The sequence below is a fragment of the Leptodactylus fuscus genome, chromosome 8 (assembly GCF_031893055.1).
Source record: "Leptodactylus fuscus isolate aLepFus1 chromosome 8, aLepFus1.hap2, whole genome shotgun sequence".
Taxonomy (NCBI): domain Eukaryota; kingdom Metazoa; phylum Chordata; class Amphibia; order Anura; family Leptodactylidae; genus Leptodactylus; species Leptodactylus fuscus.
This window is the reverse complement of record NC_134272.1, coordinates 3,142,303-3,214,189: the sequence shown is the minus strand read 5'-3', so window position 1 is coordinate 3,214,189 and position 71,887 is coordinate 3,142,303. Positions and strand designations below refer to the sequence as shown.

The window sequence follows — 71,887 nt, the reverse complement described above, 5'->3', positions numbered from 1 at the left end:
CAAGTGATCTCCATTTACAACAGACATTCACTTTCCTCTTTTGGGACCGTTTACCGTTCGTAGCCATGGAAATCCGTGCAAAATACTGAAAGGGGACCCCGCTCACTTTCCACTTGTGACACCTCTGCCCTAGTATAGAGCTGGTGCAATGTGGGCGAAGGACGAAACATGTGCTGAGAGGAGCGTTCTGGTGTGAAATATCTGCAAGAGTTTGTGAAGAGTTTGGTGACATGCGAGCGAAGAGTATAAATAATAGTGCAATGCCATGGGGCAGGAAAAACAAGGGGTCATCGCTTGTATCCATCTCTTCAGTATATATTGCTAACTAGTAACATATTGGATTGGTTCCAGTAGCCGTAACGCACAGGGTCTGACTATAATGGGGTCACAGACAGGTGTGATTGTAGCCTGAGAATACTCCAGTGAGGACCGAGTAGATCCCAGGGATCCCTGCACCCGTGTGGCTTCCTACTTACATGGAGCAGGTGAATGTCGCGGCTCCCGGTCACCATTTGTGTCCTCCAGTGATAATAAGGTCTCATAGATGGAAGGCAAAGTCCTCCAACATCTGCATAGGTGTCCAATGTTTATCAATCTTTGTTGCTTCATTTTATTGTATTAATGTTTTTTATACAATGTTTCTCTTTCCTTTGAATACAACATTGAATAGACAATTAAAAATGGGTAAAACCCCCTAAACCCCCCCAAAAAAACAGAATAAAAGGTCCCATTGGGGACCTAACCTGAGTATAATGCGGGTGTGTGATCCATGGCACCCATCTGGGATAGTTTAATCTCCTCGGGATCTTCTTACACCTTTAAGGAGGACCTGTCAGCAGTCAATGACATCCATCATGTGACCGGCGCTGTCACCCGGAGATATAAGCCTTGTTAGTGTTGATGCAAATTGGGGTCTACTAGCCAAGTGGGCGGTAACGGCGGGGTCTCTGTGTGCTGTAGGTTGTAGTGTCACCGCCCACTTGGCTAGTAGACTCTAATCTCCAGCAGCACTAATAGGGCTTATAGCTTTGGAATGGCTCAATGGATTTCAATAAGCAAAATACCAAAATGTTCAGGGCGACGGCGCCGATCAGATGATGGATGTCATTGGACTGTTCACACCCGGTGACAGTGCCGATCAGATGATGGATGACTTTGGGCTCGTCTCTAGTTGACAGTTGTCACATCTCAGAAAACAAGGTGCGAGATGAATCGTTTTCTCTGACACTTTCGTTGCCAGTAAATTGTTCGCTCGCTTCTTGGCTACTTTTAGAATAAAGTCATTGCCGGCCGCACATGTAGAGTCGACGGATGGGAAACCTTTCTTGGAGGTCGCTATTGGTGGGGAAAATGTTGGCTTTTCCAATACTTGGCTAGAATACTCGGCCCAAACATATTTGGGGTACAAGTATCACAGGTTAGGCAATTGCAGCTCAGTGCACCTCGATGTCACCTGTAGACAGGTGTTGGGACACTGGTTTGGGGATGACGGCAGCCATGCTGCTCCTTTATAAGTCCCGGGACCTTAGACTATAATACTAGGACTTGTTCTATTAGCAATGCTATGGTCTTACAGCTTCATTTCTATCACTACTTCGCTCCCTTGGGCTTTCTGAGTCCCCTTAAAGAAGATATAACAAAAACTGATTCCAAAAGATGACTTTATTGATAGCATTGTGTTCACATTGTTCTTGTCACTTTAGCACATGAACATTTGGTACCATCAGAGAGTGGATTTACAAAAGGTGTAACAGTAGAAAGAGTCGGCAATGCAATATCAATATAAAAAATATATAAATAAATAGGCGGAGGCGATATCGTGTCTCTGGGTTAAACTGCTGGCTGTGGACGCTCAGGAACCCGATGTTACAGGATGAAGAGGAGACTGTAGACAGCCCAGATCCAGGAGGTGACACCAAAGCCTGAATCCTGCCCCTTCAGTGGGGAAAACTTGGATTTGGAGACCCGGCGACCAGCAACACTTCAGTTTAACAAGATAAAGTCGGGTGGGTTATATTTCTATGATCATCCTTTAAGAGTTGGGTTTAAGCCTTGACCAAAGCCTGGAACTCTGCAAAAAACCAAAAGGACAAACTATGAATAAAATGCAAAGCTCAGTATTATCAGATGACTGGAGGCGACTTGTCATCATCATCCTGCAGGCCCAGGACAATAATGGGGATGAGACGAGTGTGGGGTTAATATTGAAATCTTTATAAATTATGGATATTCCAGAAATGTCAAACCCCTTTAAGTGTAGGTTGAAGTCCTGCTGTCGGCTGTTCAATTGCAGCATGTCTAGATACGTGCAGGGCTGAGCTGAGCGTGCAGATATATGGGCTAGTCAGAAGGGATCAGATAAAGTGTATGGCCGGCTATAGAATAATCCTACAGCTCAGGAATAATAATACAGAAGCAGCTCAGCATTTCTGACTCCTTATTGCATAGACATTTCCGCTACAAACTATACAATGCTCAGGTATTGAAGACCCCCTTACAATTCTGAGTAATTCATATTTTCCCCACATTTCCCATATAAAAGAAACTTTGCCATTCTTACCTTCAACTCCAATCTTGCCATCACCATCTGAGTCTCCAGCTGACAGAAAGATCTTGGTTTCGGAGTCGGTCAGCTCCCGGGCACTATCACTGAAGTTCTTCAGGAACAATCTAGATATGAGAAGGGAACAGTCACAATGTAGCAGAGAAACTCCGCACACCCCTATGTCTTACTATATAGACCCCTGCTAAGGGGAAACCTGGAGAGACTCAAAGCCTTAAGATTCTGCATTTATATCTACCCCAGGTCAATAATTGTGCCTTTGTACCCTCTTATTAACCCTTTACTCACTTCAGTTCATCTTCCTCAATAAAGCCACTCTTGTCCTGGTCCAGGATCTCAAAGACTTTCTTGACTTCATCCTGAGACTTGCTGCTCAGTCCAGACTTGGCAAAGAAGGTTTTGAAGTTGAAGGAGTCCTTGGCTAAAAGGAGGTAATAAGGTAAGGTACATGTCAGATAGATAGATAGATAGATAGATAGATAGATAGATAGATAGATAGATAGATAGGAGATAGATAGATAGGAGATAGATAGATAGATAGATAGATAGGAGATAGATAGATAGATAGATAGATAGATAGATAGATAGATAGGAGATAGATAGATAGATAGATAGATAGATAGATAGATAGGAGATAGATAGATAGGAGATAGATAGATAGGAGATAGATAGATAGATAGATAGATAGATAGATAGGAGATAGATAGATAGATAGATAGATAGATAGATAGGAGATAGATAGATAGATAGATAGATAGATAGATAGGAGATAGATAGATAGGAGATAGATAGATAGATAGATAGATAGATAGATAGATAGATAGATAGATAGGAGATAGATTCTAGATATTCCATGTGACTTGCAGAAGGCTGTGTATTAACCGATATTCTGCCCTGTTAATATATGAATATTTCAGCTTATTAGCTTTTACTAACTCTATATCTGGTGCAATCTTTGCTCTTTAGCACATGTGACATTTACTATGGATGTGTCGCCTAAATACAGCCCTAACCTGCTCTAAAGCCACCCTGATATCTCCTTGTAATATCTAATAGCAGTTATCTATTCCTCCAGCAGGAGGCGCTATAACCTGTAACTTCTAACCTGACCCAATGTCCTAGTTATATTAGCCTGGGAGATGAGAGTGATGATAGCAGAGTGCTGATAACAGATAGCACAGTACCTTCAGTGGACTTGAGGGCAGCCTTGATGTCAGCCTCACTGAGGATACCAGCAAAAGCCATCTTCTTATCTGCCAAGAGATAAACGATGAATGAGATATGTAAAGTTGCATCATTTACAATGGACTGGAATGAGATCATTTATCACAATGCACAGATATTGGTCATGTATAGTCTGTGAGATTTCTGCAGCAGTAGTGACAATGGCGCAAGGTGCCGCAGCAGTCTGTGTTACAGTAAGACAAGGTGCTGAAGCAGTCAGTGATACAGTAAGACAAGGTGCTGAAGCAGTCAATGTTACAGTAAGACAAGGTGCTGCAGCAGTCAGTGTTACAGTAAGACAAGGTGCTGCAGCAGTCAGTGTTACAGTAAGACAAGGTGCTGCAGCAGTCAGTGTTACAGTAAGACAAGGTGCTGCAGCAGTCAGTGTTACAGTAAGACAAGGTGCTGCAGCAGTCAGTGTTACAGTAAGACAAGGTGCTGCAGCAGTCAGTGATACAGTAAGACAAGGTGTCGCAGCAGTCAGTGTTACAGTAAGACAAGGTGCTGCAGCAGTCAGTGTTACAGTAAGACAAGGTGCTGCAGCAGTCAGTTTTACAGTAAGACAAGGTGCCGCAGCAGTCAGTGTTACAGTAAGACAAGGTGCTGCAGCATACACGGCGTTACAATAAGACAGTATTTCAGTTACATAAACCACATGTCACATATAGAAACTAACAAAAATATGGAAAACCCCCTAAACAACAAAGGCTTAGAACAGCTAAGCGATGTCAATGAGGAAACAATCCAGGTGCAAGGTGCTGGCCATGAAGTTGAGTATATGGCGAATAACCAGATTGCCGCCGACCCATGAAAAGTTATTCCAACTGCAAAAACTGTAGTCCAAAAATCACAAAGATTTCTTTCCAGTCTGATGCTTTTCCTTGCGTTTCAATAGAGCAGATAGTCTTAGTCCTATCAGGTCTTCTAGTCTTCAGTGCTGGACCAAGATAGAATCCCAGAGATTGAGCGGTCGGAGAGCAGGCACTCACCTTAGCTAAGTTTCCGGTGGAGGAAATCTGTGACTTGTACTCAGCCCTGGTGGGACTCGTCTTATATACCCTCCAGACACCACCCTCACACCATATACAGTAGCATAGAAGACCCTGTCACCGAGCAATTCTTCCTAAGCTGGGCTGTAAAACTTGCTGGCTAATGAGAGGGTTATTTATATTCCACTTGGGTGATGGTTTGGTCGACAATCTTATATCAGAATCTCAAGGGCTGGATCTCACTCCTTTCATGGTCTGCACCTTGCACAATATGTAAGTGCATATAGTGATGAAACCTGCAAGTCAGTGAGAAGCCGAGGCAGCGCCGTCCAGACCAGCTGTCACTTCACATGTCTCACCAGGGCTCTCAGAAGAACATACATATGTGTAGATAGAAGGATCCGTCTATTGCAGGGCCCCTAAGAACCCAACGCTTCTTCTTATATACATCTTATTATTCTTTTATACATCTTACATTAACTCCTCAATCATCAGGCCTATAAGACCTGAAGGAAAAGCATTTTTTTTGCATTTTTTGCTTTCTGATTTTTATTCCGTCGCTGTCGTGGCCACATCAGGACTTGATTTTGCAAATTGATTTGTATTTTTCAATGGTAACAATTTCAGGGTGCATAGAATGTATGGATTGACTTGTATTAGAAGTCTGCTGCCTCTCGCCAGGTGCTGGAGGGGATGTCTTAGGTTTATTTGGAGGGTCAGTACAAGTAAGAAGATTCCTGCGAGGTCTCAGAGATTTTGGATCTTTAACTATTTCTGCATTAAAAAAAATAAAAGAGTTAAAAAACCATCTGAGTGATAATCTTATGTGTCAGCAGACTCTTAGAGCCGGACGTTTTCTATCAGTATCAGGGGCGCTGTAGGAAGACTCGGGATCTGTAGGGCAGGTTGGATTTAGCGTTGGTACCATTCAGATTTTTTTTTTTTTATTTTCTATGACAAGTGTCACACTAATATAACCGAGTCATTTTTTAGGTTATTATTAATGTGATTTTACCTTTAATGTGTCTTGTTTTTTACAAAAATTTCAATATTTTTAAATGGGTAAAAGGAGATTTTATTTGTGGATTTTTTAATATTTGTTAGCATTTTATGACGATGTTTTTTGTCTGACTCGGGGACGTCAGGCCCTCTTGTGTAATACACCTCATGACTTCTGTATTGCAGCCTGTTACACTCAGATCGGGGCCTGGCGAATCTCTCAAGACTGAAATAACAGAAAGAGGGACAAAAATCAGTAAATTTACTTAGTCACGCCTCAAACCCCTCCCAATCCTGCCCAGTCTATTTGTGTCCTAACACTGTATAATAACCCCATAGGGTGTAATGCCCTCTAGTGGGGGATATTATGTCTGCTCAGTGACTGTCATACATGTCGCTAGTGGATATTACACATTATAATTACCCTCTGTAATATATATATATATATATATATATATATATAATGCCTATACAATATAATGTCCTCCCACACACAGTGTAATGACAGTCTTGTGACCCTGCACAGTATAATGCCCCCTATTGGCCCCCACACAGTATAATGGTCCCCTAGTGGCCCCCACATAGTATAATGCCCCCTATTGGCCCCCACACAGTATAATGGTCCCCTAGTGGCCCCCACATAGTATAATGTCTCCTATTGGCCCCCACAATATAATGTCCCCTATTGGCCCCCACACAGTATAATGTCCCCTATTGGCCCCTACACAGTATAATGGTCCAATAGTGGCCCCCACATAGTATAATGTCCCCTATTGGCCCCCACAATATAATGTCCCCTATTGGCCCCCACACAGTATAATGTCCCCTATTGGCCCCCACACAGTATAATGTCCCCTATTGGCCCTCACACAGTATATTGTCCCCTATTGGCCCCCACACAGTATAATGTCCCCTATTGGCCCTCACACAGTATATTGTCCCCTATTGGCCCCCACACAGTATAATGTCCCCAATGGCAACCATGGAGGCCATTGATAGGTTTTTAGCTGCTGTATAAAGCCCTGGATTGGTTGGGGGGGGGGGGGAGGGTCAAGAGAACGACGGAGGGAACCCCGAATACTTGTCTAACTGTTTAGATGCCACAGTCACAATTAGCACCAGCACCTGAGAGGTTACAATGCCCAGGTCAGAGTTATCACAGACGTAACTGCATCTTGTGCATGAAATCTGAACATGGATGAACATGGAGATCCCGTGGGGTGGGGTATGGGGGTATGGGGGGGGGGTCACAGCAGGGCACTTTATTGTCAACCATTTTAACAAGTAACCATTTTTGGCAGCAGGGTGCCCCTTTAAGGTTTGTCTGAACCTGACATATTTGAGGTTTGCAACCCACAAATTTCTATTATACTGTGGGGTCTCTTCAGACCCCAAAACATAAACCCTAATACTCCCCTCATGTGTCCTGGGCTCCCTTGTGCTGTACAGCGCCCCATTGCTGTCCCCTTTGATGGTCTTCTGGCCTACAGACCTCAGCAGTCACCTGGGGCGTGACAACTTCTTGATGCCTTGACACAAGTGCCATGACATTGGTGCACCCGGTGTGACCACTGAGGCCCAGTCACAGACCCCCATTGTCCAACAGGGCCTATGATGTTACCCAGGAAGCCAAATGAGGACTGTGATGGAGGGCTGGAGACTACAAGGGAGACCAGGAGAGGGGTGGGAAAGTGAATATTGTTTATCATGTACCTGGACCTCCAATTATTCTACTCTGGTCTTAAGAGAGTCCTCTGTATAGTAAAAACACTAAAAGGATTAAAAGAGACTTCCAGGTGGCGGAGACCTCTAAGTAGTGGAGACCTCTAAGTAGTGGAGACCTCTAAGTAGTGGAGACCTCCAGGTGGCAGAGACCTCTAAGTAGTGGAGACCTCCAGGTGGCAGAGACCTCTAAGTAGTGGTGACCTCCAGGTGGCAGAGACCTCTAAGTAGTGGTGACCTCTAAGTAGTGGAGACCTCTAGGTGGCAGAGACCTCTAAGTAGTGGAGACCTCCAGGTGGCAGAGACCTCTAAGTAGTGGTGACCTCCAGGTGGCGGAGACCTCTAAGTAGTGGAGACCTCTAAGTAGTGGAGACCTCCAGGTGGCAGAGACCTCTAAGTAGTGGAGACCTCTAAGTAGTGGAGACCTCCAGGTGGCAGAGACCTCTAAGTAGTGGTGACCTCCAGGTGGTGGAGACCTCTAAGTAGTGGTGACCTCCAGGTGGCGGAGACCTCTAAGTAGTGGAGACCTCTAAGTAGTGGAGACCTCCAGGTGGCAGAGACCTCTAAGTAGTGGTGACCTCCAGGTGGTGGAGACCTCTAAGTAGTGGAGACCTCCAGGTGGCAGAGACCTCTAAGTAGTGGTGACCTCCAGGTGGTGGAGACCTCTAAGTAGTGGAGACCTCCAGGTGGCGGAGACCTCTTAGTAGTGAAGACCTTCAGGTGGCGGAGACCTCTAAGTAGTGGAGACCTCTAAGTAGTGGAGACCTCCAGCTTTCGGAGACCTCTAAGTAGTGGAGACCTCCAGGTGGCGGAGAATCTGAGCCTAACGTGTGTTCTGAGCCCCTCTGAGGACACGCGCGGACCCCGTATACTGCGCTACTGACTATATTGGTGTGTCTAATACCTGATGTGTGTTCTGCATTTATGTGACATGTGTCTGACATGAATGACAGCTGTGTCCAGTGTATATATGTGTGTGCTTGGCAGACGTATATGTAATGTGTGTCTTAGGCGTGTGCGGTGCTGGACAGCCGGTGTAACGTTGTAACTATTTGTGGACTGAATTTGTCAGTTGTTACAGAATTACTTAGAAAGAAATCTGTGCACCAAGAGAAGGAAACAAGAAATTACATTGTATGTCCAGTGCGTGTCCAGCACTTGTCTGATGTGTGTGTGTGACGTGTCATATGTGTCTGTATGTCCGGTGTGTGCAGCACTTGTCTGATGTGTGTGACATGTCATGTGTTATATATGTCTGTATGTCCAGTGCGTGTCTGGAACTTGTCATGTGTGTCATATATATCTGTATGTCCAGTGCATGTGCGGCACTTGTCTGATGTGTGTGACGTGAGTCATATATGTCTATGTGTCTTATGCGTGTGCTGCACTTGTCTTGTGTGACATGTGTCCGTGTCTCTGAGATCCTCCTATGTCAGTGGTTCTTATCCGGGGTTTGATCGCACCCTAGGCCCTGTGCACGGATCATTTTGTGTAGCAGTAATAACATATACCTAGGTCTTGAATTTGTAAAAAAATCCTATTTGATTTCTGACTACAGAAGGGTTCGGTGACTGTGCAGATGAGACTGGCGGGGTCGCTACCTCAAACAAGGTTCAGATCCAGTGTCCTATGTACTTCTGATATGTGTATAACGCACATGTTTGGGGCTCATACACAATTCGGCACATTAGCCCTCTGCTCGCTTTGCTCTTGTGTTGGTATAAGTTTAGGATTTGTCTTTTCTCAACCAAACATTTTTTGGAGGTGGAAATATCAGAAATCGTCATTTTACTGGTTTGTTCTTCTATATTCGCTTCTGAGTTCCCATTATATGGACAGAACACAACATTGTAAATATCTCCAGCAAAACCCCCTGGTGATGGCAGAAGATGGCGGCCACGTCTCCATGTCCACGTTATCACCCGCTACGGGCGTCCGTTCAGATAAATGGGCAGAAATAAGAACAGATTCGGTTTTGTCTGTGACTCTCTGACGCTCTTCTGTCTGACAATTAATGGACACAATCAGATCTGTCTGTCGTCACATCGGACTAACAACTTACAAACTTAGTACATTGCTTTACAGTTGCGAATTCATGACAATTGTCGGCCATGAGATGGGTTGAGCTTTCTCTCCGCTTGTCCCCCATTGAGTGCCCTCGAGAGGTGCAGAGATCCGGGGCAGGGGAACTACAATAATTGCACTTTAAAGGTGGCAGATTTCTAGAACCTCCATTCAGTTTGCTATAGGCTCCTACCTATAGACGACCAAAATAGTCCTAATATGAGCCCTGTCATTTTAGGAGCACGACCGACAGCTGTGCCCGGCCCCGGAGAATGACTCCATAAATCCTCCCGCCATAAATGTCTCCAGGAGAATTACACTGTGTCTATGAACAAGTTGTGAAATTTGCTCAGTTAATAAGGATCAGCCACGAAGGGTCTGCAGGTGTATCTACAGTAGTGTGCAAAAGTTTTAGGCAGGTGTGGTAAAAACGCTGCACAGTAACAACACTGTCACTAAGAGAAGGGTTAATAGATTATCTCAATTAATAAAAGAAACCCCATTAATATTTGGTGTGACCTTTGCCCTTTGGAGGAGGAGTCCTAGCAGTGATGATCCGGCCCCCGCAGATATCGCCCTGATCTGATCATCATCCAATCTGTCTGGGATGGCAGTGTTAAGCCCCGCCCTAACTGTCTGGCCCTGCCCTGACTCCTCCCACTGCAGCAGCCTGGAACACGCCCAAGACAGATTTATATAGAGAATAGCGGCGGCGAAACAAACACGACATGGTAATGAGGTCTATGCCGGGGGAATCCGAACGGGCAGCCAGACATTAGTTTTAGCTTTTATTTTTGTTGCCAATTCCCAGAGAACTCCTTTAACAAATGTAATTGTAAGGTCCCCTCTAAATGTCACCCCGTACGGGGCCCTGCGGATTCTGTCTACGCCCCTGGTAATCGATATGGGTCACTCTCAGCTCAGTGAGAATGCACGGGGTAATGCAGTTGCACAATTTCGTTACAGCCAGATCCCCTATAGCAGGGGTAGGGAACGTACGGCTCTCCAGCTGTTGCAAAACTACAACTCCCAGCATGCATACTGGCTCTGCTGTTCTGGGAACTCCCATGGAAGTGAATGGAGCATGCTGGGAGTTGTAGTTTCACAGCAGCTGGAGAGCCAAAGGTTCCCTACCCCTGCCCTATAGGGTTGACGGGAGCGGGTTATGCAACTGGTTACAGGAGAAATTGGAAAAAGTTACAAAAAAAAAATCCCCCCCCCACACACACCAACATCACAGGTTGTAGCCCCACCCATGGCAAAACAGCCATAAGTGTCAATTATGTAAAAATGACCGGAACGAAGAGAGAAACTATTTACATTTTCATGTAAATTTTGTATAATGTGAACTTAGTCCGGTCATGTAAAAATAAAAACATAAAAATAAATAACGCTCCATTTATCATTGAAAAGATGCAAAAATTATTGCCCCTGTACAGGTGACGCCGCTCAGCCCCGTTGTGTCACCTGTCAGGGTCATATAGATGGCGTTGTCATCCATAACATGGTGCGGGTCACTCAGCCTCCTGCATGGCTATACATTCTGGAGCGCCGGCGAAGGGGAGGAGGCTCATATATAATCTATAGGGTCCCATAGCCACCGACCACCGCCATGGACAGGAGCGCCAACCACACAACCCGGGGTGCAGAGGGGGCAATATAGTAACTGAAAACTCCAACTCACACACATAAGTCTAAAGGTAACTGAAAGTAGCCATCCCCTTTAACTAGCTATATACGGCTGTTTACTGAGAAAGTTATATAGAGACAAGACAAGTACAAGTAATGTAACCAGAGGAGGAAGCAGAAAGTACTGACACCACAACCCCCGAGCTGGAAATAAGTCGCTACATAGTATTGTAGGAAGTGTGCTAATATGTATAGGATCACATAGATAGATATATAGATAGATAGATAGATAGATAGATAGATAGATAGATAGATAGATAGGAGATAGATAGATAGATAGATAGATAGATAGATAGATAGGAGATAGATAGATAGATAGATAGATAGGAGATAGATAGATAGATAGATAGATAGATAGATAGATAGATAGGAGATAGATAGATAGATAGATAGATAGATAGGAGATAGATAGATAGATAGATAGATAGATAGATAGATAGGAGATAGATAGATAGATAGATAGGAGATAGATAGATAGATAGATAGATAGATAGATAGATAGATAGATAGATAGATAGGAGATAGATAGATAGATAGATAGATAGGAGATAGATAGATAGATAGATAGATAGATAGATAGATAGATAGGAGATAGATAGATAGATAGATAGATAGATAGGAGATAGATAGATAGGAGATAGATAGATAGATAGATAGATAGATAGGAGATAGATAGATAGGAGATAGATAGATAGATAGATAGATAGATAGATAGATAGATAGATAGGAGATAGATAGATAGGAGATAGATAGATAGATAGATAGATAGATAGATAGATAGTAGATAGATAGATAGATAGATAGATAGATAGATAGATAGATAGGAGATAGATAGATAGATAGATATGAGATAGATAGGAGATAGATAGATAGATAGATAGATAGATAAATAGATAGATATGAGACATAGACAGATAATAGATAGATAATTGGGTAATACAGACCTGAATTGGCCAGAATGGATAGAATTTTCCGCTCTCTCTCTCTCTCTCTCTGTGTCAGACTGTATAAATCTGCTGTTGGCCCTATAAAAGGTTTGTATGTTAGACGCTCGGGGACCGGTGACGTCTCGCGCCCATCGCTGGTGTCCTAATTACAACAAGATACAAATGAGCTTTATTAGCATTACCAAAGAATAAAACGTTTGGTGTTGCCAAAGCAAAAAGAAGGTTGGGGGTGTTGGAGGGGGTGGGTTCAGGGTTTGAGTGTCTTTAGGGTATTGTCATTCTTGTTTGGGGCGTGTGGGCGTCGGTGGGTATGGGGGTAGTTTGGGGTATAACAGTCCGTGGAGTCTCATCTTCCTCTTGTTTGGTGACAGCTGGACACGTATTGGGCAGCGATCTCCACAGTGGCCTCTTCTTCTCCCAGTAGGATGTAGAGTTTCCTCTTCTCGTCTGGGATGTGGGCAGAGAGTCTTTGGTAGTGGACGCAGGGCCGCCATCAGGAATTTTGGGGCCCCATACAGCCTAAGTGTCTGCCCCCCCCCCCCTCAATTCTGTATTACATTTCCCTTTATTTAGCAGCATTACAAGGCTTAATCAGATTCTATTTGCAGGTATAATCTGCTACGTGTGACCGCGCCTATAGAGAGCCAGCACCATCTATAAGAGCCTCCTAATAAATCCTCAGGGCTTATTCACATTGCGTTTTTGGCCTCTCTTGCCGGGATACGTTAGTAACCAGTCAGAATCAGCTGTCAACTTATTCCTGCACCAAGAACTGGCCATTAAAAAAAGGGGAGCCTGCAGTTCTCCGTGCAGGGATAAGTGGGGAGCTGATTGTGACTGGTTACCAACGTATCCCGGCAAGGGAGGCCAAAAACACAATGTGAACACTCCTTTACAGTGAAAGTCCCACCCCCAAACAGGCTGCTATGCTAGTAACATGGCCGCCTGCATCATTATTAATACAAAGCACACAGACCTTTGGAGGCTTTGGGTGCTTTGTAGTTCTCCAGCTAAAAACTTATATATTATATATTATTGCCCCAGTTCCCTCTCCGCAGTGCCGCACACCCGATGCCCCAACAATCCCCCCGTCCACCTTCTAACATCTTTCCATTGCCCCCTGTACCCATACCTCCCAACTTTTGAAAAACCGAAAGAGGGACAAAATGTGCGGCGCGCTCAGCAGCAAATCTAGCCCCGCCCTTTTTATGTTGACTCCGCCCATTCTCATTAATTTTTCATGTGCCCGCACACAGTATAATCCTCCTACAGTCACCCATAAATTATATGTCCCCCCTCTATCTCTCCCCAGCTTCATATACACCCTTCATCTGCCCCCAGTTTCATGTCCCCCATCTCTGCCCCCAGATTCATGTCCCCCCCTCCATCTCTGCCCCCAGACTAATGTCCCCTCCATCTCTGTCCCCAGTTTCATGTCCCCCCCATCTCTGTCTCCAGATTCATGTCCCCTCCATCTCTGCCCCCAGATTCATGTCCCCTCTCCATCTCTGCCCCCAGATTCATGTCCCCCCTCCATCTCTGCCCCCAGATTCATGTCCCCCCCTCCATCTCTGCCCCCAGATTCATGTCCCCCCTCCATCTCTGCCCCCAGATTCATGTTCCCCCCTCCATCTCTGCCCCCATACTAATGTCCCCTCCATCTCTGTCCCCAGTTTCATGTCCCCCCCATCTCTGTCTCCAGATTCATGTCCCCCCCATCTCTGCCCCCAGATCCATGTCCCCCTCCATCTCTGCCCCCAGATTCATGTCCGCCCTCCATCTCTGCCCCCAGATTCATGTCCCCCCATCTCTGTCTCCAGATTCATGTCCCCTCCATCTCTGCCCCCAGATTCATGTCCCCCCATCTCTGCCCTCAGATTCATGTCCCCCCTCCATCTCTGCCCCCAGATTCATGTCCCCCCTCCATCTCTGCCCCCAGATTCATGTCCCCCCCTCCATCTCTGCCCCCAGATTCATGTCCCCCCTCCATCTCTGCCCCCAGATTCATGTCCCCCCATCTCTGCCCCCAGATTCATGTCCCCCCATCTGTGCCCCCAGATTCATGTTCCCCATCTCTGCCCCCAGATCCATGTCCCCCTCCATCTCTGCCCCCAGATTCATGTCCCCTCCATCTCTGTCCCCAGATTCATGTCCCCCCCTCCATCTCTGCCCCCAGATTCATGTCCCCCCTCCATCTCTGCCCCCAGATTCATGTCCCCCCTCCATCTCTGCCCCCAGATTCATGTCCCCCCATCTCTGCCCCCAGATTCATGTCCCCCCATCTGTGCCCCCAGATTCATGTTCCCCATCTCTGCCCCCAGATCCATGTCCCCCTCCATCTCTGCCCCCAGATTCATGTCCGCCCTCCATCTCTGTCCCCAGATTCATGTCTGCCCTCCATCTCTGTCCCCAGATTCATGTCCCCCATCTCTGCCCCCAGATTCATGTCCGCCCTCCATCTCTGTCCCCAGATTCATGTCCCTCTCCATCTCTGCCCCCAGATTCATGTCCCCTCTATCTCTGCCCCCAGATTCATGTCCGCTCCATCTCTGCCCCCAGATTCATGTCCCCTCCATCTCTGCCCCCAGATTCATGTCCCCCCATCTCTGCCCCCAGATTCATGTCCCTCCATCTCTGCCCCCAGATCCATGTCCCCTCCATCTCTGTCCCCAGATTCATGTCCCCCCCATCTCTGCCCCCAGATTCATGTCCCTCCATCTCTGCCCCCAGATTCATGTCCCCTCCATCTCTGCCCCCAGATTCATGTCCCCACATCTCTGCCCCAGATTCATGTCCCCTCCATCTCTGTCCCCAGATTCATGTCCCTCCATCTCTGCCCCCAGATTCATGTCCCCTCCATCTCTGTCCCCAGATTCATGTCCCCCCATCTCTGCCCCCAGATTCATGTCCCCTCCATCTCTGCCCCCAGATTCATGTCCCCTCCATCTCTGTCCCCAGATTCATGTCCCTCCATCTCTGCCCCCAGATTCATGTCCCCTCCATCTCTGTCCCCAGATTCATGTCCCTCCATCTCTGCCCCCAGATTCATGTCCCCCCATCTCTGCCCTCAGATTCATGTGGTAGGAGTCGGGCTTGCTCCCCTGGATGTGTGCCTGGAAAGCTAGCGCCCTCTTCTGTATGGTGAACCATAGGGGGAGTCTGCCTAGCTCTGCCCTGCAGGCCATGTTGGAGGTGTTGCGATGGACATGGAGCAGGTATTTGCAGAACTCCAGGTGGAAATTCTCTGTTGGGCTGGAATCCCACTTTAACTGGTCTGGGTAGGTGGCTGGGCCCCAAACCTCGCTGCCATAGAGAAGGATCGGGGAGATGACAGCGTCAAATATCTTCAGCCAGACCCTCACCGGTGGTTTGAGGTGGTACAGTTGTCTTCTGATGGCGTAGAAGGTTCTGCAGGCTTTTGCTTTCAGGGTTTCTATTGCTGCTTTGAAGCTTCCTGATTGGCTGAGCTCCAGCCCCAGGTAGGTGTAGCTGTTGGTTTTCTCCAGTGTGGAGCCGTTCAGTGTGAATTGTGGGGTGGTGGAGGCTTTATTGTGGCCCTTCTTCTGGAATACCATGACTTTGGTCTTCTTCTGGTTGATGGGTAGGGCCCATGTGGTGCTGAATTTTTCCAGCACTGACAGGCTTTCTTGGAGGTCTTTCTCGGTGGGGGCCAGGAGTAGGAGGTCATCGGCGTATAGCAGGAACTTCACCTCTCGATTGTTCAGGGTGAGGCCTGGGGTTGGTGAGGCCTCCAGGGCTGTAGCCAGTTCATTGATATAGATGTTGAAGAGCGTTGGGCTCAGGCTACAGCCTTGTCTGACCCCTCGGGCCTGTTGGAAGTATGCGGTCCTTTTCCCATTCACCTTCACACTGCACTGGTTTCCAGTGTAGGAGCTCTTGATGACGTCGTACGTTCTTCCTCCTATTCCACTCTCTAGGAGTTTTAGGAGTAGGCCTGGGTGCCATACTGAGTCGAACGCCTTCTTAAAGTCCACGAAGCAGGCGAATATCTTGCCTCTTCTGGTGTTGTGGACGTGCGTCTTGATGAGGCTGTGCAGGGTGTAGATATGGTCTGTGGTGCGGTGGTTTGGCATGAACCCTGCTTGGCTCTTGCTGAGGACCCCGTGTTGTGTGAGGAAGGTGAGGATTCTGTTATTGATGATGCTGTTGAACAGTTTCCCCAGCGTGCTGCTGACGCAGATCCCTCTGTAGTTGTTGGGGTCATATTGGTCCCCATTCTTGTAGATGGAGGTTATGAGGCCTTTGTTCCAGTCTTCGGGGAAGTGTCCAGCATTGAGCCCGAGGGTGAATAGCTTTGCCAGTGCCGCGAGTATTGCTGGAAGGCTGTTACGTAAGTCATGATGGAGATCTGGGCCCAGATAGAGAAGGCAAGAAAAATGTTAATGAGGATAAAAAGTATGGAAGGGGTGCACCTGGGTGACCTAATGCACTGACACAGAGGGAGCCGGAATTATTAGACCGTACGTATTGGCTGACAGAATGTATAGGCCATTGTCCTTGTATACTGCTCACTATAGTGTAATTGTCCTTGTATACTGCTCACTATAATGTAATTGTCCTTGTATACTGCGCACTATAGTGTAATTGTCCTTGTATACTGCTCACTATAGTGTAATTGTCCTTGTATACTGCTCACTATAGTGTAATTGTCCTTGTATACTGCGCACTATAGTGTAATTGTCCTTGTATACTGCTCACTATAGTGTAATTGTCCTTGTATACTGCGCACTATAGTGTAATTGTCCTTGTATACTGCTCACTATAGTGTAATTGTCCTTGTATACTGCTCACTACAGTGTAATTGTCCTTGTATACTGCTCACTATAGTGTAATTGTCCTTGTATACTGCTCACTATAGTGTAATTGTCCTTGTATACTGCTCACTATAGTGTAATTGTCCTGGTACACTGCTCACTATAGTGTAATTGTCCTTGTATACTGCGCACTATAGTGTAATTGTCCTGTTATACTGCTCACTATAGTGTAATTGTCCTTGTATACTGCGCACTATAGTCTAATTGTCCTTGTATACTGCTCACTATAGTGTAATTGTCCTTGTATACTGCTCACTATAGTGTAATTGTCCTTGTATACTGCTCACTATAGTGTAATTGTCCTTGTATACTGCGCACTATAGTGTAATTGTCCTTGTATACTGCTCACTATAGTGTAATTGTCCTTGTATACTGCGCACTATAGTGTAATTGTCCTTGTATACTGCTCACTATAGTGTAATTGTCCTGGTACACTGCTCACTATAGTGTAATTGTCCTTGTATACTGCTCACTATAGTGTAATTGTCCTTGTATACTGCGCACTATAGTGTAATTGTCCTTGTATACTGCGCACTATAGTGTAATTGCCCTTGTATACTGCTCACTATAGTGTAATTGTCCTTGTATACTGCTCACTATAGTGTAATTGTCCTTGTATACTGCTCACTATAGTGTAATTGTCCTTGTATACTGCTCACTATAGTGTAATTGTCCTTGTATACTGCTCACTATAGTGTAATTGTCCTTGTATACTGCGTACTATAGTGTAATTGTCCTTGTATACTGCTCACTATAGTGTAATTGTCCTTGTATACTGCTCACTATAGTGTAATTGTCCTTGTATACTGCTCACTATAGTGTAATTGTCCTTGTATACTGCTCACTATAGTGTAATTGCCCTTGTATACTGCTCACTATAGTGTAATTGTCCTTGTATACTGCTCACTATAGTGTAATTGTCCTTGTATACTGCTCACTATAGTGTAATTGTCCTTGTATACTGCGCACTATAGTGTAATTGTCCTTGTATACTGCGCACTATAGTGTAATTGTCCTTGTATACTGCTCACTATAGTGTAATTGTCCTTGTATACTGCTCACTATAGTGTAATTGTCCTTGTATACTGCTCACTATAGTGTAATTGCCCTTGTATACTGCTCACTATAGTGTAATTGTCCTTGTATACTGCGCACTATAGTGTAATTGGCCTTGTATACTGCTCACTATAGTGTAATTGTCCTGTTATACTGCTCACTATAGTGTAATTGTCCTTGTATACTGCTCACTATAGTGTAATTGTCCTTGTATACTGCTCACTATAGTGTAATTGTCCTTGTATACTGCTCACTATAGTGTAATTGTCCTTGTATACTGCTCACTATAGTGTAATTGTCCTTGTATACTGCTCACTATAGTGTAATTGTCCTGTTATACTGCTCACTATAGTGTAATTGTCCTTGTATACTGCTCACTATAGTGTAATTGTCCTTGTATACTGCTCACTATAGTGAAATTGTCCTTGTATACTGCTCACTATAGTGTAATTGTCCTTGTATACTGCTCACTATAGTGTAATTGTCCTTGTATACTGCTCACTATAGTGTAATTGTCCTTGTATACTGCTCACTATAGTGTAATTGTCCTTGTATACTGCTCACTATAGTGTAATTGTCCTTGTATACTGCTCACTATAGTGTAATTGTCCTTGTATACTGCTCACTATAGTGTAATTGTCCTTGTATACTGCGCACTATAGTGTAATTGTCCTTGTATACTGCTCACTATAGTGTAATTGTCCTGTTATACTGCTCACTATAGTGTAATTGTCCTTGTATACTGCTCACTATAGTGTAATTGTCCTTGTATACTGCTCACTATAGTGTAATTGTCCTTGTATACTGCTCACTATAGTGTAATTGTCCTTGTATACTGCTCACTATAGTGTAATTGTCCTTGTATACTGCGCACTATAGTGTAATTGTCCTTGTATACTGCTCACTATAGTGTAATTGTCCTGTTATACTGCTCACTATAGTGTAATTGTCCTTGTATACTGCTCACTATAGTGTAATTGTCCTTGTATACTGCTCACTATAGTGTAATTGTCCTTGTATACTGCTCACTATAGTGTAATTGTCCTTGTATACTGCTCACTATAGTGTAATTGTCCTTGTATACTGCTCACTATAGTGTAATTGTCCTTGTATACTGCTCACTATAGTGTAATTGTCCTGTTATACTGCTCACTATAGTGTAATTGTCCTTGTATACTGCTCACTATAGTGTAATTGTCCTGTTATACTGCGCACTATAGTGTAATTGTCCTTGTATACTGCTCACTATAGTGTAATTGTCCTTGTATACTGCGCACTATAGTGTAATTGTCCTTGTATACTGCGCACTATAGTGTAATTGTCCTTGTATACTGCGCACAATAGTGTAATTGGCCTTGTATACTGCTCACTATAGTGTAATTGTCCTGTTACACTGTGCACTATAGTGTAATTGTCCTTGTATACTGCGCACTATAGTGTAATTGTTCTTGTATACTGCTCACTATAGTGTAATTGTCCTGTTATACTGCTCACTATAGTGTAATTGTCCTTGTATACTGCTCACTATAGTGTAATTGTCCTGTTATACTGCGCACTATAGTGTAATTGTCCTTGTATACTGCTCACTATAGTGTAATTGTCCTTGTATACTGCTCACTATAGTGTAATTGTTCTTGTATACTGCGCACTATAGTGTAATTGTCCTTGTATACTGCTCACTATAGTGTAATTGTCCTTGTATACTGCTCACTATAGTGTAATTGTCCTTGTATACTGCTCACTATAGTGTAATTGTCCTTGTATACTGCTCACTATAGTGTAATTGTCCTTGTATACTGCTCACTATAGTGTAATTGTCCTGGTACACTGCTCACTATAGTGTAATTGTCCTTGTATACTGCGCACTATAGTGTAATTGTCCTGTTATACTGCTCACTATAGTGTAATTGTCCTTGTATACTGCGCACTATAGTCTAATTGTCCTTGTATACTGCTCACTATAGTGTAATTGTCCTTGTATACTGCTCACTATAGTGTAATTGTCCTTGTATACTGCTCACTATAGTGTAATTGTCCTTGTATACTGCGCACTATAGTGTAATTGTCCTTGTATACTGCTCACTATAGTGTAATTGTCCTTGTATACTGCGCACTATAGTGTAATTGTCCTTGTATACTGCGCACTATAGTGTAATTGCCCTTGTATACTGCTCACTATAGTGTAATTGTCCTTGTATACTGCTCACTATAGTGTAATTGTCCTGTTATACTGCTCACTATAGTGTAATTGTCCTTGTATACTGCGCACTATAGTGTAATTGTCCTTGTATACTGCTCACTATAGTGTAATTGTCCTTGTATACTGCTCACTATAGTGTAATTGTCCTGTTATACTGCTCACTATAGTGTAATTGTCCTTGTATACTGCTCACTATAGTGTAATTGTCCTTGTATACTGCGCACTATAGTGTAATTGTCCTTGTATACTGCTCACTATAGTGTAATTGTCCTTGTATACTGCGCACTATAGTGTAATTGTCCTGTTATACTGCTCACTATAGTGTAATTGTCCTGTTATACTGCTCACTATAGTGTAATTGTCCTGTTATACTGCTCACTATAGTGTAATTGTCCTGTTATACTGCTCACTATAGTGTAATTGTCCTTGTATACTGCTCACTATAGTGTAATTGTCCTTGTATATTGCTCACTATAGTGTAATTGTCCTTGTATACTGCTCACTATAGTGTAATTGTCCTTGTATACTGCTCACTATAGTGTAATTGTCCTTGTATACTGCTCACTATAGTGTAATTGCCCTTGTATACTGCTCACTATAGTGTAATTGTCCTGGTACACTGCTCACTATAGTGTAATTGTCCTTGTATACTGCTCACTATAGTGTAATTGTCCTTGTATACTGCGCACTATAGTGTAATTGTCCTTGTATACTGCGCGCTATAGTGTAATTGCCCTTGTATACTGCTCACTATAGTGTAATTGTCCTTGTATACTGCTCACTATAGTGTAATTGTCCTTGTATACTGCTCACTATAGTGTAATTGTCCTTGTATACTGCGTACTATAGTGTAATTGTCCTTGTATACTGCTCACTATAGTGTAATTGTCCTTGTATACTGCTCACTATAGTGTAATTGCCCTTGTATACTGCTCACTATAGTGTAATTGTCCTTGTATACTGCTCACTATAGTGTAATTGTCCTTGTATACTGCTCACTATAGTGTAATTGTCCTTGTATACTGCGCACTATAGTGTAATTGTCCTTGTATACTGCGCACTATAGTGTAATTGTCCTTGTATACTGCTCACTATAGTGTAATTGTCCTTGTATACTGCTCACTATAGTGTAATTGTCCTTGTATACTGCGCACTATAGTGTAATTGCCCTTGTATACTGCTCACTATAGTGTAATTGTCCTTGTATACTGCGCACTATAGTGTAATTGGCCTTGTATACTGCTCACTATAGTGTAATTGTCCTGTTATACTGCTCACTATAGTGTAATTGTCCTTGTATACTGCTCACTATAGTGTAATTGTCCTTGTATACTGCTCACTATAGTGTAATTGTCCTTGTATACTGCTCACTATAGTGTAATTGTCCTTGTATACTGCTCACTATAGTGTAATTGTCCTTGTATACTGCTCACTATAGTGTAATTGTCCTTGTATACTGCTCACTATAGTGTAATTGTCCTTGTATACTGCTCACTATAGTGTAATTGTCCTTGTATACTGCTCACTATAGTGTAATTGTCCTTGTATACTGCTCACTATAGTGTAATTGTCCTTGTATACTGCTCACTATAGTGTAATTGTCCTTGTATACTGCTCACTATAGTGAAATTGTCCTTGTATACTGCTCACTATAGTGTAATTGTCCTTGTATACTGCTCACTATAGTGTAATTGTCCTTGTATACTGCTCACTATAGTGTAATTGTCCTTGTATACTGCTCACTATAGTGTAATTGTCCTTGTATACTGCTCACTATAGTGTAATTGTCCTTGTATACTGCGCACTATAGTGTAATTGTCCTTGTATACTGCTCACTATAGTGTAATTGTCCTGTTATACTGCTCACTATAGTGTAATTGTCCTTGTATACTGCTCACTATAGTGTAATTGTCCTTGTATACTGCTCACTATAGTGTAATTGTCCTTGTATACTGCTCACTATAGTGTAATTGTCCTTGTATACTGCTCACTATAGTGTAATTGTCCTTGTATACTGCTCACTATAGTGTAATTGTCCTTGTATACTGCTCACTATAGTGTAATTGTCCTTGTATACTGCTCACTATAGTGTAATTGTCCTGTTATACTGCTCACTATAGTGTAATTGTCCTTGTATACTGCTCACTATAGTGTAATTGTCCTGTTATACTGCGCACTATAGTGTAATTGTCCTTGTATACTGCTCACTATAGTGTAATTGTCCTTGTATACTGCGCACTATAGTGTAATTGTCCTTGTATACTGCGCACTATAGTGTAATTGTCCTTGTATACTGCGCACAAGAGTGTAATTGGCCTTGTATACTGCTCACTATAGTGTAATTGTCCTGTTACACTGTGCACTATAGTGTAATTGTCCTTGTATACTGCGCACTATAGTGTAATTGTTCTTGTATACTGCTCACTATAGTGTAATTGTCCTGTTATACTGCTCACTATAGTGTAATTGTCCTTGTATACTGCTCACTATAGTGTAATTGTCCTGTTATACTGCGCACTATAGTGTAATTGTCCTTGTATACTGCTCACTATAGTGTAATTGTCCTTGTATACTGCTCACTATAGTGTAATTGTTCTTGTATACTGCGCACTATAGTGTAATTGTCCTTGTATACTGCTCACTATAGTGTAATTGTCCTTGTATACTGCTCACTATAGTGTAATTGTCCTGTTATACTGCTCACTATAGTGTAATTGTCCTTGTATACTGCGCACTATAGTGTAATTGTTCTTGTATACTGCGCACTATAGTGTAATTGTCCTTGTATACTGCGCACAATAGTGTAATTGTCCTTGTATACTGCTCACTATAGTGTAATTGTCCTTGTATACTGCTCACTATAGTGTAATTGTCCTGTTACACTGCGCACTATAGTGTAATTGTCCTTGTATACTGCTCACTATAGTGTAATTGTCCTTGTATACTGCTCACTATAGTGTAATTGTCCTGTTACACTGCGCACTATAGTGTAATTGTCCTTGTATACTGCTCACTATAGTGTAATTGTCCTTGTATACTGCTCACTATAGTGTAATTGTCCTGTTACACTGCGCACTATAGTAGATCACATCCGTCAATCACACACAGGCAGATACGGATACGCCATAGGAGCCCCTCATCCCCCCCCCCCCCTCCCTTATGCCGGGTTCAGTGTTGCAGAGTATAAGGCAGTTCTTTGTAATGTAGACGCCTGGCGGTATGTCACGCTACCCATGGCCACTATGAATCTGCTGACCTGTCCCGTTTAGGGTTCACATACTTATCAGTGTATGAGCGAGGGGCCAGCAGGTGGCGCTATTGCCCGTGACAAGTTCTCGTCTTGTATTCTCAGCAGTTCTAGGACTTGTCCTCACCGATGAAGGTTTATTTTTAGGGTCCATTTGCTTGTCTGATGAGTTACACCCATTGGGGGTCATGTGACGTATCCTCGGCTTCATACGGTATGTAAGGTAATGAGGGATGAGCCGCGGACATGAGTCATAAAACACAAAGTTATCCCAAAATCAGGGGCAAATCCGCCCTGTGAACTCGCCCTAAACTATAGGCAAGAAGTGCGTGCGCACAATCCGTTACATTTAACCACTCCAGTGCCAGGCCATTTTCCGTAGGTCATGACCCGACATTTGTTTTATACATGTCACCTTTTTTGGGACATTTTAACCTTCCTCTTTGTTCCCCTGATTTCCATTGTGACTGGGGCGGATATATTTGCTGCGGTCGTGTTGGCTTCACCTTCGCCCTGTCCCTCCTTTGTTTGGATCCTTTGGGGAAGTGTCGGACCACTAAGACACGCTTTATACCTGGAGCCCGGCCGAGCCCATTGACTATAATAACGGGGTCCATCAGGTGTACCGGCAAAGGAAAGAAATCCTCCGTGCCAGATTTTCTACTGATTTCCATCAGACACAAGGCCGGAGTCTCTGCCGCAGATGTAGACGGCGCCTTAAAGAAGAAACGCAACCTCCGACCATGAACTGCGGCAGCTGATACCGGCCCTGCGGGGCCAACACACCATACGGTGGATGTGGCGGCCCCTATAGCTGTAGACACCGAGCTCATGGGGCAGATTTACTAAGGAGCTGCAAATGATCACAGACATCTACTCCAGTTACAACTTATTGTAGATATCAGCGCAGACGCAAGACCCAGCCGAGGCGCAGACGCATTTATGAAGACGCAGAATCTTCTGCCAGCGCCGGGGATGTGAAGACTGGTGTCGGATATAAATACCCCTCATTGTGTATATGTCACTCTAGGATGTCCCACTGTTGTAGTCGCTCCTGTAGGATCTCACACAACTACTAAACTGCAAAGACGCCCAGGGACATCCGTGCAGAGTTATATGGCGGCCTGCCTGGATGTGAAGTAGGCCCCGGCCTCAGGTCACAGGATCGGTCACTACTGTTTGAGTGAATTCCCAATTCTGCAGAATATTGTCTTATAACTCTGTCCCTGACACTGTCACTGCTGATTGGACATTGTGAGAGCCCCCCCCCCCTCCACACACACACACACACACACACACACACACACACACACACACACACACACACACACATTGTCAATTTATGTCTAAATGTCTAGGAGGAGTAATGGAGGGACTGCACAAGACGTGCAGACATGTCAGATGTCAGGAGAGGTGGCCGGGTCTCCTTATAGGATTCTCGGTGTCTGGGTGACTATCAGGGTTTGTTTAACCCCCCTCGGTGCCGGCTGCTCTTGTGTAAAGGTCAGGTGACCTTTGGTCCTGTAGTTAGTTAGTGTCATCTTTGTTGCCGTGTGGTGACCCATAGACCTATAACCCCATAACCCCCCACCACCTATACAGACCCCGACACACCATCCACAATACTCCGCTGTCTGACAACAGGTGGAAACTCTGGAACTACATTGACAACAACTTGCTTGGCTCTGCCCCGGTCTATTCTCTATCCTGCCATTAGGTGGCGCCCTTGGAAGACATTTGAGTAAATTTAGGATTTCTTATAGAGACATCTTATGAATCGGGGGAGGATACAGGGCATTATACATGGGGGGGTTTAATGGGAACACTGCAGATTAACCCCATTTTATGGAGATTATCACACCAAATACTACATGCCTAGATATCTATAGGGCTCTTCTATATGTGACATGGCCTAGATATCTATAGGACCCTTCTATATTTTACATGGCCTAGATATCTATAGGGCTCTTCTATATGTGACATGGCCTGGATATCTATAGGACCCTTCTATATGTGACATGGCCTAGATATCTATAGGACCCTTCTATATTTTACATGGCCTGGATATCTATAGGACCCTTCTATATTTTAAATGACCTGGATATCTATAGGACCCTTCTATATGTGACATGGCCTGGATATCTATAGGGCCCATGATATACTATATATGCTATACCCCTGTGTTATCATTTTGCTGTAGGGATTCCTTTATCACCTCTTTAGCCTCCATTGTTATCATTGCTATTAATTTCAGCACACAATATGCTAATTGGTCTCACTGCTGTCAGGTGGGCGGGACTGAGCTGGAGCAGAGAGTCTGGGACCGCCCACCTGACATAACAGAAATAACATATTGGGTGCTGAAACTAGTAAATGTGTGCAGGAGCCCTGTGAATCATACAATATGGACAACTCCTAACCATACGCTAAGGAAAGCAGCCAGACTAAGACCATGGAGGGATCGCTTAGTCCTACAGTCACCCACATTTTGTCCCTCTTTCTGTTCTTTGAAAGTTGGGAGGTATGATTAAGCGTGAATACAGACGAATGCAAAACTGAGGCTGTGACAGATAAGAGCAACAGACATTAAATAATGATAATGTGACCTCACCATCAGTCTGTGACATTGTCTCAGGGGCCGCTGAGGTCGTCATCTGCAGGGCGGGGGGGGGGGGGGGGGGGAGGGGGAAGGAGGAATGCAGCTCTACTGATCTGGATGTTAATGCAGCCAGGTCACAGAATTGGGGAGGGGAGGAGCCCCAACCAGATTGTGAATATGGCAGAGTAGGAGACGTTAAGCAGGGGGCAGGATGAATGTCATACTCACCTCTCTGCTCCCGGGCCCCTCTTTGGGTGCACCGGACACATCACAGCAATGGGGTAAGTGCTGTACTAATAGTCACCTCTGTAGGAGGTCAGCGAGGGGTCCCAGCCATTGTATGGGGTCAACATAAGGAACGCAGTCCAGTAACTTCAGTTTTGTCCTAAGTGCGTCCCATGTCCCCATCCCCTAATCTATCTGTACCCTGTAGTGATAATTGGGGAATCCCTTCCCTAGAATTTCAGCGCCATCATATCCCATCAGTGTGAAGAGGTGTTCTATATTGAGCCTTGGAGACAAAGGGTTAAGGGATCCCGGCCAGGTTATTATTGGGCAATCACTTTTTAGCTTACATGGGCCGTCTGATCTGCAGCGTCTTGGGTCGTCCTCTTGTCAGTAAGACGAGTTTTTCTACTTTTGGCATTTCATCACAGCCATCCGACCTCACATCTGCTGAGGATTTCCTTGGAGAAGCACTTAGTATAAATACCCGGCGCTTGCCAACTCCTTCCACACGGCCTTTTACAGCCTGTCCCAGCCTTATAAATATCACACAAGGCTTTTGTCATTCAGTGGGCACCACAACATTGTGTATCTGTGCGGGGACTGGACATGGCCACGGCCTGTGTGATTGCTATAGATCACAATGTGTGTAAAGTCTATAAAGGTGACGAGAGGGCACCGCGCCTTGTCTGTCCCCGCAATGCAAAGGCCATCATGGCCCGAAGGTGGAGGCTTTATAGCAAGACTCGGACTAATATCACAACTGATCTCTACTGTACAAGAAGATCCAAAATCCCTGCAGACCTTGTTTATTAATTATAAATAAGTATTAAGATACAAGTTCTTAAGGGATTGCCCATGTACATGTGTAAGGTTGAACAGAATTAAAAGTGAAACATTGTTTATAAATAAAACTTTTGCTGAATTTTTCAGATTTTTCCACCCATTACAGTACGGTGAGGGATTCTGTTCCCCATTGCACTTTAACATTACAGAGCGAGTAGACTCTCCAATAGTCTTTGGGATATGAGAGTCACCTCTTTAAGCCGATTGGGCCCCGAGCAGACCTGAATAACGGAAGCCCAAGCACAGTTGTGAACCAAGAGCTAGTGGTGACATTGTTCATCTTAGATCAGTTGTGAATGAACTTGACCAAGATTGCTGAAACTTTCTATGGGAACTTTACAGAAGCCAGCTATAATAACCTGACCACAGTAAGGACATCAGGAGGACACTACATGTATGAGACGATAACCAAAAACGTCCAACTGGGGTGTCTTCCTGTGAGATTGAAGTTATTTGTGGCACCAGAAAAAACCTAAGCACTGAGCTGTAATATGATGTATAAACAAGTACTTAAAGGGATTCTCCCATCTCAGTTTTTCAGCAGGCTGCCTGTTCTTCTCATTGCCTTTATCTCTCCCCCCCCCCCCCCCCCCCATCTCTTGGTGAATGGGGCCTGAAGTCTCAATACTTTTGCATCAAATATTTTGATCAAATAATATGCAGATGCTTGTACACAATGGGCTCTGTTATCTGTGTCTTTACCTAGAGCAATAACAGACTTCGCTTTATCAGCAAACCACAATTAGCTGAACTACGGTCCTGCTGGCAGAGCAGTGAGTGACATCACCTGTCCTATAGGTCTGTGGTTATAGTAACCAATGGGAGGAATAGGGTCACATAGCATTTCTAAAGCAATATATTTAGGAGAAGTTTAGCCTTCAATTTACATAAGCTACCGGTATAGATGGGACAACCCCTTTAAAGCACAATTGAAATGCTCACAGTTAAAGTAACTAGGTGGACGAAGAAAAAAAAAAAAATTATATATAATATTTTTCATTCCAGATGTTTTGTATACTTTATGATCCTAACACCACCTATTGTAATAGATACAGAAGGGTTTTTATCACACACACACACACACGTTTTTGTATGTTTGTGTCAGAGCCAGGAGTGGATTGAGCATACCATGGCTTTAGCTTTGCATGCAGGACTAGAGCTTTATAATCCTTTCCTTCTGCCATTTTTTAGTTAATTTTGTTTTCACTACATTTTGCCTTGAAAAAGCCAGAACTTATTTTACCCCCATTCACAGCTTGTACTTCATAGTAAAGATATAACCAAGTTACATGCCAACACTGCAGCAATAATGCAAACTCAGTGTGAATATAGCAGACAAGTAGTTGTGGTGCTACCTTAGAGCTTACAGCAGAACGACATCCATTTATCCCTGATTAGATGCCACGTTAAGACAGAAGAGGAGTTGTGGTAGTTGTAGTCCTTCACATCAGTAATCCCACAGCAAGCCCTGGCAGCATTACAACAAAGGTGCACAAAGCCAGACAAGGCCATAAGAGTGGAAACTAATGATAATAGATCAGACATTTACAGGTGGTAATATTGTTTATTTGGAGAAACCTAAAACCCTTTTGACAATTCACCAACCCCATGACTATAATGAGAGCCAGCCATTAGAAGGTGTCCAGTCCTTGTCACATCTCAGTTTGTGGGTTCTGAAGATTTCACCATCGCCTGGAATACTGAAATATTAAACGAGAATTATTTGTATAACAAAGTTATAACTTCACCCATTTGCTACAATTTTTCATTTTATACATTTGTGTTCTCGCCATTGGCTCAGGGCTCCAAACTAGAAACAATTAACATTGGCTATTAACTAGAGATTCTGCGAGTATAAGAGGTCTAAGGAGATTAATGATTACACCCATGATGGACGCGGCGTCACCCCTCTGTATACTGATCCCATAATTGTTATAGATCTTCCCAGTCAGTGTCCGGCTCTCCATTCTACAGACTGGCTCCATTTTGTTAGTTTTAATCCTGAACCTTTAACCCTTTACTGGCTTCAGGGATTACATGTACATGACATACAGGTTGGTTGTCACATGTACATGACCAACAAGGAACCACTGAGGCCAATGGATCATTCAAGGTTCAGCACAGTAGGGACAGGACCAGAGACCCCAGAAGATACAGAGGAGGGGACAGGATTACATCTTAGACAACCCCTTAAGGAGGTACAGAGAAGATTGTGTTATGCTCCCTTGTATGCCAGATCCCTACTGTACACAGAATCACGTCAGGGATGGGGCACAGTCATCCAAGAACTACAGAGTGGGTTTTCCTCTATTAAGAGCCTTACCCTCGAGCCCCAGCTTGCCATCCTTAGTCAGATCCTTGATCTCCGCACAGGTCAGACATCTTGCATCAGATTTGAAGTTCTGCAGGAAGAATCTGACAATAGAAGTAAGAAGGTCACGAGTCTGCCGCTCTGTTATATAGTATCAGGTTATGGAGCGCTTGGCTACATGTGTATAGGACTGTTCACTCTTAGTCATATTGTAGGACAGGTCTTATATTGTAATCTTACGCAAGCTCATGTTCCTCAATGAATCCACTGCGATCTCTGTCCAGGATTTCGAAAATCTTCTGGATCTCATCAGGAGACTTTCCAACCAGACCGACCTTCTGGAAGAAGGCTTTGTACTCGAAGGAGTTGTCATCTGTAACACATATTATAGGATGCAAGAGAATAGAAATGTAAAAGGGTTTTTTTTGCTTTTATCCTTTGACACCTTCCATCATGAACATTTACTGATGTGCCTTTTACACGTTACGGTGGTCACATGACCATCTCTACTTCTGCTGACATTGCCTTCAGGCTACAGCTGAACCATGGTCAGGTCATGGGGCCACAGCGGCCGGACAGTGGACGAGACCTGATGTTATAGGCTTCAGGGTGGTCACTTGTTCTAGATTTTGATTTAATGCAAGTGAACAAAGGGACATGTAGTGCAAAAGAAGGATTTTTCCAGATTCTAAGGAATAAGACTGACAATACTGGATTCTTGTGGGCCCTCAAGGCTACGTAAGCCATTAACTCCATTTTGAGAACATATTACTGTATAATGCTTTGTTTCTTCCACACCTGCCAGAACACTTCCGCCTGATACTGTCTATATAGCTAAAGTGCACGACTGAAACTGTGTAGCCACGGGAAATAGAATTATACTGCAGTCCTGGAAGATGAAGGGGCAGATCCTTGAGAAGCTTTATTGTCTAGGGGTCAATATGCAAGTCTCTAGATAAAGGGTAAGTGGTCAGATGATTTGGCGGTTTAGGACACTTAGAGAATTGTTTCTTAGGGGGATCCCGGGGGTGGGGGGTGTTTCTGCAGCATTTGAGGTGTTAAGGAGAAAAGTCGCAGGATTTATGGCAATATCAGAAGATATTTGGGATCGAGGAGAGATGAAAAAAAATTTCCATAGAAGAGAGTGCAGCAGATTGGACCCATAAAATTAATAGCTACTAAAACCAGTGAGCTTCACAAAAGACAAGTAACCCAATATAATGTCCTGTTGGGGGAATCATAATACCCCAGAGATATGCTGTCTGTAAAGGAAAATTAATTAACAGGCCAAGATCGGCTACAGCCATCTTTGACCTGGAGAATCAACAGAGACACATGGTGGTGGTGTATCAAAATGGATTCTGTTTAATGGTGGCTAGAACAATAATATATATCCCATGGCATAGACAGAACAGGATTGGCTAGTATAATTAGCCTAACATCCACTGGTGGAGAAGTTTGTAACAATAGCCCTGATGCATATCTATTGGATAAGAAACTGGAGAGAGGTCACACCCCCCTGAGGGCTGAGTGGGGGTGTGAGTTGTAGAAGACACATGGCCTCTCTAAAATGGAGTCTGAGAGCTCATGGTATGGTGGCCGCATGGACTCACAAAATGGCAGCCATCTGCACATGTCTCAAATACACACCCTAGATATCCATCTCATGGTATTCTAAAGACAATAGACATCCTTGTTGGAGACAATTAGCTTAATTACCCTTCTCTTGTCCCTTTATCTTTAAAAGGGTCTTTGATCCTTTCCTAACAATGCCCCTGGTTCCAGACAATCTGTCTCCATCCTTTGTAAGATAGCATCACCCAATACACAGAGCATAGTATTTACATAACCAGTCTGGCAAGTTTCCAAATTGCTCATCTCTGGACAGATAGAACAATCTCAGCCCTCACCTCTATACACAATTTTTCATAAGATATTATTAGCCCCCCACAGTCCCAAAAGGGAGCTATACCCATAATGCACAGTGTGCAGGGGGTGTACAAATAAGCTTACTGGCATAGCTATCGATGTTATCAAGGTGCAGGCTTGGGTTAGGTATAAACACCATTGGAGGACATCCGGGGACAAGTAGACTGACCCTGGTTTACCTGAACCTCACCCCATTAGCTCCAGTTCAGCGTCTCCCACCCTTACAAGGGCCAGGACCTCACAACAGTAATGGTGCATGATAGTGATGTCACTATGCACTGGCCAGCAAACCGACAGATACAGCCAGTGCTGGGGAACATGGACAGGCTGGTATAAAGTCAAAGCTAAACCTGAAGGACCATTAGAGTTAATGAGAGGTCTAGGGGTTCACAAACTAAACATTGCAGGGACATTTATTTCCTCCCCAGTCCTGGGTGTTCCTACCCTTAAAATGAAATATGCAAACTGCTATGTGGACAGGACAAGCTGCAGGAATAGACTCTGGTCGCTGACCTCACATATACACCATACTAGCAATGAAGCAAGTGCAAATACTATACTGTATATTGGGCTAATACCAGATCATAGCCACCTATAGACATAGCACCAGATACCACAATGTGTTTCACCAGCTATAATAAGATTCCCTGCTCTGTAGTTTTTGTTTTTTTTAGGGGGGGGGGGGGAAGGGGGGCTCCAGTCTTACTGTGGTGTTTATTAAAAGCAAAAGAGGTGAGAGCAGAAAACCCTCTACAGGAACAATTTACAAAAAAAAAAACTTAATAAATGTGCCCCATTGAGTGTAACCTCCCCATAACACTCCATGTATAATATAGACCAGTAATAAATCCCTTCTAGCCTTCCATTGCTCTTGGTATTGGCCACTTACCTGCCACACTGGCCAGAGCAGCATCAATGTCCTCAGCAGCCAGAATCTCAGTGATGGCCATGACTGTCAGGTCTATGGAATCTGTAGGGTCTGTCAGGACTATAGTATCTGTAGGGTCTGGGGGCTACACTGGGGCTTTTTGTAGTGCAACCAGTTGATGGTAACGATTCATTGACAGCTGCGGCCGATGAGACCGCACAGAACTCAATGCGTCCATATGGACCTCAGCTAAAGCCCAATAGTTAACCCCTTCCTACCACAGCCTGTGTCCAAATTTTCCATTTTTGTTTCATTGTCTCTGTTCACAGTCCTGAGGGCGTCATTTTTGCATGACATTTGTGCTTCATAAAGGTTCCGTTTCATATTCCGTACAATGTACTAGTAAACTGGAAAAAAAAAATCAGATTGGGGTGGAAGTACAGACATTTTTTATAGGCTTTATTTTTACGCCATTAACTGGGAATTGGAAATGTTACCTGTAATCCGGGGGTGGGTGCGATTATGGGGATACCAAATTTATGTTGGTTTTCTTATGTTTTACCACTTGAGACCGGGCCCCACAATGCGAAAACGCAGCCTTGTGACCACAGATTCTGGCCAATCCCATCCACACACTGCAGGATATCTGGGATTTCAAAAACATTGACGTGTTTCTAAGTTACAGCATGACAATTATATCTACTATATCTATATCTGCTTTACGTTCCATTAATGACTGCCTAGAAGTAACGTAATGACATGTCCGGGGCCTTTCATAAGCTGCGATGCTAACACGTATTGTTCCAGGGGCCGGTGATCCTACCCAAAATGGCACTGTAGGGGCATCAAAAGGGCATGAGAAGGGTTAATGCCAGTGATCAGTGTGGGCGCAGATCGTGGGCGTTACCACCAGGTCCCTGCTATGTAATACATCAGGAGATCTGCTGACTATGGCGGCCGCGCAGATCCTTTCTAGATTGGGGTTTAGAACATGATTTGCAGTTTGCAGTGACTGGAGAGTCCGGCATTTATAGGAGGAAATAGAAGCTCAATTACTGAATAATGATTTTTTTCAGACATTTATTTTTTTTATTTATATCGTTATAAAACAAAACCAATGACGACGAATATTCTCCCCACTGGTTCATTGTTATGTAGGATGTTCTGGTAAATGTAATGGTTACTATGGTGGGTATAAGCTGTGACCAAATTGTCGGCTAGGGTTTGCTGAGGATTTTTGTAATATACTTTATTAACCCATTGCACTCCCTTTTAGCAGAAAACAAGCTGTAATGTTCTCCCCAGCAATACAATAACTAAGTATTATAAGGGAGGTCCGTCCTGTATACACCCTGTATGGCCACTATATACAGATCTAGTAATTGCTAAAGCGGGACTGTCGTGTACCCCAATATTGCAGCTTTAGCTATAACAGAAAGGGAGCAATCACTATAACTATAACCTATAAGGGCTGGGTAAGGTAAAAATGAAAAAGACAGAAGAAAAGCAATAAAGAGTGGAAATAAGGGAAATGTTTTTCTTGCATTTTTCTCTCCTGTGTTTTTTTCTCAATATTTTTTAGCTGATTTTTGCTATTTTCACTGCTGCCAGAGAAGTGTCTCCAAGCGCCGCCTCCTTTTTCATCCGCCGCATCATCTTAAATGTCTTCCAGCGCAGATTCTTTTGCACAGGTCAGGGCAAAATGGCCACTTGCAGAGTATTGTTAGTGGCCATTTTCCCGTGGCCTGTACACCTGCGCAGTCTGCTCTGCTCTGCTAGGTTACAAGCCTGCGCCGGAAGAAGACATTGAACATGACGCAGCGGACAAAGAAGGAGGCGGCACTTGGAGACACTTCTCTGGCAGCGGTGGAGACACCCTCATCGCGGTTTGAGTGCTGGGACCCGCCCCCATCGCTGCGAGAGAACTCATTTGCATACCAGTAAAAAACGGTATTTCTGAGGAACGGCGCGGCGGAGACCACGTCTAAAGGTAAGAGACGAATAGACTTTCTACAGGCTACTCCAACGTCTGATCCACAAAAAAAAGGTTTTTAATGGTAGAATCCCTTTAAATGTAACTAGACTGTGCTCCCCTGGTCTTCCTCCTACTATTCTATAGTTCCACTCCAATGACTGTGTTGGGTTCACACTAGGAACAGCAGCAATTGCTTTGGCTTGGAATATCAAAATATGGCTTTTCGTCTTGCTGTGCTGCATTGTATATTCTGTATGTGACACCGGTCCTGTGTCCTCACCACCTATCACTCATGGCTGATAGATTGTCAGGTGATGGCAGAAGCCAGCGGAGGCCTCACATGTTATTCTTCTTCCCCTCTGTATGTTAACTATGTATTACATGTGGTTACGGTCGGAAACATAGTAGCTGTTGGGCTTCACATTGGTAATCACACCCACAACAAGCCCTGGTAGCATCAAAGCAAAAGTGCAGCACAAAACTTAGTGAGAGCACAAGAATGGAAGATATTTACTTCTGATATATGGCGGCATCTTGGAGTAAACACCCAAAGACTTATACAGAAAGAAGTTTTGTGTATTTTGAGAAGCCCAATAACTCTAAAACTGCAGAAATAATTGCCAGTCATTTCCATGATGTATATGGAGAGTTCAATCCTTGTCACACTCGTCGTGGTTTTTTGGCTCCGGCTGACTTCACCATAGCCTGGAAATCTGAAACATAACAGAAAGAGAATTGTTCTTATATGAGAACGCTCGGTAACTTTTTTCCTATTTTCCTTCCCCACTTTCTTCTGTAGACCTATCTATGTGAGGGCTTGTTCCTGACGCCATTATGGGGTACATATAATGTTTAGATTGGCTTTTAGTAACAAATTTGGGGAGTCTATGTGAAATAACACACAATTCTATCATCATTTTTGCATTTTGTCTTTCCCTCTGTATTATAAGCGACTCAGCATTTCTGTCCGGCCGGTCATTACAGTTACGGCGAGACCAGATTTTATTGCTTTTGTTACGTTTTATCACTTCTACAAACAAAAACATCACTTTTTGAAGATGATCTGTTTTCCTGAGGTCTCTGTATTTGCCTCCGTATCTGACACCTATAAAAAATTTTTACCATACTGGTGACAGAGATATGTCAGGACTCTTTACTTGCAGGACAAGTTTTTTTTTCATTGGTTCCATTGCTCGGCATGTGCGGCTTTTTGACCACTTTTTGTTACTATTTTTTGGAAAAAGCGAAGTAAACCAATATGTTAATTTGCACTTTGTGCTTTATTTTGTCCCTGTTGTTAAATGTCCGGGATAAATAACACTATTTTTGTATAGTGGGGACTTACATGTACATGGGGACACTGAACAAGTTTTGTGGTTACATTAAGTGTTTTTTAAATGTAAAGTTAAAAAAAAGTTTAAAAAAACCCCAACTTTTTATTACTTTTTTGTTTTTTTTAAACTTTTTCTTAATTTTTTACATAACGGGTCTTGAACCTTGGATTTCAGATCCCAACTGCAATGTTCTATAATGCATCTTATTGCATCACATTGCCACAACCCAGTGGAGGAGAGCGGGGGATGGGAGTCGTAGTGGTGTTGGCTGCGCCATACTATTATGGTGTTTAGAATTAAGTATGAGCTCAGTGTGACATAATAGTACGAGGCTTAGCAGGGAGAGGTTAAAGAGTTAAAGGTAAAAAACACATTCCATGTACCAAAGTCAAACATATAATGTTACACCATAACTAGTGAGTGCAGCGGAATCATGTCAGGGCTGAGGAACATTGTGACCAATAGTAATATATTATGTAACAAACAAATTGTAAACATTTCTGAGAAAGATTCCTTACTATTAGGTGCAATCTTTCCATCTTTATCAGAGTCACCGTCCTTCATCACTTCCTTCACTTCATCCTCAGTCAGAAGTCTGGCGTCAGGCCTGAAGTTCTGCAGGAATGATCTGATAATACAAGTGACATTGTTGTCAGCGTCTTTCCTCTCTGTGTCTTATACAGTAGTTGTAGGATCAGGTTATGGGGTGATTGACTAGAACTTTACACAGACGTTCCTTATATTCCTCGCACATTGTAACGATACTTCTGATATGTTAGGATTAAGATCTTATATTGTTATTCTTACGTAAGTTCATCTTCCTCAATGAATCCACTGTCATTTCTGTCAAGGATTTCAAAAACCTTCTTGACCGGACCAGTAGACTTGCCGGACAGACCGGACTTCTGGAAGAAGGATTTGTAGTGGAAGGAGTTGCCAGCTGTGGAAAAACAAAAAGTATTTAAGATACAGAAGAATGAAAATGTAACTGGTCAGTAAGGATCATGAGATTCTGGACCAAAATGTTTGAAAAAATGATCCTGTTTTTCGCCTTAAAAAGTTTCTGCCATTAGGTGTCCCCCTTCTAGCTAAGTTGTGGCTCCTTGTTACTAGGGAAAGTCCGTCCATAGATAGCATCAGGCTTAATACTAGTAGAAATGGAAGGGGCTGTTTACCTCACACCCTGTACGTGTCTACAAGTTGCTATCCCTGCCAATACACTGCAGGCACTGGAAGGTTTCTGGAACTTCTAGAATGTACAGAGGGTTTATTACTTCTATATACTTGTGACTAGATATTTCAGTTATTGCTTAGACAGCAAGCAGCTTTCCTTATTGTGCTGAGATCTGTTTAGTTGCATCATGCCCTGTATTTGTAGTTAAGTGTCCCTGAATCTCCAACATGTTCTCTTAGGTTTTTCCAAGCTATAAGTTTACTATTGTACAGTTACTCCTGGCAGAATAAACCAGTAGTAATAGTAGTGGGTGGAGGGGGAGACTGCTCCCTATTGTAGAGCCTGGGAGAGAAATGTAAAGTGCGCTGGATTCATAATGGGGCTAATGGCAGCTGAAAACTGAAAGGACACCATGTATGGAGATTTATACCGTCATACAACCGGCTGATCAGCAAGAATCTGCGCAGAATTCAACATCATGAAAACTCAGGAAAGCTTTAAGTAATTCTATGTCAAGCACTTTCTGCATTTTTCTATTACATTACAAAAAGAACTGCATGAACAAAGGCTGTAAAGACCTATCCTAAACATGAGTCACTACTATCAGATCAGTGGGGGTCTGATACCCTGACACCCCCACCGATCAGCTGTTCTCTGAATCTTCTCCCATTGCCCTCTGGTGTAGTTTTCGATCCCAGAGAATGAGACCTCCAGGACCTGCTAATAACTCTGGAGATCTCGCTCACAGACTGACAAGGCGACATTCTTCATCAATCAGGTAATGACTTTCTGCAGAATTTTTGCTGTAGACTTTGCTGTGTTTTTTCTTAGGCACAAGTAGATTTAAGAGGAATCAATTTAATACTTCTCCTTCCACTGTTGGTTTTGGCTCAAAAAATACAGAAAGGGAAAAGCCCCAAATAGCAAATTGCAGCTAAAAACTACAGAAAAAGAGCAGAATTGTTCTCCTTAGTTTTCATTCTCTTATTAAATCTATAGAGAGGACGCTCGCATTTCCTCAGGTGTAATTCACATGTTATTTTTAACGAATGTATTTTTGACCCTACAGCTTCTCGGCTGCTCTTTATCCGCAGGGGGTGGATGGGATTCCCCAGTATCCATCCCGTTCACTTTGCTGATCCTGTAAAGCTCAATGTTTTCTCTGTTGCATTTCCATTATGTGGAGCCTCAGCCTGATCCTGTATATAATGTAAGTGATAATCTCCACACCAGTAATATCACCTCTAGCCATATTATATCGTGTCCTGTCACCTGTCACTTACCTGCGACACTGGCCAGAGCGGCATCAATCTTCTTTTCATCCAGAAAATCTGTGATTGACATGATGGTGCAAATATAAAAGGAAAAGTAATAGAGAACTAAGAAAACTCGAAACTTGTCCTGACTATTCGACATGACTGGGAATCCCTGAACAGGTAAAGTCTCCGGATTTCCTATTCCAGCCTAATGTCACTGACCCCCAATCTAGCAGGTTAGACCCCCATTACATACAATCCTTATCTGCCCCTTGTATACTCAGTGCAGTAAATAGTCTATTACACCAGCACGGAGCTCAATATATATATATATACCCCATATAGGGCGGGACGAGTCACACAGCATATATCATTGCTAAGTTAGTTGCTATTATCAGTCGTTATTGTGTAACACCTATTAGGATTCCAATGTGGGGCCACAATAACAAGGTCAGTAAATCACAAGTCCTCAGGCAAAGCAGAAATGGGCTGATAACTGCGAGCAGTAGAAAATGCGACCTAAACAAAATACACATCTGCGAGCCAAGAGCGGCCCCGGACGCCTTCACCACAGCTCCTTACAAGAAGAGGTGAATTTTCACTGAATCTAAAGACTGGATTTGTCACCAAAACTTAAAACTTAAAATGCAATGCAACAGAAACCAAACACCAAATCCGCACCCTCACAGGAGCAGAGATCTCACAATGGTCGTCTATTCATGGAGCAGCAGCTGAAGAAGGCAACAAGAAACCAAATCATGAGATGAAGACGGGATCGGAAAACAAGCCAATGTCAAATCTAATCGGGAATGCCAAAGCTCCCTGCGGCAACACCATCCATGTATACTGCTGGCCCCTGAAGATAAAAGCAAACAAATATTCACACTCAATTGCTAGGGGAACAGAAAAAATGTGTTCGCGGGATCAATAGCTGAAAACTAAATTGCTGTAATTTGTGACAGGACAGTATGTGGGTTAGGCACTACTGATGTTAGTAGTTCAGTGACTGCAGTTACTGCCCTGAGGTCATGTACCATCCAAGTATTGACTGTCTCGCCCTTCTTGCCCTTTTTTTTGATTGGGAACAAGGGAGTGTTAGCAGCAGATTTTGTAGGTTTTATTGCCCCAGAGGCAATTAGTGCTGTGATGTTTTTCCCTATTATTCCTGTTGGACTTTTTCTGATTTGTATAGAATGAAGTAAATTCTGGGGGTTCGTCCGGGATGGCTCCTCCCCTGAAGATTATTATGTTTACTATGATATATATATATATATATATATTGCTTAATCTGAGGCGGTTTTGCTCCTGGTTTCAATTGTATCATCACTGGGGGGACTGGTAGTTTAAGACTTTGCCCACAATGTGTCAGGAACGTGTTCTAGTGCCGGGTTGTCAGGGGGAGGTAGAGTCAGATATGTGCAGACATGCTAGTATCTGGAACAATTCTGTTTCTGGGATTAAAATTTTTAACATAACGGTCCCATCTGGCTTATACACAATATATATACTGTATAGCCTGTAATATATCCGAACCTAATAGATTGACAGGTGATTTATCACTGACTATCAGTCTGGTCATACATGTATGGTCAGCCAGTCGGAGGAGCAATGTGGTTAGTTGACATTCTTGGATCAATCCCTCAAACTCTTGGGTATGGAGGGTGTCATCGGATATGTCAGATGGGTTGACATGTTCCTGGCGAATCACGGTTTTGGCTGCACCCGTATCCACCAGGAATGGAATTTTCCAACCATCTGGGAGGTGCACCGGGACTACATCTTGTGGGCCTGGGTGTAAAGGTGCCCTTAGGGAGTAGGTTGTTACGGGATTGCCTGTGTCTTATTGTGAGTCCTGGGGAGGGACATCCATCTTACCCTGGACGTCTTGCTTAGGTGGTAGCCTACACTGACGTCTGAGGTGTCCGATCTTCCCACACTTGTAACACTGTATCTGGACAGGCTTTGTCCTTTGGTCCAGCTCCACCACTTTTGCTACACATAATAGCTCTTCAATTGCACATGTTCTCCAATCAGGATTCTCTGCCTGAACCTTCTGTCTGAGTTGTGGCCTAAGACTTGCTATGAATGCGCCAGTACAGTGGAGAAAGTAAGTGAACTCTTGAATAGATTCCACTTGAGCAGAAATCACATCTAGAAGACATTTCCTGATTTTCATGTTTCCGTTCATCCATATTTTTGGGGTGCCTTGTGTGCACAGCTTTATTACTGCAGGTTCTAGGGATAGCGGGGACCAAGAATGTCGCATATTACTGATGTCAGGGATTTATTAAAAGGATACACAAAAAGATACAAGACAAAAGCAAGAATATAGCCAAGTCCTTAAGCCTGGGGCGCACCCAATGTCAGCTATAACATATTCTCAGCCGTTCTAGAAATTTCTAGGCGCTGCTTGTTCTCATGTCTAATGTTCACTGGTTTGGAATTTGACCTGACACCTTTTGTATCAGACAGTAGCAAGACATTGTAGAAAGCTAAAAACAAGCTAAGTCAGCTAAAGAGAGAGCGAGACTGACCTGGGAGAATTAACCCTTTACTCGTCAGGTTATACCACAGCATGTTCATAGCGCTAAGGTCAGGGTTATGGTGGAAACAAACATTGTATGAGAATGGTGTGTGCATGAACAACCTCACTGGAGTTTGGGTGTGAGCGTCTCTGGGGGTGTCTGGGGCGAGCAATGCAAATAGACTAATAGGGAGATCAGACCATCAGTGACTACATCAAGATTGTTAATATCATATTCCCATAATGTATATACAGTACAGACCAATAGTTTGGCCGCACCTTCTGATTCGCAGAGTTTTCTGTATTTCCATGACTATGACAATTGTAGATCACACTGAAGTCACACATGTGGGATTATAGACTTACCAAACAGTGTGACACCGCTGACAATCTGTCTTCTATTCTCGCTTCCTTTTGCTTTGATTCCTGCTTTGCACACTCTTGATGAGCTTCATGAGGTAGTCACCAGGAATGGTCTTCCAACAGTCTTGAAGGAGTTCCCAGAGCTGCTTAGCACTTGTTGGCCCTTTTGCCTTCACTCTGTGGTCCAGCTCACCCCAAACCATCTGGATTGGGTTCAGGTCTGGTGACTGTGGAGGCCAGGTCATCTGGTGTAGCCCCCATCACTCTCCTTCGTAGTCAAATAGCCCGTACACAGCCTGGAGGTATTTGGGCTCATTGTCCTGTTGAAAAATAAATGATGGTCCAACTAAACGCAAACCGTATGGAATAGCATGCCGCTGCAAGATGCTGTGGTAGCCATGCTGGTTCAGTATAAATCCCCAACAGTGTCCCCAGCTTGCCCCCCCAAACCATCACACCTCCTCCTCCAGGGTATACTGTACCTTAAAAAGTTGACGTAATAGAGAAAAGTTGGGGTCATATTTGGATTCAGAGGCGAAAAGTTAGTGAAACTAACGCAACGAAAATTGTGTTCCCCAATGTAATTTAAGATTAGGCTCCTTCTAATAGAAATGATGCCTTAAGACACAGCTACCAATCAGAATTACCATACCATATGGCACATGCATACATTTAACATGTAGAATGCCAGGTATACCACATCTCGGGCAGACAAAGAATCTACCTCTTGCCATGTGCAGATCTGGAAGTCACCAGCCCGTGGTACGCATTATTCCCACAAGTGAAATGTGCATTAACCCTTACATGGTGGGAAATAATTATAACACTTAGAGCCAAATTATTTGATAGACGTAAAAAACGCTGATGTTTGTATTAGGTATTGCAGTAAAAATGGAGAAAAAAAATAGCAGAGATTTAATAAGGGATGGAAATGTAAAAAGTGTTTTAATGTTTCTTTTCTGTTGTTTTTCTTTATATTGTTTGAGTTATTTGTTAATTCTAAAAAAAAAAATAAAACTTTGAGAAAAAAAATTATTTTAATCACCGTATTCTGATGACAATCATTTTTTGTAGTTCCTGTCTGTGTATTACTTGTGTATTTCTGTCTGTTATTGCAGGTCGGCTGGATTTATTGATACTCTATTGGGGGACGTATCACAGACATGACATAAATGGGGATTGCTACATTCTATCCTTTATGGGGTTTGGTCTCGTGTCCTGTTACTTTCATAGCTTTTGCATTTTCTGATGCAGCGATGCCAGGGATGTTTAAATTTATTTATTTTATTTATTTTTAAGTTTTCTTTACTTTTTTAAGACTTTGCTTTTAGGCAATTTGGAATTTTTAACATGCAGTTATTTCAAACCAAGCAAAGTCAGGAATCAAGAGAGGAAGCAATTACAGCTCTACCTTATACATTACTAGCTGGTAAACGCGACTTGGTCTGCGGTGATTGTAGCAGTGGGTATATACAGGCGTGGGTAAGGTTTTCGTACTGTGTATAAGGGATGGGATATGAAATGTAACTTTGTATCTTGTTGTTGCTGTAATTCTGAGAATACGTGAGACTTTGGTGATGAATGTAATTTGTATTTCAGCCACTATATATACGGTGTTGGTATAAACTGTACATAGTGTCTTTGGGACAGAGGGATTACAAGTGAATATACTTCGATATACGACATTGTATGATTTGTTATGCAACCAAAACGCTGTGTTAACGCAACGTGGCGCTTCAGCCTCAGGCCTCCTGCACACAAATGGCACGGAGATGGTTTTCACTGACCTATAGATTACAAATAAATTGACAGGGCTGCAAATACGGACAGGTGTAGGGAAGGTATAGGACATACAGTATATAGGACAGGTGTAGGGAAGGTATAGGACATATATAGGACAGGTGTAGGGAAGGTATAGGACATACAGTATATAGGACAGGTGTAGGGAAGGTATAGGACATATATAGGACAGGTGTAGGGAAGGTATAGGACATATATAGGACAGGTGTAGGGAAGGTATAGGACATATATAGGACAGGTGTAGGGAAGGTATAGGACATATATAGGACCTGCTCTATATTTTACAGCTCAATTTGTCCTGGACACACAGCCGCAAAAACAGGATCTATGTGTATGGGCCCATTGAAATGTACAGGACCAATTGAAGATAAAAGTCTGTCCCTGTGCATGACAGTTTAGTAACTCCATGCGCCTCTTATTAATAGCAATTAACCCCATCATGTCCCTCACATTAACCCTTGTGTAAGAGTTACTGATATGTGAGAGACTTGGAGGTAATAATTAAGTATCTTCATTACTGAGGTCTTTTATTAGTACCTCCATATGTCTCACATATTAGTAACCTTTATATGAGGCACACAGGGGTTAATATGAGGGACATGATGGGGTTATTCCTATTAATGTGAGGCACACAGGGGTTAATATGAGGGACATGATGGGGTTTATTCCTATTAATGTGAGGCACACAGGGGTTAATATGAGGGACATGATGGGGGTTATTCCTATTAATGTGAGGCACACAGGGGTTAATATGAGGGACATGATGGGGTTTATTCCTATTAATGTGAGGCACACAGGGGTTAATATGAGGGACATGATGGGGGTTATTCCTATTAATGTGGGGCACACAGGGGTTAATATGAGGGACATGATGGGGTTTATTCCTAATAATGTGGGGCACACAGGGGTTAATATGAGGGACATGATGGGGGTTATTCCTATTAATGTGAGTCATACAGGGGTTAATATGAGGGACATGATGGGGGTTATTCCTATTAATGTGAGGCACACAGGGGTTAATATGAGGGACATGATGGGGGTTATTCCTATTAATGTGAGGCACATGGAGTTACTAAGACTAAACTAATAACCCCAAATGCCTGACATTAATGAGAATAGGAACTAAAGGAAGGGAGCTGTTTGCTTGTTACTGTCACTTTGCTAGCAGCTTCCTCTCCTCCTCGGGGAGCCTTTGCAGGGTGCAGATGACAGGAGCTATCACTATAGCAGGCAGGCAGAGACTGAGCGATTAAGCTCCACCCCCTGGGTTTCCTGCACCCCTCTCATTGGAGGGCAGTGAGAGAAGGGGAGTGTCCTTATGCCTCAGCTCTAGCAGAGCACTGAAGGGACGCTCCGACTTCATGTAACTCTTGCAGGTCCTGTGCTTCTGGTGTACCAGTGAAATATGGCAGGAGTGCCACTCTTGGCACGTGTGCCAGGGGTTGCTGACCTCTGCTGTAGAGGGTAATATGAATTTCGTGGCTTGCTATGGTCCAAAGTGTGTGAGATTGCAGAGATAGTGATGTGAGTTTGGGTTTTGTGGGGGTCCTGGGAAAAACGTATGTGCGCTATTGTGACGAAAAGTAGCCTATTGCGCAATCGAGTGTAGGGACTATGTTTGTGGAAAATTTCAGCCAAATCGGTTAAGCGGGTTTTGTGTGATTGAGGAACCAAAAATCCAAACACACAAACCCACAAACATCCAAACTCACAAACTTTCACCTTTATAATATTAATAGGATGTAGGGGCAAGGTCTGAATGTATGGAGAGGAATTGAGTCCTTCCTATTGGTAATCCCAGCTAGAGCAAGCCCTGGCGGCATCAAAACAAAGGTCCAGCACAAAGCCAGGCAAGACCCTATAATGGAGAATGGCTTGTGATATGTGGACACGTCATCTAGTAGACAATCAGACAAATATACAGAAGGCAATTTGTGTGTCTTGATAAGGCCCAAAAAACTTTTTTAATATTGAGATATTTTATCCATGAGTATAAAAATGCACAACTAAGAGGCAGCCGGTTACAAGGTGATCCTTGGGCGTATTGTGAGAGGTTCAGTCCTGGTCACACTAGTTTTGGGATTTTGTTGACTTCACCATAGCCTGGAATTCTGAAATATAATAGAAAGAAAATTGTTTTTAGATCAAAAATAACATTTTTTTCGTTTTACATATTATATAATTACTGTATTATTTTGTGGCCCATATCCATTGGTTACTTGCAAATCTCAGCCAACAGTGTTCTGCTTATTATTTGTAGGGTGTATGTCAGATCCTCACTTCTGGGTACTGGGAACACTTAGCAGCCTGGGGTCACTGGCCAGACCCCGGGTTTCAGAAGATGCATATCGGCACCCCCATGATCTCGCTGCGGGGGTGCCAAAGGGGACATGTAGCATGGCTGAAAAATTATTAAATTTTTGGGTTGTTTATTTTTTTGCATTAGACGCCCCAGGGGGGTCTGATCCCTGATGCAACATATTACAATGCTAATTCATTACTAAATATCGGCACTTCCATTGCAGGCTACATAGAGCAGTCTGCAATAGTCCAACAAGGGATTGTATGGGACAGTACCAATATGTGGGATGTGTTATATATTACTACTGCCAATGGAAGAGGGCTAAGCAAGAACACAGCACTGCTTCCAGTGGAGGAGGGAAGGGGAGGGACACAGTGCTGCTGTCAGTGACGAGGGGGGTAGGGACACAGTGCTGCTGTCAGTGACGAGGGGGGTAGAGACACAGTGCTGCTGTCAGTGCAGGGGGGTAGGGACACAGTGCTGCTGTCAGTGGAGGGGGTAGGGACGCAGTGCTGCTGTCAGTGCAGGGGGGTAGGGACACAGTGCTGCTGTCAGTGGAGGGGGTAGGGACGCAGTGCTGCTGTCAGTGCAGGGGGGTAGGGACACAGTGCTGCTGTCAGTGGAGGGGGGTAGGGACACAGCGCTGCTGTCAGTGGAGGGGGGTAGGGACACAGCGCTGCTGTCAGTGGAGGGGGTAGGGACACAGTGCTGCTGTCAGTGGAGGGGGGTAGGGACACAGCGCTGCTGTCAGTGGAGGGGGTAGGGACACAGTGCTGCTGTCAGTGGAGGGGGTAGGGACACAGTGCTGCTGTCAGTGGAGGGGGGTAGGGACACAGCACTGCTGTCAGTGGAGAGGGGTAGGGACACAGTGCTGCTGTCAGTGGAGGGGGGTAGGGACACAGTGCTGCTGTCAGTGGAGGGGGGTAGGGACACAGTGCTGCTGTCAGTGGAGGGGGGTAGGGACACAGCACTGCTGTCAGTGGAGAGGGGTAGGGACACAGTGCTGCTGTCAGTGGAGGGGGGTAGGGACACAGTGCTGCTGTCAGTGCAGGGGGGTAGGGACACAGTGCTGCTGTCAATAGAGGAAGGGGATAGGGACGCAGTGCTGCTGTCAGTGCAGGGGGGTAGGGACACAGTGCTGCTGTCAGTGGAGGGGGGTTGGGACACAGTGCTGCTGTCAGTGGAGAGGGATAGGGACACAGTGCTGCTGTCAGTGGAGGGGATAGGGACACAGTGCTGCTGTCAGTGGAGGGGGGTAGGGACACTGCTGCTGTCAGTGGAGGGGGGTAGGGACGCAGTGCTGCTGTCAGTGGAGGGGGGTAGGGACACAGTGCTGCTGTCAGTGGAGGGGTTGGGACACAGTGCTGCTGTCAGTGGAGAGGGGTAGGGACACAGTGCTGCTGTCAGTGCAGGGGGGTAGAGACACAGCGCTGCTGTCAGTGGAGGGGGGTAGGGACACAGCGCTGCTGTCAGTGGAGGGGTAGGGACACAGTGCTGCTGTCAGTGGAGGGGGGTAGAGACACAGCGCTGCTGTCAGTGGAGGGGGGTAGGGACACAGCGCTGCTGTCAGTGGAGGGGTAGGGACGCAGTGCTGCTGTCAGTGGAGGGGGGTAGGGACGCAGTGCTGCTGTCAGTGCAGGGGGGTAGGGACACAGTGCTGCTGTCAATAGAGGAAGGGGATAGGGACGCAGTGCTGCTGTCAGTGCAGGGGGGTAGGGACACAGCGCTGCTGTCAGTGGAGGGGGGTAGGGACACAGTGCTGCTGTCAGTGGAGGGGGTAGGGACGCAGTGCTGCTGTCAGTGGAGGGGGTAGGGACACAGTGCTGCTGTCAGTGGAGGGGGGTTGGGACACAGCGCTGCTGTCAGTGGAGGGGGGTAGGGACACAGTGCTGCTGTCAGTGGAGGGGGTAGGGACGCAGTGCTGCTGTCAGTGGAGGGGGTAGGGACACAGCGCTGCTGTCAGTGCAGGGGGGTAGGGACACAGTGCTGCTGTCAATAGAGGAAGGGGATAGGGACGCAGTGCTGCTGACAGTGAGGAGGGGGGTAGGGACACAGTGCTGCTGTCAGTGGAGGGGGGTAGGGACACAGCGCTGCTGTCAGTGAGGAGGGGGGTAGGGACACAGTGCTGCTGTCAGTGGAGGGGGGTAGGGACACAGTGCTGCTGTCAGTGGAGGGGGGTAGGGACACAGTGCTGCTGTCAGTGCAGGGGGGTAGGGACACAGTGCTGCTGTCAGTGGAGGGGGGTAGGGACACAGTGCTGCTGTCAGTGGAGGGGGGTAGGGACACAGTGCTGCTGTCAGTGGAGGGGGGTAGGGACACAGTGCTGCTGTCAGTGAGGAGGGGGTAGGGACACAGTGCTGCTGTCAGTGGAGGGGGGTAGGGACACAGCGCTGCTGTCAGTGGAGGGGGGTAGGGACACAGCGCTGCTGTCAGTGAGGAGGGGGGTAGGGACACAGTGCTGCTGTCAGTGGAGGGAGGTAGGGACACAGTGCTGCTGTCAGTGGAGGGGGTTAGGGACACAGTGCTGCTGTCAGTGGAGGGAGGTAGGGACACAGTGCTGCTGTCAGTGGAGGGGGGTAGGGACACAGTGCTGCTGTCAGTGAGGAGGGGGTAGGGACACAGTGCTGCTGTCAGTGCAGGGGGGTAGGGACACAGTGCTGCTGTCAGTGGAGGGGGGTAGGGACACAGCGCTGCTGTCAGTGGAGGGGATAGGGACACAGTGCTGCTGTCAGTGGAGGGGGGTAGGGACACAGTGCTGCTGTCAGTGCAGGGGGGTAGGGACACAGTGCTGCTGTCAGTGAGGAGGGGGTAGGGACACAGTGCTGCTGTCAGTGGAGGGGGGTAGGGACACAGTGCTGCTGTCAGTGCAGGGGGGTAGGGACACAGTGCTGCTGTCAGTGGAGAGGGGTAGGGACACAGTGCTGCTGTCAGTGGAGGGGGTAGGGACACAGTGCTGCTGTCAGTGGAGGGGGGTAGGGACACAGCGCTGCTGTCAGTGGAGGGGGGTAGGGACACAGCGCTGCTGTCAGTGAGGAGGGGGTAGGGACACAGTGCTGCTGTCAGTGGAGGGGGGTAGGGACACAGTGCTGCTGTCAGTGCAGGGGGGTAGGGACACAGTGCTGCTGTCAGTGGAGAGGGGTAGGGACACAGTGCTGCTGTCAGTGGAGAGGGGTAGGGACACAGTGCTGCTGTCAGTGCAGGGGGGTAGGGACACAGTGCTGCTGTCAGTGGAGAGGGGTAGGGACACAGTGCTGCTGTCAGTGGAGGGGGTAGGGACACAGTGCTGCTGTCAGTGGAGGGGGGTAGGGACACAGCGCTGCTGTCAGTGGAGGGGGGTAGGGACACAGCGCTGCTGTCAGTGAGGAGGGGGTAGGGACACAGTGCTGCTGTCAGTGGAGGGGGGTAGGGACACAGTGCTGCTGTCAGTGGAGGGGGGTAGGGACGCAGTGCTGCTGTCAGTGGAGGGGGGTAGGGACACAGTGCTGCTGTCAGTGGAGGGGGGTAGGGACACAGTGCTGCTGTCAGTGGAGAGGGATAGGGACACAGTGCTGCTGTCAGTGGAGGGGATAGGGACACAGTGCTGCTGTCAGTGGAGGGGGGTAGGGACACAGTGCTGCTGTCAGTGGAGGGGGTAGGGACGCAGTGCTGCTGTCAGTGGAGGAGGGTAGGGACACAGTGCTGCTGTCAGTGGAGGGGTTGGGACACAGTGCTGCTGTCAGTGGAGAGGGGTAGGGACACAGTGCTGCTGTCAGTGGAGGGGTTGGGACACAGTGCTGCTGTCAGTGGAGAGGGGTAGGGACACAGTGCTGCTGTCAGTGCAGGGGGGTAGAGACACAGTGCTGCTGTCAGTGGAGGGGGGTTGGGACACAGTGCTGCTGTCAGTGGAGGGGGGTTGGGACACAGTGCTGCTGTCAGTGGAGAGGGATAGGGACACAGTGCTGCTGTCAGTGGAGGGGATAGGGACACAGTGCTGCTGTCAGTGGAGAGGGATAGGGACACAGTGCTGCTGTCAGTGGAGGGGATAGGGACACAGTGCTGCTGTCAGTGGAGGGGGGTAGGGACACAGTGCTGCTGTCAGTGAGGAGGGGGTAGGGACACAGTGCTGCTGTCAGTGGAGGGGGGTAGGGACACAGTGCTGCTGTCAGTGGAGGGGGGTAGGGACACAGTGCTGCTGTCAGTGGAGAGGGATAGGGACGCAGTGCTGCTGTCAGTGGAGGGGGGGTAGGGACACAGTGCTGCTGTCAGTGGAGGGGTTGGGACACAGTGCTGCTGTCAGTGGAGGGGGGTAGGGACACAGCGCTGCTGTCAGTGGAGGGGGGTTGGGACACAGTGCTGCTGTCAGTGAGGAGGGGGATAGGGACACAGTGCTGCTGTCAGTGGAGGGGGGTAGGGACACAGCGCTGCTGTCAGTGGAGGGGGGTTGGGACACAGTGCTGCTGTCAGTGAGGAGGGGGATAGGGACACAGTGCTGCTGTCAGTGGAGGGGGGTAGGGACACAGTGCTGCTGTCAGTGGAGGGGGTAGGGACACAGTGCTGCTGTCAGTGGAGGGGGGTAGGGACGCAGTGCTGCTGTCAGTGCAGGGGGGTAGGGACACAGTGCTGCTGTCAATAGAGGAAGGGGATAGGGACGCAGTGCTGCTGTCAGTGCAGGGGGGTAGGGACACAGTGCTGCTGTCAGTGGAGGGGGGTAGGGACACAGTGCTGCTGTCAGTGGAGGGGGTAGGGACGCAGTGCTGCTGTCAGTGGAGGGGGTAGGGACGCAGTGCTGCTGTCAGTGCAGGGGGGTAGGGACACAGTGCTGCTGTCAGTGGAGGGGGGTAGGGACACAGTGCTGCTGTCAGTGAGGAGGGGGTAGGGACAAAGTGCTGCTGTCAGTGCAGGGGGGTAGGGACACAGCGCTGCTGTCAGTGAGGAGGGGGGTAGGGACACAGTGCTGCTGTCAGTGGAGGGGGGTAGGGACACAGTGCTGCTGTCAGTGGAGGGGGGTAGGGACACAGTGCTGCTGTCAGTGAGGAGGGGGTAGGGACAAAGTGCTGCTGTCAGTGCAGGGGGGTAGGGACACAGTGCTGCTGTCAGTGGAGGGGGGTAGGGACACAGCGCTGCTGTCAGTGAGGAGGGGGGTAGGGACACAGTGCTGCTGTCAGTGGAGGGAGGTAGGGACACAGTGCTGCTGTCAGTGGAGGGGGTTAGGGACACAGTGCTGCTGTCAGTGGAGGGGGGTAGGGACACAGCGCTGCTGTCAGTGGAGGGGGGTAGGGACACAGTGCTGCTGTCAGTGAGGAGGGGGTAGGGACACAGTGCTGCTGTCAGTGCAGGGGGGTAGGGACACAGTGCTGCTGTCAGTGCAGGGGGGTAGGGACACAGTGCTGCTGTCAGTGAGGAGGGGGTAGGGACACAGTGCTGCTGTCAGTGAGGAGGGGGTAGGGACACAGTGCTGCTGTCAGTGAGGAGGGGGTAGGGACACAGTGCTGCTGTCAGTGGAGGGGGGTAGGGACACAGTGCTGCTGTCAGTGGAGGGGGTAGGGACACAGTGCTGCTGTCAGTGGAGGAGGGTAGGGACACAGTGCTGCTGTCAGTGGAGAGGGGTAGGGACACAGTGCTGCTGTCAGTGCAGGGGGGTAGAGACACAGTGCTGCTGTCAGTGGAGGGGGGTTGGGACACAGTGCTGCTGTCAGTCGAGGGGGGTAGGGACACAGCGCTGCTGTCAGTGAGGAGGGGGTAGGGACACAGCGCTGCTGTCAGTGGAGGGGGGTAGGGACACAGTGCTGCTGTCAGTGGAGGGGGGTAGGGACACAGCGCTGCTCTCAGTGCAGGGGGGTAGGGACACAGTGCTGCTGTCAGTGGAGGGGGGTAGGGACACAGTGCTGCTGTCAGTGGAGGGGGTAGGGACACAGCGCTGCTGTCAGTGCAGGGGGGTAGGGACACAGTGCTGCTGTCAGTGGAGGGGGGTAGGGACACAGTGCTGCTGTCAGTGGAGGGGGGTAGGGACACAGCGCTGCTGTCAGTGCAGGGGGGTAGGGACACAGCGCTGCTGTCAGTGAGGAGGGGGTAGGGACACAGCGCTGCTGTCAGTGAGGAGGGGGTAGGGACACAGTGCTGCTGTCAGTGGAGGGGGGTAGGGACACAGTGCTGCTGTCAGTGGAGGGGGGTAGGGACACAGCGCTGCTGTCAGTGAGGAGGGGGGTAGGGACACAGTGCTGCTGTCAGTGGAGGGGGGTAGGGACACAGTGCTGCTGTCAGTGGAGGGGGGTAGGGACACAGTGCTGCTGTCAGTGGAGGGGGGTAGGGACACAGCGCTGCTGTCAGTGGAGGGGGGTAGGGACACAGCGCTGCTGTCAGTGGAGGGGGGTAGGGACACAGTGCTGCTGTCAGTGGAGGGGGGTAGGGACACAGCGCTGCTGTCAGTGGAGGGGAGTAGGGACACAGTGCTGCTGTCAGTGGAGGGGGGTAGGGACACAGCGCTGCTGTCAGTGGAGGGGGGTAGGGACACAGCGCTGCTGTCAGTGGAGGGAGGTAGGGACACAGCGCTGCTGTCAGTGAGGAGGAGTTAGGAGAGACCTAGTGCAGTTGCCACTGGGTGAGGGACACAGTAATGGTGCCAGTAGAGGAGGAGTGAGAAGGAACACAATGTAGCTGTGATGCAGGGGGGGGTGTGACTGTTGCTGCACAATGTTGTTTGTCTGGCATGTCTGGGAAGGTCTTTTTGCTACACTCTGGTGTTTGCTGCTTGTGCTGAGATATTTTGTACAACACTCTGGTATTTGGTGTTTCTGGGATAGGTTTTCCGCTTGATATCTGCTGTATTTGTCCAGCACTCAGTGGTATTAGTATTTTTTATCTGATGCGGCCCTGACCTCACCATAGATTGGGTTAGTAAAGAAGCCTGCACCACATAGCATCGATATCAAATGTGTAAGAAAACAACTCACCGTTTGGTCCAATCATATTTTGTTTGTTAGGGTCACCTTTCTCCATCATTTTGTTCACCTCCTCCTCTTCCAGAACTCTGGCATCTGGTTTGATGGTTCTCAGGAATAATCTGATAATACAAGTGACATTGTGGTCAGCGTCTTCCCTCTCTGTGTCTTATACAGTAGTTGCAGGATCAGCTTATGGGGTGTTTGGCCAGAAGTTTACACAATTGTTACTTGTATTTCTAGGACATTGTAACAATATTTCTAGATAAAGCTCGTATTCTTACGTAAGGTCGGCTGACCCAAGGTATTCACTTCCATTTCTGTCAAGCAGAGAAAAAAACTCACAGATCTGCTCAGGAGTCAAGCAAGTAATACCAGAAATCTGAAAGAAAGATTTGTATTCAAAAGTCCCGGGCTCTGGAGAAGAAAATGTAAAAGAATACAATAAGAACTTATCAGCCGGAAGAATAAAATAAAAGCTTAAGAAATTCTTTTCTACACGGCAGAGCAGGGGTTAATAGACAAGTCTCTAGCGCTGTCATCCATGTGCCGTCCGCGCCGATCAATCACAGAGCGATTACACAATGACTTGTGAAAAAGGACAACTGAGGAAAGGGAAGAAAATGACTTCAAAGACTTCATCCCACAAATAGAACAATCTATGAAGACCACTGCAAAGAGGCCAAAAAGGGGGTGTCCAGGATCTGAAGATATTTGATACTGATGACCTATCCATAGTATCACATCAGTATCACATCAGTATCAGTATTACATCAGTGTCACATCAGTATTACACCAGTATTACATCAGTATCACATCAGTATCACATCAGTATCATATCAGTATTACATCAGCATTACATCAGTATTACATCAGTATCACATCAGTATCACATCAGTATCACATCAGTATTACATCAGTATCATATCAGTATTACATCAGCATTACATCAGTATCACATCAGTATCACATCAGTATTACATCAGTATCACATCAGTATTACATCAGTATCACATCAGTATTACATCAGTATCACATCAGTATTACATCAGTATCACATCAGTATTACATCAGTATCACATCAGTGTCACACCAGTATTACATCAGTATCACACCAGTATTACATCAGTATCACATCAGTATTACATCAGCATTACATCAGTATCACATCAGTATTACATCAGTATCACACCAGTATTACATCAGTATCACATCAGCATTACATCAGTATTACATCAGTATCACATCAGTATTACATCAGTATCACATCAGTATTACATCAGCATTACATCAGTATCACATCAGTATTACATCAGTATCACACCAGTATCACATCAGTATCACACCAGTATTACATCAGTATCACATCAGTATTACACCAGTATCACACCAGTATCACATCAGTATTACATCAGTATTACATCAGTATCACATCAGTATTACATCAGCATTACATCAGTATCACATCAGTATTACATCAGTAGCACACCAGTATTACATCAGTATCACATCAGTATTACATCAGTATCACATCAGTATTACATCAGCATTACATCAGTATCACATCAGTATTACATCAGTATCACACCAGTATTACATCAGTATCACACCAGTATTACATCAGTATCACACCAGTATTACATCAGTATCACATCAGTATTACACCAGTATCACACCAGTATCACATCAGTATTACATCAGTATTACATCAGTATCACATCAGTATCACATCAGCATTATATCAGTATCACATCAGTATTACATCAGTAGCACACCAGTATTACATCAGTATCACATCAGTATTACATCAGTATCACACCAGTATTACATCAGTATCACATCAGTGTCACACCAGTATTACATCAGTATCACACCAGTATTACATCACTATCACATCAGTATTACATCAGTATCACATCAGTATTACATCAGTATCACATCAGTATCACACCAGTATTACATCAGTATCACATCAGTGTCACACCAGTATTACATCAGTATCACACCAGTATTACATCACTATCACATCAGTATTACATCAGTATCACATCAGTATTACATCAGTATCACATCAGTATTACATCAGTATCACATCAGTATCACATCACTCAGAGTCCAACAGCTGAACTTCCCAACTGATCAGTTGATGCGATTGCTAACAACAGCGCCGTACATTGTTGTGGTGGTGCTGGGGAACTGCAGCCTCTCGCTCCTTCACTTGAATAGGGCAGGGCTACTTCTGCCCATATACTTAGTACATGATCAGCCTGGGGTTAGGGTGTCGGATCCTGCCCAATCTGATACTGACGACTTATCCCGTGGATAGAAGTATCAAATATCTTTATATCCTGGACAAGCCCTTTAAGCTTATTCATTATTTCTTCTTGAGTAACTTGTAACATTTGGCCACAACATTTTATTGGTGGATCTTTACAGTAAAATGTGATGTGAAAATCCCTAAATCCTAATCCTGTATATAATGTAAGTGATAATCTCCACACCAGTAATATCACCTCTAGCCATGTTATATCGTGTCCTGTCACCTGTCACTTACCGGCTACACTGGCCAGAGCGGCATCAATCTTCTTTTCATCCAGAATATCAGTGATTTGCTTCATTGTGCTGCAAATATAAAAGGGAAAGTGAAAAGTAACCAGAGAAAACTCTAAACTAGTCCGGACTATTCGACATGACCGGGAATCCCTGAACAGGTAAAGTCTCCGGATTTCCTATTCCAGCCTAATGTCACTGACCCCCAATATAACAGGTTAGACCCCCATTACATACAATCCTTACCTGTCCCTCGTATTCTCAGTGCAGTAAATAGTCTATTACACCAGCACGGAGCTCAATATATATATATACCCCATATAGGGCGGGACGAGTCACACAACTAGGTCACACAGTTATTATCTCTTATAATTATATGTTGCCAGCAGATTTGTAGCCCTGAATATATTTATATGTGATCACAGAGGCGACAGCGAGAAGCTTCTAGATGTCACGTAATAGTCCTGACAATCAGATGGTGTCGAGAACTAAGACGCATATCTTATAGAAAGAAATATAATAATACAAGATTGGCGCTGTAGAACATATTATGCTACAGTATGTCTGCAACTATATAAAGTATCACTACTGCAAAATATATCAGACCTGCACTACTGTAAAGTATATCAGACCTGCACTACTGCAAAATAAATCAGACCTGCACTATTGCAAAATAAATCAGACCTGCACTACTGCAAAATAAATCAGACCTGCACTACTGCAAAATAAATCAGACCTGCACTATTGCAAAATACTGTAATCAGTCCTGCACTACTGCAAAATAAATCAGACCTGCACTATTGCAAAATAAATCAGTCCTGCACTACTGCAAAATATATCAGACCTGCACTACTGTAAAGTATATCAGACCTGCACTACTGTAAAGTATATCAGTCCTGCATTACTGCAAAATAAATCAGTCCTGCACTACTGCAAAATAAATCAGTCCTGCACTACTGCAGAATAAATCAGTCCTGCACTACTGCAAAATAAATCAGACCTGCACTACTGCAGAATAAATCAGTCCTGCACTACTGCAAAATAAATCAGTCCTACACTACTGCAAAATAAATCAGACCTGCACTACTGCAAAATACTGTAATCAGTCCTGCACTACTGCAAAATAAATCAGTCCTGCACTACTGCAAAATAAATCAGTCCTACACTACTGCAAAATAAATCAGACCTGCACTACTGCAAAATACTGTAATCAGTCCTGCACTACTGCAAAATAAATCAGTCCTGCACTACTGCAAAATAAATCAGTCCTGCACTACTGCAAAATAAATCAGACCTGCACTACTGCAGAATAAATCAGTCCTGCACTACTGCAAAATAAATCAGTCCTACACTACTGCAAAATAAATCAGACCTGCACTACTGCAAAATACTGTAATCAGTCCTGCACTACTGCAAAATAAATCAGTCCTGCACTACTGCAAAATAAATCAGTCCTACACTACTGCAAAATAAATCAGACCTGCACTACTGCAAAATACTGTAATCAGTCCTGCACTACTGCAAAATAAATCAGTCCTGCACTACTGCAAAATAAATCAGTCCTGCACTACTGCAAAATAAATCAGACCTGCACTACTGCAAAATACTGTAATCAGTCCTGCACTACTGCAAAATAAATCAGTCCTGCACTACTGCAAAATAAATCAGTCCTGCACTACTGCAAAATAAATCAGTCCTGTACTACTGCAAAGTAAATCAGATCTGCACTACTGTAAAGTAAATCAGATCTGCACTACTGTAAAGTATATCAGTCCTGCACGAATTTGTGCGGGCAGTGCGCGGCAAGCCCACGGAGCACATTATAGTCTATGGGGTCCGTGGGCTTTGCCAGCACATCGCTTACAATTGCGATTGTATTCCGTCCGGGGGTTGTCCATGCAGATTCCTTCCGGATAGAATACAAGTGAAGCAACCCTAAATCAGTCCTGCACTACTGTGAAGTTCCCACACCACGTAGGGCCATCTTGTTCTCCAGACTGTTTCCCGCCCCCGTCTTCACCAAGGTGAGTCCTGACTTCCATCATTTCAGACACAAGTTTTTCTGGTATCATCTATGACTATTCGTGTTGTTCATGTTGGGTGGTGTAAACTTCCTATCTATGATGAAACAGATGATCACAGATCTCGCACTGACAGCCCTTGTATTATGGATACTAATTATAATATTATCTCTATCATGGAGCCGGTTTCACAGACTCCTCATTTGACTTTCTCCACCCAAACAAAACCCAGGACATGTAACGTATGAATAAACTACATGGGATAAAGAGACCTGAGTCATAAAGAAAACTCCAGGGATCGGTCATTTTATTACCCTGGGAAGATGCAGAATGAACAATGGCACATTTATCAATGCAAGTCCCACTTTCCTGTCTACGTCTGCACTAAAATTCCTACTGTAGCGTTTCCGACGTATTTATGCACAATGTGCACCAGAAAGAACCGAAAAATACGACAGATCACCAAATGTGCACCAGGTGACGGATGATGGAAGTCATTGGGATTATCACACCGGTGACAGCGCCGATCAGATGATGGAAGTCACTGGGATTATCACACCGGTGACTGCACCGATCAGATGATGGACGTCATTGGACTGTTCATATATCTAATATCACTGAGGGAGTAACTATTACATTGTAACTTTTATTAAGTCCGTTTAAAATTGATTCATAAAAATGAGTGGTCCAAAAAACAAAGTGTAAGAGGACAGAACAACTACTGAGATGCCTGTGGTAGAATATATTCACCACTTTATTTTTCAGTCCTACAGACACTCTAAGGGTATGTTCACAAATCAGGGCTCGTTCACATCTCCGTTCTGCTCTCCATACTGCAGGTTTCCGTTTCCTGAAACCCGGCTTCGCGGCGGAGAGCGCAAAACGCTCACCGCCGGACAGCTTTCTCACCCATTCAAATGAAAGACTCCTGCAGGTTTCCGTCTCCTGCTCTGTTTTATGCAGAAAACGGAAACCTGCAGAACGGAGACCGGGCGCAGATGTGATCGAGCCCTTATCTGTCCTCTAGGGGGCGCACAGCGTTTGCTATCAGCATAAAAAGGTGTCAGTATACAATCAGTATGTACATCAGTCCGTTTTGAAGTGTCAAACTGAATTCAAACGGACGGATGGCATACTGATGTGTGAACATACCCTAACACAAAACCCTTATGTGCTGCTAAGGGAGTTTTAATCAGGTGCATATAGCGCACATAATCGGGAGCCTACCATCCCTTTAGGCTGACGATGCTGAGGCTAGGTAGGCTAGGACTATGGACACATTCCCATATAGGGATATCAGAGTAGATCATTCCTGCCCCACAGACTAACATTCTCCTCTACGTGTTTCCTGTATCGGATTCGTTCATCAGGAGGAGTTACTAAACTCATGATAGTAGCAAGAAATGTGCGGTCAAAACCGTAGTTCCCCTGCCCCAAATGGTAGGACAGGGTACTTTGTTGGTATATGCCTAGGCATCTGCCCTATACCTGCCCTATACCTGTCTCTATATCTGTCCCTATATCAGACTCAATACCTGTCCTTAAAAATGTACCTGTCTCAAACTTGTCTTATTTCCATGGCAGACATCCTGACCCCTCTTGAAGCTGTTATCAGCCAGAGTCTCAGCGTCCAGGTCAGCGTCAAGTCCAAGAGGTGACAATAACCAGATAGAATGGCTAAGAATATCCGAATCAGAAAGGTGTTTAGGTCACTAAAGTCTCCAGTTTTTCTGTTTATGGACTTTGTGCTGAATTTTTCTACTTTTTCATTTGGACGGGCAGCAGCGAGAGCTACAGGGTCCTTATATCTGTATGGGATAGACCGCTCAGCTATATCGGAGGGATTCCTGAGTCAGTCTCCAGTCTCAGCAGTATATAGCGGACCGCAGTATATAGACAGCAGTATATAGACAGCAGTATATAGCGGACCGCAGCATATAGACAGCAGTATATAGCTGACAGCAGTATATAGACAGCAGTATATAGCTGACAGCAGTATATAGACAGCAGTATATAGCTGACAGCAGCATATAGACAGCAGTATATAGCTGACAGCAGTATATAGACAGCAGTATATAGCTAACAGCAGTATATAGACAGCAGCATATAGACAGCAGCATATAGACAGCAGTATATAGCTGACAGCAGTATATAGACAGAAGTATATAGCTGACAGCAGTATATAGACAGCAGTATATAGCGGACCGCAGTATATAGACAGCAGTATATAGCGGACCGCAGCATATAGACAGCAGTATATAGCTAACAGCAGCATATAGACAGCAGTATATAGACAGCAGTATATAGCTGACAGCAGCATATAGACAGCAGTATATAGCGGACCGCAGCATATAGACAGCAGTATATAGCTAACAGCAGCATATAGACAGCAGTATATAGTGGACAGCAGCATATAGACAGCAGTATATAGTGGACAGCAGCATATAGACAGCAGTATATAGTGGACAGCAGCATATAGACAGCAGTATATAGCTAACAGCAGCATATAGACAGCAGTATATAGACAGCAGTATATAGCTGACAGCAGCATATAGACAGCAGTATATAGCGGACCGCAGCATATAGACAGCAGTATATAGCTAACAGCAGCATATAGACAGCAGTATATAGCTGACAGCAGTATATAGCTAACAGCAGCATATAGACAGCAGTATATAGACAGCAGTATATAGACAGCAGTATATAGCGGACAGCAGCATATAGACAGCAGTATATAGTGGACAGCAGCATATAGACAGCAGTATATAGCGGACAGCAGCATATAGACAGCAGTATATAGACAGCAGTATATAGACAGCAGTATATAGACAGCAGTATATAGCGGACAGCAGCATATAGACAGCAGTATATAGCGGACAGCAGCATATAGACAGCAGTATATAGACAGCAGCATATAGACAGCAGCATATAGACAGCAGTATATAGCGGACAGCAGCATATAGACAGCAGTATATAGACAGCAGTATATAGCTGACAGCAGTATATAGACAGAAGTATATAGCTGACAGCAGTATATAGACAGCAGTATATAGACAGCAGTATATAGCTGACAGCAGTATATAGACAGAAGTATATAGCTGACAGCAGTATATAGACAGCAGTATATAGACAGCAGTATATAGCGGACAGCAGCATATAGACAGCAGTATATAGACAGCAGTATATAGCTGACAGCAGTATATAGACAGAAGTATATAGCTGACAGCAGTATATAGACAGCAGTATATAGACAGCAGTATATAGACAGCAGTATATAGCGGACAGCAGCATATAGACAGCAGTATATAGCGGACAGCAGCATATAGACAGCAGTATATAGACAGCAGCATATAGACAGCAGCATATAGACAGCAGTATATAGCGGACAGCAGCATATAGACAGCAGTATATAGACAGCAGTATATAGCTGACAGCAGTATATAGACAGAAGTATATAGCTGACAGCAGTATATAGACAGCAGTATATAGACAGCAGTATATAGCTGACAGCAGCAATCCCATCTATGTAACGTCACAACCGCCACCATTCTGTATACAGACAAAGGAGCTGAGGTGACGTCCGGCCCAGCACAGGAGCGGCGGGGGATACAGGGAAGTGTAAATGCATTTTTATTTACCGGCATATGATCCTGGACAACCCCTTTAATCGTCATGTCTGATTTTGGCATCTTTTTTTATTATAATTCTGCACTGCAGCTTTTCCTCTGTTATTTCTCCTGGAAATAGATGAATAGATTCAGGACGCGGTTCTCTTGTTCCCTTTCTTATAGTTAGAGTTCCCCTACAGAGTCTGATACCGTCCCATGACTGCTGGCGGTGTAAGGACGCACCTTGTTGACAGGGGAATGCTATGGGCCATTTGTCAACTTATTTCTACATTTCCAGGAGGAATAAGAGAGGAACGGCACAAGGCACAGACTGAGCAGAAACTACCAGGGCATTGTAACTTCATAGAAACACAAGAGCGGGCGAGATGTCAGATCCACCATAATTGGTCTGCCTAATTGATGCCACCTGCTGCCCGCTCTGTGCCCGAGCTTCACCTTGTGTATCCATCATGGAAACCAGATCTGCCCCCCCCCCCTTAAGGAACCTGATTGAATCTCACTTGCCCTCTTGCTTTGCTGAAGTTAAACACTATTAAGCAGGAGTTTGACCCAACATCTCTCCATGCTAACCCTCTGCTATGTCCGCCTTGCACAGCATAATATTTCATCCAGATTTCTGGCATTGCAATCACATGTCCATGTTCCAAAGAACTCCGCAGCGTGCCAGGCCTGTCAGTGAAACACAACCTGCAACTTAAGACGCCAGCCAGGGCTCCTAGGCCAGCGGGCAGGAAAGATTGTGCAGACTGAAGCTGCTTAAGAAATGGAGGCTTGTCTGTGTCTATCAGAAAACCTACTACAATGGGTGACCCTCTAATTCCCAATATTCTGGACGGTCCCTTTAAATGAGTCTCAACCTGACGGACACAGACAAAGAACAGAACCAAGGAAAAATATTATCTATAAGTGACCGAGAGCTTCTGCCCACCCGGGTCCCTCTGTGCTGCCCCCATACCAGGAATTACTAGTCTAGCTGCAGTAATTATAGGAGATTATTCCTCCGGGCAGCGCAATAGCAAGGAGCGGACAAAATGTGAAGATTGCTGCTGGCTGCATTCATGTAATGGAAGATCTGCTAGAAAGATATGAGATCACTTCTATTTAGAAAGAAACCGCTCAAGCTGAGCCACAAGTCAGTCAGTCAGTCTATCTATCTATCTATCTATCTATCTATCTCCTATCTATCTATCTATCTATCTATCTATCTATCATCTATCTATCTATCTATCTATCTCCTATCTATCTATCTATCTATCTATCTATCTATCTCCTATCTATCTATCTATCTATCTATCTATCTATCTCCTATCTATCTATCTATCTATCTATCTATCTATCTATCTCCTATCTATCTATCTCCTATCTATCTATCTATCTATCTATCTATCTATCTATCTATCTATCTCATATCTATCTATCTATCTATCTATCTCCTATCTATCTATCTATCTATCTATCTCCTATCTATCTATCTATCTATCTCCTATCTATCTATCTATCTATCTATCTATCTATCTATCTATATATCTATCTCCTATCTATCTATCTATCTATCTATCTATCTATCATCTATCTATCTATCTATCTATCTATCTATCTATCTATCTTTCTCCTATCTATCTATCTATCTATCTATCTATCTCCTATCTATCTATCTATCTATCTATCTATCTATCTCCTATCTATCTATCTATCTATCTATCTATCTATCTATCTATCTATCTATCTATTATTCCGGTCTGTATATTTAGTGTACCCCAATATCAATGACTATTTTTCCAATCTGTATAAAGACAAGAATAATTCAATAGACCAAAAATGTATTTTTTTATTTAAATATTTTTTATTTTTGTTTTTCCTCCTTCCAGCCACAACTTGAACATTGTGTTTGGTTGAAGTCAGTACGCGCCATCCAAAAACACTTAAGACATAACATCGAATGAGCAGAGTACCTGTACATTGTTAGATATTTCAGTAGTCCCAGAAAGAGTTAACATACAGGCATTTTACCAATGCCATGAGACAGTAGAAAAATGCACAAATAAGTGCCAGCCATGAATGAGGTGCCTGTTGGGTGTAAATTGAGGGGTTCAGTCCTTGTCTTCTTTTTGGTCTTGGGCTGTTTATGCCTTCACCAGAGCCTGGAATTCTGTAAGGAAGTAGTGAGAGAATTGTGACTTGTCTTTCATTACATTGTAACATTTCATTAAGATTTGACTATTTGTTACATCATTTGAATTCTACTTTTTTGAAGTTTCTAAAAGTTGCAGATTTCTCAAAAAGTTATAAAGTCGTAATATTGTATCTCCAAGAAGATTTCTGTGTTTGCAGCGATATCATGTGCTATGACGACAAGATCAGGCCGCAAACCAAGAATATGTGAAATTATAAGGAAGACCCCCCCATCCTTACCATCTACTCCAATCTTGCCGTCACCATCAGAGTCTCCAGCCTTCAGGAAAGCCTTGGTCTCAGCGTCATTCAGAGCTCTGGCATCGGGCTTGAAGTTCTTCAGGAAGAGTCTGGGAATAAAAGGAACATGACCGTCAGTGTCGGCTCTTTGCTATCATCGCCATCTCACATTATGTAAATTGTATCTTGGATTTCCATTACTTGGAGGGAATATTCAGTTCCCCAGCCCGGTCTTATATCTAGATGTTCTGGCCAGTGGCTTGTTAGTGGCCCCCCTGGCTCCCAGGCACCTGTCAGCTCCCCCTCCAGCTATGGGCTACAACGTCCCAGCAATGACTTGTATCCCAGCACATTGTATGACTTATGTCTGATATATTGTAGGATAAATATGTTATGTTTTATTCTTACGCAAGCTCATCTTCCTCAATGAATCCACTGCAATCTCTGTCCAGGATTTCGAAGACCTTCTTGACCTGATCAGGAGACTTGCCAGACAGACCGACCTTCTGGAAGAAGGCTTTGTACTGGAAGGAGTTGTCAGCTGTAGGGAAAGGAATAAAAGTCTCCATTATCACAAATAATCTGAAATAATCTGAGTACAGAAGAATAAAAGAACCACCTTAAAGTGAATGTATAAGATCAGAATAGAATGGAGGGAGCTGCAGTACCACAAACAGCCTGTTAAGAAAGGGGGCGCTATTTCTGGATATAAAGACTGCGCCTTCTATTCTAATCTTAGATAATCACTCCAGGTATTGTGTAACATGTTATCTAGATATTTTATCTATGTATTCCAGAACATTCTCTTACATATTTCTTTAGTTCTATTGTAATCATGAAAGGAAATATATATGTGTCCTTTATAATCTACACAGAGGCGTCCAACCAATGATCTATTTTATACATATTCATATTCTTCTATCCCATATCTATCTATCTATCTATCTATCTATCTATCTATTTATCTATCTATCTATCTATCTATCTCCTATCTATCTCCTATCTATCTATCTATCTATCTATCTATCTCCTATCTATCTCCTATCTATCTATCTATCTATCTATCTATCTATCTATCTATCTATCTATCTATCTCCTATCTATCTATCTCCTATCTATCTATCTATCTATCTATCTATCTATCTATCTCCTATCTATCTATCTATCTATCTATCTTCTATCTATCTATCTATCTATCTATCTCCTATCTATCTATCTATCTATCTCCTATCTATCTCCTATCTATCTATCATCTATCTATCTATCTATCTATCTATCTATCTATCTCCTATCTATCTATCTATCTATCTCCTATCTATCTCCTATCTATCTATCATCTATCTATCTATCTATCTATCTATCTATCTATCTATCTCCTATCTATCTATCTATCTATCTATCTATCTATCTATCTTCTATCTATCTATCTATCTATCTATCTATCTCCTATCTATCTATCTCCTATCTATCTATCTATCTATCTATCTATCTATCTATCTATCTCCTATCTATCTATCTATCTATCTATCTATCTATCAATATAATTCTTTCTTTCTTTGTCTTTCTTTTTTTCCTTCTTCTTTCTTTGGTTCTAGCTTGTCCTTCCATGGTCCCTGACTCAGCGCCAAGTCATGATGAAGAAAGCAGGTGAATAAAGGAGCCTTACTTCATTATGGTTTGGAGGGTTGCCTCATATCCGATTGTATTGTCTATCTATCTCCTATCTATCTATCTATCTATCTATCTATCTATCTCCTATCTATCTATCTATCTATCTATCTATCTATCTATCTCCTATCTATCTATCTATCTATCTATCTATCTATCTATCTCCTATCTATCTATCTATCTATCTATCTATCTATCTCCTATCTATCTATCTATCTATCTATCTATCTATCTCCTATCTATCTATCTATCTATCTATCTATCTATCTCCTATCTATCTATCTATCTATCTATCTATCTATCTATCTATCTCCTATCTATCTATCTATCTATCTATCTATCTATCTCCTATCTATCTATCTATCTATCTATCTCCTATCTATCTATCTATCTATCTATCTATCTATCTATCTATCTCCTATCTATCTATCTATCTATCTCCTATCTATCTATCTATCTATCTATCTCCTATCTATCTATCTATCTATCTATCTATCTATCTCCTATCTATCTATCTATCTATCTATCTCATATCTATCTATCTATCTCCTATCTATCTATCTATCTATCTATCTATCTATCTCATATCTATCTATCTATCTATCTATCTATCTATCTATCTCCTATCTATCTCCTATCTATCTATCTATCTATCTATCTATCTATCTATCTCCTATCTATCTATCTATCTATCTCATATCTATCTATCTATCTATCTATCTATCTATCTATCTCCTATCTATCTATCTCCTATCTATCTATCTATCTATCTATCTATCTATCTCCTATCTATCTATCTATCTATCTATCTATCTATCTATCTCCTATCTATCTATCTATCTATCTATCTTCTATCTATCTATCTATCTATCTATCTATCTGTCTCCTATCTATCTATCTATCTATCTCCTATCTATCTATCTATCTATCTATCTATCTATCTATCTCCTATCTATCTATCTATCTATCTATCTATCTATCTATCTATCTCCTATCTATCTATCTATCTATCTATCTCCTATCTATCTATCTATCTATCTATCTATCTATCTATCTATCTCCTATCTATCTATCTATCTATCTATCTCCTATCTATCTATCTATCTATCTATCTATCTCCTATCTATCTATCTATCTATCTATCTATCTATCTATCTATCTATCTCCTATCTATCTATCTATCTATCTATCTATCTATCTATCTCCTATCTATCTATCTATCTATCTATCTATCTATCTCATATCTATCTATCTATCTATCTCCTATCTATCTATCTATCTATCTATCTATCTATCTATCTATCTATCTATCTCATATCTATCTATCTATCTATCTCCTATCTATCTATCTCCTATCTATCTATCTATCTATCTATCTATCTATCTATCTATCTCCTATCTATCTATCTATCTATCTATCTATCTATCTCATATCTATCTATCTATCTATCTATCTATCTATCTATCTCCTATCTATCTATCTATCTATCTCCTATCTATCTATCTATCTATCTATCTATCTATCTATCTCCTATCTATCTATCTATCTATCTATCTATCTCCTATCTATCTATCTATCTATCTATCTATCTATCTATCTTCTATCTATCTATCTATCTATCTATCTATCTATCTATCTGTCTCCTATCTATCTATCTATCTATCTATCTATCTATCTATCTATCTCCTATCTATCTATCTATCTATCTATCTATCTATCTATCTATCTCATATCTATCTATCTATCTATCTATCTATCTATCTCATATCTATCTATCTATCTATCTATCTATCTATCTCCTATCTATCTATCTGTCTATCTATCTATCTATCTCCTATCTATCTATCTATCTATCTATCTCCTATCTATCTATCTATCTATCTATCTATCTTCTATCTATCTATCTATCTATCTATCTATCTATCTATCTCCTATCTATCTATCTATCTATCTATCTATCTATCTATCTCATATCTATCTATCTATCTATCTATCTATCTATCTCCTATCTATCTATCTCCTATCTATCTATCTATCTATCTATCTATCTATCTCATATCTATCTATCTATCTATCTATCTCCTATCTATCTATCTCCTATCTATCTATCTATCTATCTATCTATCTATCTATCTATCTCCTATATATCTATCTATCTATCTATCTCCTATCTATCTATCTATCTATCTATCTATCTCATATCTATCTATCTATCTATCTATCTATCTATCTCCTATCTATCTATCTATCTATCTATCTATCTCTCTCCTATCTATCTATCTATCTATCTATCTATCTATCTATCTCCTATCTATCTATCTATCTATCTCATATCTATCTATCTATCTATCTATCTCCTATCTATCTATCTATCTATCTATCTATCTCCTATCTATCTATCTATCTATCTATCTATCTATCTACCTCCTATCTATCTATCTATCTATCTATCTATCTATCTATCTCCTATCTATCTATCTATCTATCTATCTATCTATCTCCTATCTATCTCCTATCTATCTATCTATCTATCTCTCTCCTATCTATCTATCTATCTATCTATCTATCTATCTATCTCCTATCTATCTATCTATCTATCTATCTATCTATCTATCTCATATCTATCTATCTATCTATCTATCTCCTATCTATCTATCTCCTATCTATCTATCTATCTATCTATCTATCTATCTATCTATCTCCTATCTATCTATCTATCTATCTATCTATCTATCTATCTATCTATCTCCTATCTATCTATCTATCTATCTATCTTCTATCTATCTATCTATCTATCTATCTATCTGTCTCCTATCTATCTATCTATCTATCTATCTATCTATCTATCTCCTATCTATCTATCTATCTATCTATCTCCTATCTATCTATCTATCTATCTATCTATCTATCTCCTATCTATCTATCTATCTATCTATCTATCTATCTCCTATCTATCTATCTATCTATCTATCTATCTCCTATCTATCTATCTATCTATCTATCTATCTATCTCCTATCTATCTATCTATCTATCTATCTCCTATCTATCTATCTATCTATCTATCTATCTATCTATCTATCTCCTATCTATCTATCTATCTATCTCCTATCTATCTATCTATCTATCTATCTATCTATCTATCTCCTATCTATCTATCTATCTATCTATCTATCTATCTATCTCATATCTATCTATCTATCTCCTATCTATCTATCTATCTATCTATCTATCTCCTATCTATCTATCTCATATCTATCTATCTATCTATCTATCTATCTATCTATCTCCTATCTATCTATCTCCTATCTATCTATCTATCTATCTATCTATCTCCTATCTATCTATCTATCTATCTATCTATCTATCTCCTATCTATCTATCTATCTATCTATCTTCTATCTATCTATCTATCTATCTATCTATCTGTCTCCTATCTATCTATCTATCTATCTATCTATCTATCTATCTCCTATCTATCTATCTATCTATCTATCTATCTCATATCTATCTATCTATCTATCTATCTATCTATCTATCTCATATCTATCTATCTATCTATCTATCTATCTATCTATCTATCTCCTATCTATCTATCTATCTATCTATCTATCTATCTCCTATCTATCTATCTCCTATCTATCTATCTATCTATCTATCTATCTATCTATCTCCTATCTATCTATCTATCTATCTATCTATCTATCTCCTATCTATCTATCTATCTATCTATCTTCTATCTATCTATCTATCTATCTATCTGTCTCCTATCTATCTATCTATCTATCTATCTATCTATCTCCTATCTATCTATCTATCTATCTCCTATCTATCTATCTATCTATCTATCTATCTATCTCCTATCTATCTATCTATCTATCTATCTCCTATCTATCTATCTATCTATCTATCTATCTATCTATCTATCTCCTATCTATCTATCTATCTATCTATCTATCTATCTCCTATCTATCTATCTATCTATCTATCTATCTCCTATCTATCTATCTATCTATCTATCTATCTATCTATCTATCTCCTATCTATCTATCTATCTATCTCCTATCTATCTATCTATCTATCTATCTATCTATCTATCTATCTATCTATCTCCTATCTATCTATCTATCTATCTATCTCATATCTATCTATCTATCTCCTATCTATCTATCTATCTATCTATCTATCTATCTCCTATCTATCTATCTCATATCTATCTATCTATCTATCTATCTATCTATCTCCTATCTATCTATCTCCTATCTATCTATCTATCTATCTATCTATCTATCTATCTCCTATCTATCTATCTATCTATCTATCTATCTATCTATCTCCTATCTATCTATCTATCTATCTATCTATCTTCTATCTATCTATCTATCTATCTATCTATCTGTCTCCTATCTATCTATCTATCTATCTATCTATCTATCTATCTCCTATCTATCTATCTATCTATCTATCTATCTCATATCTATCTATCTATCTATCTATCTATCTATCTATCTATCTCATATCTATCTATCTATCTATCTATCTATCTATCTATCTCCTATCTATCTATCTATCTATCTATCTATCTCCTATCTATCTATCTATCTATCTATCTATCTCCTATCTATCTATCTATCTATCTATCTATCTATCTCATATCTATCTATCTATCTATCTATCTCCTATCTATCTATCTATCTATCTATCTATCTCATATCTATCTATCTATCCATCTATCTATCTATCTCCTATCTATCTATCTCCTATCTATCTATCTCCTATCTATCTATCTATCTATCTATCTATCTATCTATCTATCTATCTATCTCATATCTATCTATCTATCTATCTATCTATCTATCTCCTATCTATCTATCTCCTATCTATCTATCTATCTATCTATCTATCTATCTATCTATCTATCTCCTATATATCTATCTATCTATCTATCTCCTATCTATCTATCTATCTATCTATCTATCTCATATCTATCTATCTATCTATCTATCTATCTCCTATCTATCTATCTATCTATCTATCTATCTATCTATCTCTCTCCTATCTATCTATCTATCTATCTATCTATCTATCTCCTATCTATCTATCTATCTATCTATCTCATATCTATCTATCTATCTATCTATCTATCTATCTATCTCCTATCTATCTATCTATCTATCTATCTATCTATCTCCTATCTATCTATCTATCTATCTATCTACCTCCTATCTATCTATCTATCTATCTATCTATCTATCTATCTCTCTCCTATCTATCTATCTATCTATCTATCTATCTATCTATCTCCTATCTATCTATCTATCTATCTATCTATCTATCTCATATCTATCTATCTATCTATCTATCTATCTATCTATCTATCTCATATCTATCTATCTATCTATCTATCTATCTATCTATCTATCTATCTATCTATCTCTTTTATCTTAGCTATAATTCAATTACCTCTAGCTATTTTAATTCATTTCAGTATTTCATCATCACTAATCATTTCTTGTTCTTCATTATGTCTTTAGATCTTTCCGTCTATTAGAGATAATAAAGTTCTCTTACCAGCGACACTGGCCAAGGCGGCTTCAATGTCCTTAGCGCAGAGAATGTCAGTGATAGACATGATTATGCTGCAATTACAAGATTAAAAAAAAAAAAATTGTAATTTGAAAATAAATTAGAATTTAAAACTTCAGATTTGCAATTCTCTGACTATTCGTCTTCCCCATGTGCTTAAGATTTCTGCCAATTGAAGAGGGATCTGGACCAATTAGATCATTAACCTTCTATTAAAAATTAGATTTTTGTTTTCAGCCAGGAAATGAATATTTCTAATAAATCAATTTTTTTTTAATTATAAGATAAATTTTTTTTAAAAATTGTAAATTTCATGAAAGTTGTTTGTCTCTTCAATCCGCAGAAGTTTAAGTCTATTTTTCCTCTTGTCTGCTGTAGTCCTTGTATCCTTCGGTCCCGTCTGCTCCTTGCTCGCTGTGCTGGCTCCCATGCGACTGCTTACCTTGTAGTGTTTTGGACTGGGCAGGGATCTGCTTGGCAGTGGAGCGCTTGCTGAGTGTCCCCTCAGGGCTAGCCCCATTTATATATACTTTAAGTTGCATACCATATACAGATCTTGGTTCCCAGCGTCACAGATAGGGAATGGTGTCAAGTGAACTTGCCTAACTAATCATCTCGCACTATTTTTATCTCCAGAGTATACATATGATATTAGCAAATGCAACAAGATAAGTGGGAAGATGCATTAAATAGAAACGATTGGGGAATAATGTTACTTTAGGCAGGAAACAGAATAAAAGAAATCCCACTTTGTCTTAAGTTTTCTACGACGTGCGGTATTTATCAGGTTGTGAACCGGCGGACGACGTGACAGCGCGGAACAACTAGAACTACAACAAACTATTATCAGGACTAGTGCGACACGAGTACAACATAAACACACACGTGCCCCGGACGTCACCGCCAACAGGAACAAGATACTCAGAATCCCAAAAATTCCAAGGGACGCCTTTTTATTTGTTGCAATTTTTTTTATTTTTGCAGAAAATTTGTACGAGGTCGGGAAAAGTTTTCTAGGACTGATCTGTCAGGACACGAAGTGACCGCTGCGGCGGGGACGCGGATTGTCTTACAGACGTACGTGCCAAGGGTGTCCGTCTATGTGGGGACTCATTCAATGGACGTTTTTATTTTATTAGATTGATCTCCATTATTTAGTTTGACAACTTGCACCCATTGAAGGGTTAATGAGTTTCTGACGGGGACAGGGGAATGGATGCCAAGTAAATGAATGTGCTGTCTTCAGCCTCCACTTACAAATCTTGTGTTACATGGGCTAAGTAATTCCCTTTCACAGGTCGCAGGATATATCCAGAGCGGTGCAGCGAGGTTACTTCCCCCCCACAAGCCTCAGGACAACAACGTTTTATGGCCTTTTATGTACATCGGCCTCCATTTGTATTGTTGTATTCGCTGTCATATATTTCACTCCTATTTCATTTTTTTAGGATTTTTTAATATGTAAATGGAATAAATACATAGAGGAAGCCCCTCTGCTAAATTAAAAACACCCTCAACCCCAAATTGTCCTCATCCAAAGCCATTGGACACATCTTTGCCTGCTTGGGGATATCCAATGAACATCTTAAGCTAAGTTCACAGATTTGGGTATGGCTAAGCCTTATTACCCACTGAAGTCCAGTTTACTCCGTTTGTGGAGGGCTGTGGGAGAGGCCGGGCCTCTGATTCTTGGCCAATGCTCCAAATAAGGGTCATATGAATGGCTGAACTCTACTGAACCGAGCTGCAGCCCAAGTCTTTTGGGAGTCGGTGACGTCGCAGTGTTTGCAGGGAAGACTGAGTAACCAGAGTGCACAGCCTCCCCCACAGCCCTCTACAAAAGTAATGAATGGGGCTCAGGAGAATCGGGGTGTACATATGTAATAAACCAGTGCAGGGAATGTGTTAGTAAGCGTCATCACTCCCCGGATAACCCCTTTAAATCTGCAGAACATCAGTTTCTTTTGTGAACAGTGCAAGGATTTCTTTTCCCTGCTGATTTATTGCAGATTATCTGGAGAGCTGCAGCAAAACCTACAGGTGCAAAGTTGAGACTAAGGCCCC

At 43.3% G+C, this 71,887-nt stretch overlaps 5 protein-coding genes across 5 annotated transcripts; all 5 read right to left on the bottom strand.

Moving 5' to 3' along the window:
* Positions 1 to 1,647: 1,647 nt before the first annotated feature.
* LOC142217470 (parvalbumin beta-like) lies at positions 1,648 to 4,806 on the bottom strand. Its single transcript, XM_075285720.1, has 5 exons — positions 4,777 to 4,806; positions 3,748 to 3,816; positions 2,852 to 2,984; positions 2,561 to 2,670; positions 1,648 to 2,071 (listed from the first exon to the last, which is right to left on the bottom strand). The coding sequence occupies exons 2-5, from the start codon at positions 3,806 to 3,808 to the stop codon at positions 2,046 to 2,048; spliced, it is 330 nt and encodes a 109-aa protein (XP_075141821.1). The 5' UTR covers positions 3,809 to 3,816; positions 4,777 to 4,806; the 3' UTR covers positions 1,648 to 2,045.
* A 23,755-nt stretch (positions 4,807 to 28,561) lies between these two features.
* On the bottom strand, positions 28,562 to 32,395 carry LOC142216845 (parvalbumin beta-like). Its single transcript, XM_075284882.1, has 4 exons — positions 32,335 to 32,395; positions 29,757 to 29,889; positions 29,529 to 29,620; positions 28,562 to 28,728 (listed from the first exon to the last, which is right to left on the bottom strand). Exons 1-4 carry the CDS (start codon positions 32,393 to 32,395, stop codon positions 28,562 to 28,564), a joined length of 453 nt encoding a protein of 150 aa, XP_075140983.1.
* Positions 32,396 to 34,948: 2,553 nt separating this feature from the next.
* Positions 34,949 to 38,140, bottom strand: LOC142217468 (parvalbumin beta-like). Its single transcript, XM_075285718.1, has 4 exons — positions 38,080 to 38,140; positions 36,430 to 36,562; positions 36,141 to 36,250; positions 34,949 to 35,001 (listed from the first exon to the last, which is right to left on the bottom strand). The coding sequence occupies exons 1-4, from the start codon at positions 38,138 to 38,140 to the stop codon at positions 34,949 to 34,951; spliced, it is 357 nt and encodes a 118-aa protein (XP_075141819.1).
* A 6,583-nt stretch (positions 38,141 to 44,723) lies between these two features.
* Positions 44,724 to 54,577, bottom strand: LOC142217469 (parvalbumin beta-like). The gene is made up of 4 exons (XM_075285719.1): positions 54,513 to 54,577; positions 52,243 to 52,375; positions 51,971 to 52,080; positions 44,724 to 44,850 (listed from the first exon to the last, which is right to left on the bottom strand). The coding sequence occupies exons 1-4, from the start codon at positions 54,574 to 54,576 to the stop codon at positions 44,810 to 44,812; spliced, it is 348 nt and encodes a 115-aa protein (XP_075141820.1). The 5' UTR covers position 54,577; the 3' UTR covers positions 44,724 to 44,809.
* A 7,402-nt stretch (positions 54,578 to 61,979) lies between these two features.
* Positions 61,980 to 70,386, bottom strand: LOC142217523 (parvalbumin beta-like). The gene is made up of 5 exons (XM_075285806.1): positions 70,266 to 70,386; positions 69,809 to 69,876; positions 62,979 to 63,111; positions 62,571 to 62,680; positions 61,980 to 62,307 (listed from the first exon to the last, which is right to left on the bottom strand). Exons 2-5 carry the CDS (start codon positions 69,867 to 69,869, stop codon positions 62,282 to 62,284), a joined length of 330 nt encoding a protein of 109 aa, XP_075141907.1. The 5' UTR covers positions 69,870 to 69,876; positions 70,266 to 70,386; the 3' UTR covers positions 61,980 to 62,281.
* Between the last annotated feature and the right edge of the window lie 1,501 nt (positions 70,387 to 71,887).

Excerpts from the sequence above, each read along its gene's own strand:
- LOC142217468 (XM_075285718.1), bottom strand. The coding sequence starts at position 38,140 with ATGTCAATCACAGATTTTCTGGATGAAAAGAAGATTGATGCCGCTCTG. Across the intron at positions 36,563-38,079 it reads CGCTCTGGCCAGTGTCGCAG|CTGGCAACTCCTTCCACTAC; the intron begins GTAAGTGACAGG and ends GTTTTTCCACAG. Across the intron at positions 35,002-36,140 it reads TGGAAAGATTGCACCTAATA|ATTTCCAGGCTATGGTGAAG; the intron begins GTAAGGAATCTT and ends GTTATGTTTCAG.
- LOC142217523 (XM_075285806.1), bottom strand. The coding sequence starts at position 69,869 with ATGTCTATCACTGACATTCTCTGCGCTAAGGACATTGAAGCCGCCTTG. Across the intron at positions 63,112-69,808 it reads CGCCTTGGCCAGTGTCGCTG|CTGACAACTCCTTCCAGTAC; the intron begins GTAAGAGAACTT and ends CTTTCCCTACAG. Across the intron at positions 62,308-62,570 it reads CGGCAAGATTGGAGTAGATG|AATTCCAGGCTCTGGTGAAG; the intron begins GTAAGGATGGGG and ends ACTTCCTTACAG.
- LOC142217470 (XM_075285720.1), bottom strand. The coding sequence starts at position 3,808 with ATGGCTTTTGCTGGTATCCTCAGTGAGGCTGACATCAAGGCTGCCCTC. Across the intron at positions 2,985-3,747 it reads TGCCCTCAAGTCCACTGAAG|CCAAGGACTCCTTCAACTTC; the intron begins GTACTGTGCTAT and ends ACCTCCTTTTAG. Across the intron at positions 2,671-2,851 it reads ATTGAGGAAGATGAACTGAA|ATTGTTCCTGAAGAACTTCA; the intron begins GTGAGTAAAGGG and ends TCTCATATCTAG.
- LOC142216845 (XM_075284882.1), bottom strand. The coding sequence starts at position 32,395 with ATGGCCATCACTGAGATTCTGGCTGCTGAGGACATTGATGCTGCTCTG. Across the intron at positions 29,621-29,756 it reads ATTGAGGAACATGAGCTTGC|ATTCTTCCTGCAGAACTTCA; the intron begins GTAAGATTACAA and ends TTCTATTGTCAG. Across the intron at positions 28,729-29,528 it reads TGGCAAGCTGGGGCTCGAGG|TTTCCACTCTTATGGCCTTG; the intron begins GTAAGGCTCTTA and ends TATTATCATTAG.
- LOC142217469 (XM_075285719.1), bottom strand. The coding sequence starts at position 54,576 with ATGAAGCAAATCACTGATATTCTGGATGAAAAGAAGATTGATGCCGCT. Across the intron at positions 52,376-54,512 it reads CGCTCTGGCCAGTGTAGCCG|AGCCCGGGACTTTTGAATAC; the intron begins GTAAGTGACAGG and ends TTTCTTCTCCAG. Across the intron at positions 44,851-51,970 it reads AAATATGATTGGACCAAACG|AATTCCAGGCTATGGTGAAG; the intron begins GTGAGTTGTTTT and ends ATTATATTTCAG.